Source organism: Coffea arabica, chromosome 6e (assembly GCF_036785885.1).
Source record: "Coffea arabica cultivar ET-39 chromosome 6e, Coffea Arabica ET-39 HiFi, whole genome shotgun sequence".
Lineage (NCBI taxonomy): Eukaryota > Viridiplantae > Streptophyta > Magnoliopsida > Gentianales > Rubiaceae > Coffea > Coffea arabica.
The window spans coordinates 13985260-14053539 of NC_092321.1; the positions used below are offsets into that span (position 1 = coordinate 13985260).

General features: G+C 37.2%; 10 protein-coding genes, 1 long non-coding RNA gene, 1 other non-coding gene and 1 pseudogene across 16 annotated transcripts; 5 read left to right on the forward strand and 8 right to left on the reverse strand.

Annotated features, from left to right (window-relative positions):
- Positions 1-3798: 3798 nt before the first annotated feature.
- LOC140009532 (uncharacterized) lies at positions 3799-5172 on the reverse strand. Its single transcript, XM_072055360.1, has 2 exons — positions 4093-5172; positions 3799-3938 (listed from the first exon to the last, which is right to left on the reverse strand). The coding sequence occupies exons 1-2, from the start codon at positions 5170-5172 to the stop codon at positions 3915-3917; spliced, it is 1104 nt and encodes a 367-aa protein (XP_071911461.1). The 3' UTR covers positions 3799-3914.
- Positions 3856-5808, forward strand: LOC140009533 (uncharacterized). Its single transcript, XR_011816965.1, has 2 exons — positions 3856-3992; positions 4194-5808. It is a non-coding gene; the product is annotated as an uncharacterized lncRNA (long non-coding RNA).
- Positions 5809-6671: 863 nt separating this feature from the next.
- On the reverse strand, positions 6672-7400 carry LOC113692027 (protein VACUOLELESS GAMETOPHYTES). The gene has a single exon (XM_027210363.2). It carries the CDS (start codon positions 7398-7400, stop codon positions 6672-6674), a length of 729 nt encoding a protein of 242 aa, XP_027066164.1.
- An 890-nt stretch (positions 7401-8290) lies between these two features.
- On the reverse strand, positions 8291-14462 carry LOC113694334 (protein NCA1). 3 transcript variants are annotated; one of them, XM_027213259.2, is made up of 9 exons: positions 14305-14462; positions 13082-13126; positions 12652-12960; positions 12291-12522; positions 11986-12131; positions 11767-11854; positions 11467-11613; positions 8789-8938; positions 8291-8705 (listed from the first exon to the last, which is right to left on the reverse strand). In XM_027213259.2, the coding sequence occupies exons 3-9, from the start codon at positions 12945-12947 to the stop codon at positions 8649-8651; spliced, it is 1116 nt and encodes a 371-aa protein (XP_027069060.2). In that variant the 5' UTR covers positions 12948-12960; positions 13082-13126; positions 14305-14462; the 3' UTR covers positions 8291-8648. The 3 variants fall into 3 exon arrangements, with proteins under 3 accessions (XP_027069060.2, XP_027069059.2, XP_027069061.2); XM_027213258.2 differs by having other exon boundaries at positions 13043-13126; XM_027213260.2 differs by lacking the exon at positions 13082-13126.
- Positions 14463-17935: 3473 nt separating this feature from the next.
- LOC140009534 (metal tolerance protein C2-like) lies at positions 17936-22412 on the reverse strand. Its single transcript, XM_072055361.1, has 10 exons — positions 21873-22412; positions 21333-21441; positions 20953-20992; positions 20577-20653; positions 19445-19533; positions 19165-19234; positions 18919-18957; positions 18684-18834; positions 18497-18586; positions 17936-18302 (listed from the first exon to the last, which is right to left on the reverse strand). The coding sequence occupies exons 1-10, from the start codon at positions 22336-22338 to the stop codon at positions 18201-18203; spliced, it is 1233 nt and encodes a 410-aa protein (XP_071911462.1). The 5' UTR covers positions 22339-22412; the 3' UTR covers positions 17936-18200.
- A 2059-nt stretch (positions 22413-24471) lies between these two features.
- Positions 24472-28441, reverse strand: LOC140009737 (malate dehydrogenase-like; annotated as a pseudogene).
- Positions 28442-29248: 807 nt separating this feature from the next.
- On the reverse strand, positions 29249-37630 carry LOC140009738 (uncharacterized). Its single transcript, XM_072056026.1, has 7 exons — positions 37620-37630; positions 36403-36609; positions 36206-36272; positions 36057-36098; positions 35850-35927; positions 35185-35277; positions 29249-29600 (listed from the first exon to the last, which is right to left on the reverse strand). The coding sequence occupies exons 1-7, from the start codon at positions 37628-37630 to the stop codon at positions 29511-29513; spliced, it is 588 nt and encodes a 195-aa protein (XP_071912127.1). The 3' UTR covers positions 29249-29510.
- Positions 37631-38581: 951 nt separating this feature from the next.
- TRNAA-UGC (transfer RNA alanine (anticodon UGC)) lies at positions 38582-38654 on the reverse strand. The gene has a single exon. It is a non-coding gene; the product is annotated as a tRNA-Ala (tRNA).
- A 46-nt stretch (positions 38655-38700) lies between these two features.
- On the forward strand, positions 38701-46140 carry LOC140009535 (DNA polymerase delta small subunit-like). 3 transcript variants are annotated; one of them, XM_072055362.1, is made up of 14 exons: positions 38701-38855; positions 39046-39175; positions 39820-39926; positions 40056-40182; positions 40372-40479; positions 41380-41495; positions 41597-41680; positions 42648-42716; positions 42789-42860; positions 43050-43141; positions 43290-43417; positions 43572-43673; positions 43755-43822; positions 45807-46140. In XM_072055362.1, exons 1-14 carry the CDS (start codon positions 38787-38789, stop codon positions 45861-45863), a joined length of 1329 nt encoding a protein of 442 aa, XP_071911463.1. In that variant the 5' UTR covers positions 38701-38786; the 3' UTR covers positions 45864-46140. The 3 variants fall into 3 exon arrangements, with proteins under 3 accessions (XP_071911463.1, XP_071911465.1, XP_071911464.1); XM_072055364.1 differs by having other exon boundaries at positions 43050-43099; XM_072055363.1 differs by lacking the exon at positions 45807-46140 and adding an exon at positions 45633-45777.
- A 1324-nt stretch (positions 46141-47464) lies between these two features.
- LOC140009536 (putative germin-like protein 2-1) lies at positions 47465-48549 on the forward strand. Its single transcript, XM_072055365.1, has 2 exons — positions 47465-47707; positions 47818-48549. Exons 1-2 carry the CDS (start codon positions 47593-47595, stop codon positions 48351-48353), a joined length of 651 nt encoding a protein of 216 aa, XP_071911466.1. The 5' UTR covers positions 47465-47592; the 3' UTR covers positions 48354-48549.
- A 300-nt stretch (positions 48550-48849) lies between these two features.
- On the forward strand, positions 48850-52799 carry LOC113696418 (uncharacterized). Its single transcript, XM_072055366.1, has 2 exons — positions 48850-51879; positions 52158-52799. Exons 1-2 carry the CDS (start codon positions 49113-49115, stop codon positions 52631-52633), a joined length of 3243 nt encoding a protein of 1080 aa, XP_071911467.1. The 5' UTR covers positions 48850-49112; the 3' UTR covers positions 52634-52799.
- Positions 52800-52860: 61 nt separating this feature from the next.
- On the reverse strand, positions 52861-53778 carry LOC113696419 (putative germin-like protein 2-1). The gene is made up of 2 exons (XM_072055367.1): positions 53576-53778; positions 52861-53468 (listed from the first exon to the last, which is right to left on the reverse strand). The coding sequence occupies exons 1-2, from the start codon at positions 53691-53693 to the stop codon at positions 52933-52935; spliced, it is 654 nt and encodes a 217-aa protein (XP_071911468.1). The 5' UTR covers positions 53694-53778; the 3' UTR covers positions 52861-52932.
- A 1979-nt stretch (positions 53779-55757) lies between these two features.
- Positions 55758-56768, forward strand: LOC113695125 (putative germin-like protein 2-1). Its single transcript, XM_072054100.1, has 2 exons — positions 55758-55946; positions 56116-56768. Exons 1-2 carry the CDS (start codon positions 55832-55834, stop codon positions 56652-56654), a joined length of 654 nt encoding a protein of 217 aa, XP_071910201.1. The 5' UTR covers positions 55758-55831; the 3' UTR covers positions 56655-56768.
- The last annotated feature ends 11512 nt before the right edge of the window (positions 56769-68280 follow it).

Here is a 68280-nt window from a genome sequence, read left to right on the forward strand (position 1 = left end):
AATCAAAATTTGAAAAAAAAAAAAAACTCAGATATATATAATATTAGGGCAAAAATGACAAAATTGCCTAAAACTCTCACTAGGAATCCTAGGAGAGAAGAATGTATCTATTTGGGAGAGTTGAGGTCATTTTGACCGGAGAGATTTTTAAAAGAGAAGAAAGAGAGTTTTATCAGAAAAAATGAAGTGTTCGCTATAATTTAGGAACATTGACGTGAAATACCAGAAACTACTCGTAGAGTGCCAAAATTATCGCTCCTCGCACGTATTAAATTCTTATTCCTTTTAAAGTGTCACGTGGTTGGATTACAAGACACACCCGGATGAAGTTAGTAGTTGAGGATATATAGTTGATGATGGGAACTATAAATGATTGAAAATATATAATTTAAATTTTAGACTAAAGTAAGAATTTAAATATTTGAATTTATGTCTCATATTAATTATATGTGTAAGGATATATTAAACATTTGAAGTTGCGTACTGTGCTGTGTAGGAATTCAGTAGTGATTCGAATTTAATTAACATGTAACCATTGAATAACATCAATCAAGTTATTAAAGAATAAAAAATTCAATCACCTAATTAAGGGAATAACACGTGTCAAACTATTGAAAACCTTCTACAATATATTTACTAGAAAAAATAGGTAATTAAAAATAGGTTAGCTAGGCCAAGACCTTAATCGATCGTTAGGGGGAACTAAAATATGTATTAAAAAAGAAAGTGAAATGCGGTTCTTGGGATTAGATTCAACGTACTGTCTGATTTATTCAGTGACTATTCTGGTAAAATAACAGGATGAGATCAAATCAATAAGATCCTTAAGCTACCATTCGCATCAAGATCAATCAGAGAATATGATCTTCTTAGTAGTAAATTAAGGTCATGCATCCATTAGCTTTATGTCTTGTTAGTCCAACTTCATCTTCCTCCACTAACCGCTATTTTCAAGCCTAATTTCACTCTGCACCCCCTAAACTATTATTCTTTCCACTGTGCTACCTAGAGTCTAGCCTAATTTTGGACACAACCCAAGCTTTTATTTTGAGTAATTTGGCCTTTTTAATGACCACGTTTAGAAAAACGTCCGTAATTGCAAAGCACTATTTAAACCACGAAATGCCATAAATTTGTGAAAACATATTAAAACAAAATTAAGGTGCGCAAAGCGTACGTCCACATATCAAGTTTGAGGGTGCAAAGTATGTAGAAATGGATAATAATTTAGGTCGACACAAAGTTGAATAGTAATTGCCTTGGCATGCACTTTGAGAGAATTTTGTTAGTTTACTTAACACCATTAACCATTTTGACAATTGAAGGGGTGCAAAATGGGAACATTTCATAATTGAAGGGGTGCAAATTCAAAAGAACCATAATACGTTAACGTGTCTGTGCATGTCTACTACTCAAGCATTGCTCTAATTTCCACCGAAATGCTCCTTTTAATTCGTGAGGGAATTGTATTCAACTATGTACAATTTTTTTTCAAGAAAAGGAGGAAAAGAATGAAGAATGAAAGGCAAAATTAAAGGAATTAGACGGAGAGAATTAATGAGCCTGACTCATCAATTACAAAAGGATTAAGAGGTTTTAATGCTGAACTACATCCTCTCTTTTTTTTCCCTCGTTCGTTTAAAGGTAGAGGGTATAATCAAATTTCTTTTTTTTTCTTCTTTGTGATTCAATAGAATTTGAGTTTAGATATGCCTTGTACAAGTATTCTCTTTATTGCACCTAAAAGAGGAAAGAGAAAAGGACAGTACTGCGATAACCTTTGCTTGAAGGAATTTCTATTTGGCAGTGGCACCACATTGCATGTTGTGGAGGGAGGCTAGTAACATCCTAGATGTGTATTACTCGATCAATATGGATAAATGATGTTGAAGCTCACTTGGGATCTTGCTTTCTTGTGGATATATGTCCACTTCAACGTGGTGGACCTTGATTTTTCACAAAAAAAAAAAAAAAAATAATAATAATAATTCCATTCTTGGTGGACCTTGTGGAATTGATAATTCTCTTACATACTAAGGAAGCATCTTAATCTTAATACTATTTGGAGGAGTAAAGCTGCTGGCCTTTTTAGCTGCTCAAAGTCTCGAACATTGATTGCTTGTCTCGGAGAAGAAGACTCTGTCACAAGTTTCGCATAATGGAGAATCAAATGGTTTTCAAGTACTTCTTGGAGCTCCATCGTTTGAATTGCTATTCTCTGGAGTTTTTATAAATAAATAAATAAATAAATAAATTGTATCGATTTGATGCACATGCGGTAAAAAGATGAATGTAAAATACGTTTAGCGAAAACGTAAAAATTTGTTGAAGTGACATGGTAATTCAAACAAATTTTTAAAGCAATTGAAACTTGAATATTGGAAGTTTTCATTTCTACTTTATTTATAAACCCTTTTCACTTTAAACGACATGACATTTTCTTTTCCTCGACTTTTAGGTTTGGAAAACATGCAAGACACCTCAAGATGAAGCAACTTGTTCTAGTAAAAATGTCAAATCCATTGACCAAAATGTACTAATAGATTAGATTTACTTTTGATTAGCTTGATCAAAGCAACTAGGTTCTCTTGACAAAGTGGGAAAACCGTTTAACATATACACGAAATCTGTCATTCTTTTGCAATTAATTATCCTTTCCTAGGAGATATATAATTACCAAAGCATGAACAAAGACTTCAGACAAATGGAGCCGCCCGGTAAGCATGACTGGTCCAATTAAGCACTATTTTGAGAAAAAGAAACGTTAATTAATCTTGTCCAAACTACAAAGATTAGCCGACTGGATGATTTTTTATTTGCAGGATGACCTCTACATCTTTTTAGGAGTACAAAAACAGTGAGTTAAAGTAAATGAAAGGTCAAACCACTCAAACCCCCCCTCCCCACCACACACACACACACACATATATATATATATATTGTTAACTTATTTTGTTTATAAACAATTCAATGAAGAGTCAAGATTTTGATTCAGATTAGAAGTTTTCTTTGGCAATTGGCATTTATGAGCAGCAGAATTAGAGCTGGAACTATAAGTAGCCGTCCGCTTCCTCCTTGTATATTTATTGCAATACTTATGGAAAGAGGCAATAAAAACCATATCAACAAGAACCATTCCTAAGGTTGTGTTTGGATTGTATTTTCCGTCATTTTTCATGGAAAAATTACTGTAGCGATTTGATATATGTGAGGGAAAAAGGTGATAGGAAAATGTGATCACGGAAAACGACAATATTTTCCGACGGAAACAGCTTTTGGGCTATATTTGTCTACGGTAGCACTTGGTAAGTGGGTTTTAGACTAAAGGATGAGATTTAAAGTAAATCATAGTAATACTTATCATCTAGTTAATATTAATCGGAATGAGTTAATGGGTATGATAGGCTAATTTGAGGATTTTTTGATTCACTGTTTTTTAGTAGGGAATCATTAATTACTTGCCCATGTAACTCGGATTTTTAATTAAAAATAAATAGTTACAGAATACTAGAAGAAATTGAGAGAGAGAAAAAAATTTAGAAGAAAAAGTAAAACATATGTCTAAATTTTAGTTATCAAAGACTTCATGGGTTTCTACGAAATTCATTACCATTAAATAGTTAATGATAGTAATAGTGATAGTGATTGATAAACTTTTACGCTGCTTAGTTTTTCTAAAGAATAAAATCCATTTTGCTTTTGCAACATCAATGAAGCTTTACAAATCAAACAGAAAAAACTAAAGTTAATAAATTACAACCTTTTTTGGTCCCTCAACATGTGGAGGAGACATTGATCTGTCAACTTTATGCTTCAAACATGGTCTTCTTGGTTAATTTTGTTATGCCTCGAACATGGTCTTCTTGGTTAATTTTGCCCATTTCCATCACAAACTACTGAAATATGAGGAGCTTTTACCAGCATGAGCACCAACGACCCTGCGGACATGGATAAAAAAATTTCAGAAACTTGTCTTGCCATACATGTATCAGGTAGATGTGGATTATCAAAACCTCTCCAAAGCTGCATACTTCAAATCTTATTTTGCATTCCGTTGAATTCTGTAATATTAATTGACAATATGATACTTACTTGTTCTTGGGTCTGATGTACATGGCCTGCGTTGTCATTTGATGCATTTGCTTTAGCATTTTCTTGGCCTAATTCCACCCAAACATGAGAACCAATGGCAGGTGAATTTGCTGGCTTTTGACCTTTTTGTGGAGTTCCAATACGAGAACCATCTGATGGATTTTTAGCCGGAGTAACCACTGGATTAGGCTGCTTTGGATCGTGGACATCTCCTTTGGTTAAAACAACATAGCCAATTTTCTTTGTTTCTTTAGATTCCTGAAGCTGCACCAGATGGAAATCTGCTTCTTTGCTTTCCAGACCATCATGTATAAATGATCTTTCAATATCTATTGAGAAACATGCTTCGCTGAGTTGAAAACTTGGAGTTGGAGCATACTCTGACAGTGGACTTGGTTGATAATATTCTGATTGACTTGGAAAATTTTCTTGACCCTGCAAGCCTGCAATCCCCTTCAATACTAAGGCCATCAATTCGTGGCGCTTACTATCAGCATCTGTTCTTCCATCGATTTCTAAAACTCTGGTCTGTGGCTGCAATTGCAACATAGCTTGTGAATCCATGATGGCACAAGAAATGTGGACATCAAATTCACAGAAGCCACATCGATAAAGCCAGCCACGATGACTGGGCATGTCACATAAATCACACTGGAACTTGTAGGGTGGGGAAAATTCAAGTTTGACTGTGTGAGGATGGACAGGAAGCTTAACAGATAGAGGAGTTGCTAAGCACAACATATGGTAGAAAGTACCACATGTTGCACAGTTGTAGTAAAATCCAGCGATAGTCTGTTCACATGCCTCGCAGTCAATGGCCTTGTCAAAGTCTGATGGCATGGCAAGGAGGGTGAGGTGATGATTTGGATCAACTGGATGCTGAATCTTTTGAGGCATGCTGTAGCACACTTGGTGAAGATAAAAGGGGCATTTTCTGCACCGGTAACCATGCTTGCCAGGCAATATCTGAAGTTTGCAGCCAAAGCAGATGCAGTTTCCTTCAGGTGGAAACAGTCTACGTTCTAATAGATGTTCATGACTGAAATGTTGTATTAGAAGCTTCTGCAGTGGTTTCTCCATAACTAAAGATTGTTTCAGTTCTCTCTCTTGTGCCCATATAAATCTAAACCTATATAATTTCTAAGTTCCCAACACGGGGAGGTGACAAGGGATAGCATATATTGTTTTAACCAAAACTTTGGTACCTAGTTTTTTAAAACAATATAGGCTGTAGAATTACGTTACTCCTTTACATGTGCTTCAATCAGCTTCAGCTTGGCCTTTTGTCATAAATTATTAAGCCGTAGCCTGTAAGGAAAACAATCTTTCTTTCTATGGTTTTTATCATCCTTTAACTTTACACGAGCCAATTGTCAATCTCTAAGTTTGCTTTTACCGGTCATTGGAGAAAGCTAAGAGATTCCATACAGAAGAAGACAGGATATGCAAGCTGCTTGACGTCAGGCATGCCAAGAAGAAACATGAGAATATCCCTCCAATGATAACTCCTCTTGTTGCTTCATATGTGATCAGGCCACCTGATAGGCTACAAGAATTATTACTGACAACCAACTACAGTACCGTGTCTCTCTACTAAATTGGGTATTACCTGTAATCTTCATTAACTTCATCTCTTAAGTTTCATTTCCTTTCCTTGTTGGTATACATTGTTCTCTGTTATAACGAGCTGACGAAACAAATATTGCTTTTCTATAATATTTTGTATGGATGCTTAGTTACTAACCATAAAATCTGCTTCTGGAATTTTTTTTGAAAATATAAAGTCGTCTGGACAAGAATGGCCTTAGATAAGAGAAGAGGTGTGTTAATATGGTGTTTAACAGTAAAGGTTTGTTTAACTGTATAAACATGACACTAGGATTATTAGATGCTAGTATTTGCAGATAAACCAAAAAACATTTTTGTGGCATGTGAAGACTGTTAAAAAGCCTGTTGTAGATAGTATTAAAGAGTTGCTGTCTGGTTAAGGAAAATTCTGCTCACAAAAGTCTGGTACAGGACTTGGGAAATTCCTTTCCAAATTTTCAATTGCAAGCTTATCAATGGCTCTAAAGTGTAAATGTCAGAAAATTGGCTTATCTTTGCCTGTTCAATGATAGAGAATGTTCGTCTTATATGACACTCCCCAACAATCAAAACATACAGGAGCAAAAGCCTCTTTTTAGAAGTCTTCAAAATGGAAATATATATCCCTGAACCAGAATCTCGTATGCAGAAAAACGATGCACACCAAGACTTACAATCAAGGTTATATACATGATAAGTGATGAAAACGATAAAAGCTTCAGCTGCCCTACAGGTCAGCTCTTTGTCTCAGTGATATAGAAGTTTCCACAAAGAACGCCACTAAAGGCCCATATTGATTACTGGTTCTTGTACAGATACAGACAACAGAAAATGTGAATTGGAAAGACTGATTAAAAAAAACTTATTCTTGAAATTATATAAAAAAGAAAAAAACAAGAAATACATACCAATTGGAAAGGAAAAACAAAAGCATTGGTGTTTAATCATACAAGTTCAACAAAGCCAGCTTCTTGGACATTTATGTTTCCAGTCTACACAAACTGGCTGAGATTGAAAGATGCCATCATCTGTGCGAGTTGCTGAGCCATTTGCATCTGAAGCTGAAGCTCCAGCAATTCAGCAGCAGGATCTGATGGTTTAGGAGGAGCCGGCTTAGGCTGATTTCCATTGGCTTCAGTTGCTGCTGAATTTGGTTCAGGGATTTCAGAATCCGGATCATCTCCCTGATACAGACCTGGTTTAACCTCTGAAGTAGCACAAAAAGTATGCACCCGAAAATCGCATTCAGGCTTAAGACAACAGTATGACCAGTTCTTGGAGTTCAACTCTTTGGTGCATATTTTGCAAAATTCAGGAGCACCCTTTCGATCTGGGCTACCAACACTAACTACAAGCTCATGTTGATGGGCTTTGTGGCTTACCTTTGGTGGCATAAAGGCACAGTTGAGATGAAGATCAATTTCACAAAGTGCGCAGCAATAGGAGAATGCATTGCCAATTTCCCCACAAGCGTTGCATACAAATGAACCGCTGCAATAAGTTGGAGAAGGAATCAGGATCAGAGGATGCAGGGGATGAGCAGGATGGTTAACATAACGAGTTGCATTTCCACAATGCTCATGAAGGAAGAAATCGCATGCCCAGCAAGCATAAATGGAATCATGGCAAAGAGATTGGCACCCATGGCAACGACAAATTTGCCCTTGCTGCACTTTGTAGATATTGAGATTGTGCTGGTGGCTGAAATGCTTGTACTCCATTACTTTCTGTTCTTCTTGTTTACTCTCTTCCTTCTTCAATTCCTATTGTCTTCTTGACAGATAAACAATTGCAGAGCTGACTAAGTCAATCTGCCAACTTAGTTTAAGATTTCGAGTGATCAATTTGGCAAGTGGAATAGCAAAGTCAAGGTCAGGATGCCCACTTGAGTTCGGTGGAAAGCAAACTGCAGCGTTCATACTTATTGCAATATTCATTGACTTTCAGAAATAATAATATAACTGTAGGAAGATTCATGTGAGCGCGGATCGGAGAGCTGAAATGAAAACTTTTGGCCATTGAAATTGAGAAACTTCGCAGAATAGTTGTTTTCCATGGGTATTAACTCCCAACTGATTTGATTGTCTACTAAATTTTGCTAAAAGAAAGAGGGAAAATTTAGGAAACATAAAAGGAAGATTGCGAATTCATAAGAATAAAAACATGAAAAGAGAGAAGAGTTCTCCATGGTTTTTCTCTCGTAATAACATGAAGGTCCAAACCTAAAACACATCTGGTTGTTCTGGAAAACTAAGATCTTTGAGCAATAATTGGAGTTTACACTCAAACAATTTCTCTCTGTGTGGCATGCAATGTTCCTTCAGACAAACATAGCACAAGTTTTTAATATCTCCCCTACCCCTACCAAAATTTGAGCTCTAAATATGGCTTTGGGTAATTAAAAAATTTGTTGGCACTAGTGGAGTTTCTGGATACTCACGAGTACTGCCGGATGTATGAAACCCGAATAGGTTTTTCGATTCAACAGGCTTTGCCCACTAACCCTTCTGCAAGCAGAAGGTCTCTGCTTTTCTCTGGACAAATTTCTCTAAACCAAACAAAAAGTTAAATCCTTCAGGCAGTCAACAGTGTGGAAACAGAAAAGAATAAATGAACACATAAACGTTCTGTATAGTATCATTATGGCTAACTGATGAAAATTCATTACATCTAGCGGAAGTACAAGCCGTGCTGTGGAAACGAACATATCTCATTCAACAAAAGAAAGTACGGCTCTCTCTTATTCAGTGCCTTTGTACAAATAGCACAGTTGCAGGAAAGAAAGCACGTTGGTCTTCTCTAAAAGTTCGGTTAGAAAATGAGTGTGAGTTGGAACCTAACTTATTTAAGATATGTACAGGTGATGCTTGTCCTTAAACTGAACTTGCAGCAGATATACAACAGGAGGCTCAAGCATATGCAGTACATGAACATCCTGACTCATCCCTTCTTGCACGTGCAATGAAGCATCACTGGGAAGGTTTATTCATGAGTTGATTATTTAGAAACTCAAGCACCGAGAGGCGCTGCATCAGAAAAAGTAAACAATAAAGCGTCAGCCAACTTCTCGATACAAACATTGACACACACAAGAAATAGTGGATCTTACCTTCTGTTGTTGGACAATTTCTTCAGAACTTAATGTTAAAGATTCCAGTGATTTTATGGCTTCTTGAAATCCACCAATTGCTGCATCCTCATTTCCTAGATTTCTGTCCGCGTCTGCAACTTTTGCAAGGGAAATAGCTATATCCAAAATCTGAAATCATGAAAATTATAGGAACAAAGAATGCCTCATCACTTTAGGTCTAAATCAATATTTAAATATCAGTCGAAAGAACAGTTAAATTCTGAATTAGTTTAAGAACTCGAAAAACAACAAGTGCTTATCAAGCACCATCACCTGCCTGTTTTCATTTTTCTTTGTTTTTCTAATATTTAACTTTCCAGGGAAAAAAGGGAGGGGAGGGGGTCTTCAATCTATTGTTGATTAAATATATTTTCATCAATTTCCAGCAACCAAGGAAGGTTACTTGTTTAAGTTACAGTGTCATAATCCTTACACAGGAACTGACCAAACTCACTTTTTGATCAGATAAGCAAATTTTAGGAAAAGATAACGAGTACTCGTTACACACTACCTTATCTGCCCCCATGTTGTAGAATCTCAAGGATTCAAGCTATCACTCATGAAACATGCATAAACTAAAGATTCAGTCTTTCACTTATCCAACATGACACTGCACTGTTTAAGCCTCCAAAGCTCTCGTAGTTGTTCAACTCCTCTCTAACTTAAGCATCATATGCCTCTTGGATTAGCTGTTAGCCAGCTTTCCCAATTTTCCGCCAGTTGGACATCTTCCTGGGAAGAGTTGTTTGGCATAGCACCTCCTAGGAAAACCATTCCAAGACTCCACGATGACCGCGACCCACCTCCAAGACCGTGTATCATCAAATAAAATGCCAATTAATTTAATAGTTGCTACTTTACTGCATTAATGTGGATTTCAGTAGAAGTCAAGCACTAAAAAATCCATATGGTAATCTTTACTGTTTGGTACCAGTTTTCTAGGTAACATTTTATGGTATCCATTCATTTCTACTATTTATTATTTCAGTGTAGACTGCCCTCTGCAATTTGAAACATCCACAATTGAATGAATGACAGACAAAGTGAAACTGTGGATTGTCAACTGGATCTTATGAGAAAAGGAAGCATAGCCACTTTTATGCTTCTTTTATCCATTCATTCTAGAGCATAAGAAGCTACTAATCTTCCCATGCCACAAGGGAGTAAAACAAATAAAATATAGACTTAACAATTGATGGGTATTATGCCCAAAAAACTCCTCTTTTTTCTTTGTTTTCCCCTAACTTTCCTTCTCTTACTCCTGTCACATATTCAACTATCCCTCCCATGTTTCATTTTTCTTCTTTTTGCCCTTCAGAGTACGAATAGTCCAGCCAAGTTCAAGATGACTTGCTGAGATTAGAATTCCAGATTGTCACAAACAATGGTTGCAAATGTTACCTCGCAACACAAATTTTTGAAGCCAAGTTATGAAATCCTTAGTAAACAATATAATTCTATACAACCTGCAGTTCAAGGTTTTCTTTCATGCATGCAACAATCATAGCACTACATCTTTTGTTACAGCATAAAATGATCGCAGGAGTATAGTGCCTATGGCTTGACTTTCTCAGGTCTAAAAATGAGAACACGGAGCACGAATTTTAAACCATCTACCTAAGCAAATATTTCAAAGACCAGATGAGATTTTTATCCATGTCCTATATGAAACAAAGTCCATTTCCAGTAGTCATAGAATAAGCTTCATCCAGTATTTCCTATTTACTCAAACTTCTTTACTTCTCTTTGAAGACTGAACAAGATACACAAATTCAATTGAACTCTAAACCTACCAAAATATATACTAGTTTACCGTCACACTCGAGAAAAACTAGATTGGTTCTCACTCAGAATTTTCTCATGAAGTCTTCAACTTCTACATGTGCCAGAAAAAAAATCAACCAACCAAGGGTCCTATGTATCCTAAAAGGATCTGAGGCCACCCTACAAAATGAAATTGGACATGACAAAAGCACTTCACGAACAGGAGGACCAAGCATCATAAACTCTCAAATTAATATAATGTGAATTAGCCTATTCAAAAGGCAAATTATACAGTACAAATTCAAATATATGAATAAGAGGATCAGGCATCATTACCTCTCAGAAGAATTTTTATGTGAGTTAGTCTAGTCAAGAGGCAAATTGTTTTTTCTAAATTTCAAAAATGCAACCAATAGTATTGCTAATATAGTATTTCATATTTTACTAGAAAAAGCTAGCAAAATTTGAAGCCATAAGAGCTTTAACATGGCCAAAACCATTTGGTTGAAACGGAAACGGAATTTATAAGCTGTAACAAGGGTCTCCAAGCTGCTGCAAAACACCATAGTTGAATATTTGCTTGAATTACCAAACTCCAAATTAGCTAGAAGCTGAAGAAACTAAGCACACGCATGTACTCAAATGCAGCAAAAGTTATTAGAAGAGATGAACACTGAAATTAAGAATCACAACTGGAGCACTTTCTCAGCTATGTTCTTTTAGTTAAAATCATAAAGCCGGATATTGCAGATAGAAGGTTCAGGCAAACTGTTATATGTTTTCCAAATATGCATATTTCCATAGGCTGTAAGCATTTTCTACAAATTACAAGAACCAGCATAAAGACCACACATGCAACATGGTTGTCATGCATAACTAACACGTTTCCTGACCTGTGATGGAATGCTAGAATGACGCTTGATAGCATCACGACGAACATCCAGAGCCTGGAAATAATAAGATCTGGCAGCTTGCAGGTCCCCATCATAATATTTCAGATCTCCAATTTTATTAAGTGATACAGATAGAGTATGCGTAACCTGCGAAAGTTCCATAATGATCATCAAAGAAGCAGTAGGTCAAATGAAAAGCTTGCTAACCAGTAGAACAAGAAAGGTGCTAATGCTGTGACTTCATCTTTAAGCAGAGATTTTAACTGTATACCATTAAGCATGAAATTGTAATAGAAGTACCTCCAAATCATCTTTAGGCACTTTTGAAAGGAATACAACACTCTCATCAAAATAAGTGATAGCAGAGGCGGCATCTCCGCTAGCACGACTGCAACATAAATCACATCATTCATATTTTTTGAAGCTAAGTATCAGTAGATTAGTGAAAAAACACACACATTGGAAAAGTAAAATGCAACATTATGCTATCGACACAATAAGAAAGAACTGGAGATAGACCAGCAATCACCAAGCATGCCCAAAACTGCTCCTAGCTGTGAGCACAATTCAGCAGTGTTCCCAATTCTTTGCAACTGCTCTCTGATGTCGTCAGCACACAGACTAAGTCTTGATTTTGCACTTTCTAAATTATTTGCACGAAATGCCTGCACGAAAAACAGCCACTAGATAAGTAATACAATGGTGCGCGTAAGGGATAACAGAAAAATGACCAAAGACACAGATAAACAGGAATGTGATTCGTGATGAAAAGCATCACTCCAGACTTAGGTACACAAATAACTGAAAAACACTTGAAAACTCACCCTCAAGGCTTGTTGCACCAAGAAAGAACCACGCTCGAGAGACACATCTTCATATATTACTGTTTTCTTCTGACCCACTACTTCCTCTTTGTCCTCATTCACTTGAGACCTCTTGATCCTTGCATGACCTTCAATGAAACGATCAACAACATTCTGAAGATCTGTGTCGGGTTCTATCTTCTCAATGTCAGCACCACATAATGGACAGTCCTTGAGGCGTGATATACATACTCTGATTTTTCATGAAGTACCAGGTGTAAAACACCATCAGAAATTTTCCAAGCATATAAGCATTTTCCATAAAATGGAAATTAACATGAGGAAAGAAAGCTGAATTTGATGTTAAGCATATTTTGCTTACTTGCAATAGACATGGGAACACGGAATGCATTTGCTACAGTCAAAAAGAAGTGCTTGACAAATCATACAGCTGAAAGGGCCCAGTTTAAATGTGTCAGAATCATATCCAAAGGGACACTTGGGAGTAACGCGGGCAGATTCGCCAGATTCTTGTTTGGGCTTGCTCTCATTTCCTGCAGCAGTTGTGTCAGAATCATATCCAAAGGGACACTTCGGTTTACTTTGGTTTTCTGGACATTTCTTAACAGCAGCATCATCGGGACGACCAGCTTTGGCAAATGGGCAAACAGTTGTCATCTTGTTCGGCAACCTGTTAAAGGAATATGAACAGCATTGAAACCAAACAAGAATGTAAGAGGTCAATGGAAAGAAAAGCAACACAAATGACACACAGTAAGTTTCTTTTCTGTGGATGAAGCAAATGCTGAGACCCAAAAGTCACTCCAAGATAGAGAATGAAGAACTGGAAAAATCTCCTGCATTGGAAGAATTGAATAGTTTATTTGGACGACAGTGTCAGCTTTATCAAACACTACAAAATTCTCAAAAAGGAAGAAAACAGAAAGCACACACCATCCCACATTGTAGAGTCCACTCAGAAAAAAGTTCTCTAATTACCAATTCCAACATTTTATGCTTTATTGTTCTAAAGATAAAGCTAATATTCGTAGTCAAACCTCCTTGAAGAGTACAGATGTAACTTTAATCTAAGAAGGTACTGAGACAGAGAATTATATCTCCTGGAAGACATTAAAACAAAGAGAACCTCTTGATGGTAACACCAATTGCTATGGCCATCAAAGCCACTAAATAGTCTTACAGGTTGCCCACATTGAATCTTGTTTATTCAATCAAGCAGTCTAACGCTTTAAGACTACTATCTCCCACATTCTCCTATTTTTAAGTTCCTTTCCACAAGAAATACTAGATCACAAGATGTGGTGTAGACACATATTCCTATGTGCTAGAGAGTTATGCATATGACTCACTGCTGTTCCTAAATTAAAGACATCATTTTGCCTTCAATCCTTGTTATCAACTTAAAAAACCAATGAAAGTGGAACCAAAACTCTCTACCGTAAATCAGCACTGCCCTGCTTATCAACTAAATGTTTGCGCCTACGGTCATATTTGTTATCAACGCCTGGCTGCACTATTAACTTATCACATTATCAATATATCCTTTTCCCTTTTATGCAATCTTGCAAGAACAGTTCAAGCCAAACCAAACAAACTGCAACCAGCCCCCCCCCCCAAAATCTCACATAAAGGCCAATCGCTGCAGCTACAATCTCCGAAAAAGCTTGGTGGGGGTTTTTCTTTTACTTTTTCTTCTTTTTTGAGTGGCATTCTCTTGCTGAATCAACAAGCCTGATTAAAAATCAGCAGAGATTACCTCATCCCAAAAACCCCAGCTAGAAAAACCGAAAATACATCCTTCAATTTAGGACTATAATTGAAACACATTCTTCATCATGATCCTTAGCTCACAAATTTTAAAAAGTTCAAATTTTTACACAAAAACAATATGATAACAACGATAATAATAATAATGATACAGAAAATCCAAATCAGCAAAAGTATTATAAAGGCTAAACAGATGGCTAATGAACGACAATAACGACGGGACCAGATAGAATCGAAGCAGTAGTACCTTATGCCTAGAGCGTTGCACACTAGCTCGATAGACTTGCCAAGCGGATTAAAGATCAGGTCCTTGGCGGAGTAGGGATAATCCCAGCTTTCAAGTTAAGAGAGACAAATACAAAGAGAAAAAAAAGGCACAAATATAGGGAAGGCAATAGAGAAGAAAAGACTGAGAGAGGTCACAGGTAAGGAAAAAGCCAAAAGGCATTTTTTCTTTGGGATAATTTCAGAAACCTACCTTGAGGTTTCATGAAATATCATCTAGCTTCCCTAAATTTTTTAAAATCTCACTTAGTACCCTTAAAGTGATGATCGGGCCATATACTAATATAAAAGGTGATGAATTGTCAATAATACCCTTATATTTGAATTTTATGAACTTGTTTTCCTTTCTCTAAATTTCCTACTTTTCTTTAATAATGTCTATAAAAACATGCATACATACATACATACATATATATGTATAATTGAATTGCAAATATCAATTAAATATAAGATTTAATCAATGAAATATTCAATGCATTTGGAGAAGAATAGCTGCAGGTTCTTTTTATTTTTTTCCTTTTTTGGTGTTTCACAACTTTATTTATTTATTTATTTATTCCTATTCATGTAGAGCGTAAGAGAAATAAAGTAATTGAAACTCCAAATAATTTTTCAAATTCTGACTTTTTCTATAATAAAATTTTCATATTTCACACCCATAAAAAAAGTCTGTCTATTTTGAGCAAAATTTTTTGTATGATATTAAAGTTGAATTTCATCTATTACTAAATTTTTTTTGCTCAAATGTATGATTTTACATGTTAATTACCTTCAACGCTATGAAAGGTTCTATTTGTATAAATGGTTCAAAAAATAGTATTTGCTTTTACTATCTCTTCCTATTGTAGAAGTGACTATTGGCTGTAACATAAAATCTTATCAATTTTCATCTCCTTACTTTTAAGATGGTTCCAATTTAATACTTTTTTTCCTTGGTTTGTGAAATGTTCATTTTTTTATAGCCTAAGGGTATTAAAGGCACTAAAATAATCTCTCTTCTCAAACATGAAATTTTTAATATTACTTTTGGTTAGAAAGGCTTCCAATGTTACCAAAATGTCAATTCAAGGGGTGTTAAGTGAGATTTTAAAAACCTCAAGGGAGCTAGGTGATATTTCATAAAACCTCAAGGGAGGTTTATGAAATTATCCCTTTTTCTTTTGGATAATTTCAGAAACCTCCCTTGAGGTTTCTAACAATTTCATTCAGCTCCCCTCAGATTTAAAAAATTACACTTACCTCTCTTGATATAGTAAAATACCTATAATGCCCTCCACTTGGCAGACAATTTTAAATTTAAGGTACTAAATTTACAAAACCCAAAAAAAATTCATTTTTCTGTCTCTTATCTATTTTTGCTCCTCTGTTTTCTAATTAATATAACTTCTTTTTATTATCTTCAATATTGTGGATATTAGTAAATTGAAATTTACAAAAGCAACAGAGAGAGTAGATTATTTGTCAAATTAAAAGGAAATAAAGAGACTCGCAGTGATAGAGAAATAAATAATTAAATTAATGATTGAAATAAGAAGAAGAACTAAAGATGTGAAATTTGTCATATTTTGTTTGTTGCCAAGAAAAAATTTTATAAAATGTCAATAATTACATAGGGATTTCTTTCATTGGATTAGATATTTTTTATTATGTTTTATTATAGAGGTAGAATTTATCATCTATTTTTTGAGATATTAATATTTTTAAACCCATAGAAGGATTGTAATGACGATTCTAGATCATACTAACTTGCATTAAAAAGGTATTTGAATATTAATATTTAATTTTAGGTACAACTGATTATCAATGGGCTCCGTGTGTGTGTGTGTGTGTTTTTTTTTTTTTTTGCGTGGCAAGTATTAATATTTTATGTGCAATTTATAATTTTTTTTAGACGGCTACTTGATTTTAGAACTTTTGCTTGGATGGTTTTTAGGGATTAGACTTGTTGATTTATGCAAAGTGTAGAAGAAATTAATTGAGTACATTATATTTTTCTTTCTTAGTTTTGTACAAAAGGACAATTTAGGATTTCTGTGGGAAAATTTATCTTGTCGGACCTACATTGTTACTAAACATTAAAAGTAGGGGAAATATATGTAATTTTTAAAACCTGAAGGGAGTTCTCTATAATTGTTAAAAACCTCAGGGGAGGTTTGTGAAATTATCCCTTTTTTTTGTATTTTCTTCCTTTTTTTTCTCTTTTTTAATTTTTTTATAGTAAGTACTTATACTAGTGTAGCTCTACTGCGATTATTAGGTTGTTTCTTGATTTTTCTTTTTTATTTTTTCCTTTTCTTTTATTTGTTTTTTCTCTCTCTTTGCCAAACAAATGTACTAATTTTTAGTCGCTTAGATTTGAATATTATTCCAATTTTGTCACCTCAAACGTCATTTTAGCACATTAATGTCAATTTAGAAATATGAGATTTTAGTACTACATTTATTATTACGCTGAATACGAATGCTAAGAAATGTGTCGTTCTCGTACATAAATCATCACTGCAACAAACTTCTCACAATTAATAAGGCTGCCGGTGAATAACACACTGATGATGAATCTTACTCACAAATAAATGATCATCATGACACAATTGCCTGCCCCTACTAAACTTTAAAATTAATTTTAAAAAAAATTAAGTGGGGGTCAATTTTGCCCGCTTGCTTACTTGCCACTAAATCCACTGGCATTAATCCTTCATAAAAACACCAAATTGTTAACAGCAGAGCGCCAAATACATACCAAGATCAGATCACTGGTTCAACCATTTCAGTGTTCAGGGCAGAGCAGCCAAGGCGTCTAGGCAGTCCTCTTCCAACTCGATTAAAATACCTTTTTTGTCTAATATCACTACTACTACTTGTTTTTGCTTGACTTGGGATTGTTTCTTATGATATCAGGCTTTGCAAGTCTAAGATGCAGCTTGAAGATTTATCTGAAACATCCTCTCCAATTCCCAGTGCCAGATGATTCAATTGATTTGATCACCCAGGTCATGAAGTAGAAGAGCCTCGGAGAGAAGGAAAATCCTTCTCAGCTTGAGACGAAAGCAATTTTAGTTGTGGCCATCCTTTATAATGAATATCAGTTCATCAAGTTTGGAGGCTCCCTTGATCTCAGGGGCCAACCCTCATCCGTTATCTGTGATTCTTAAGAAGGGTGAACAGCCAGCCTCCAGTGCAACAATTGTGGTCAACCCCGTAATGGAATCTCTTTCCAATGTGCTGAATGTAGACATACCATCAGTGATGATGTGTAAATTTAACCTAGATAGCGCAGCGCGTGTGCCGGAATAATCCGCATGATCGAACATGACAGTAAAAATTGGTTAAAGTGCCAGAAACTACAGAGAAATACTGCAATATTTGGTTTATCACTGAAAAATCCAGGCTTTGATGGGGGTGGACACTTGGCCCTTTTACTCAGCTGACTTCCTTTTTTGCTAGTGAACAGCAATCATATACAGACACGAACAAAAGAAACACTTGCTGTGATATAAATGCAATGATGACTCATCTCTGGTTCCGTTAGGAAACAATTCTAAACTGAAGCAAAGAGTTACCTGGATAAAGGACAACCAACTCGTGCCTTCATCTACAAGATTGAACCTTGTGGTAGCCATCAATAAAAGAAACCGAGCAAAATTCTTTACAGGCAATCATGTCATGAACATTAACTGTTTCTTGACTTGATGACTAAACAAAAATGAAACCTTTCTTCCTTGCTAGGTATGGGCAATTTTAACTTTAACTAGCATTAAATCTTTTTCGTACAAGGTTCAACTGGCTAGCGCCAATGCCTGGGTATTTGATCTTTGTATCCAGCAACCAGGAATAAAATACAAATACACAAGTGAAACTTTAGCTGTAGTCAACTTGTACCGTCAAGTCCTGTACCCCCAATTCATGATACAGGTTATGCACATATTGAAGTACCGGACGATCCTCAATTCCCTTCTTCACCTGTGAAAGCCATCCAACAATAGAACAACTGATATAGTGCAAGTGTAAAACCAATAGCATAAAGCAAAGCAGATCCTTTTGAAAGGTGGATGTGTGCCCAATTAGTTTTATGGTCAAATAGAACTAATTGCTTGCGCCTGTTTAGTTATGACATATGAATACCGTTGCCATCCAAACTTCATTGTGATACCTACCTGTAATGAAATTGATCCAATGACATGACCGGGCACCAGTTCCCAAAAACGAGCTTGAGAAACTTCTGAAATTTCTTCACGGGTGCTTACCTGATAATTCACTGAAAGAATTAATCAACTGCAAATACAAAAAAATTATCTATTTGTCTTATGTAGTAAAATATAATGCAAAAATAGATAGAACTACCTGTCTCCAGCATTTGCTCAAGGCTGAAGATGGCATGCTGGGAGGGGCCATTTGCAGCAGGATGCCACCAGTGGCTTTAAAAAGTGGTATCACCAGCATAAAAACAGTAAATGAAACTAGTCCCAAACACAAAACCTCAGCATTTCTCACCCTGCAAAAAACCAGCACATAAATAGGTAGGTATGTGATATTTAGTTGAAACAAAACATCCTTAATCAAAGGAGAGAGCAAATACCCAAGGGCTAATAACCAGGATGCTAGGATTAATCCTGCACTGAGAAACAAAGAATGTAGACAGATTAAGATCTATGAGCAAGCATATCAAATAAAATAGAAATTAGATATTAAGAAAGACACATAAGAGGTACCTTATATATGTAAATGTTGATATGCATGTGCTTGTGCATGTGTAGTAAAATCACATGAAGGCATATATGTGTTAAAAGAAACGCATCTGTGATTACAGTTATTCGTCTCATACCTACGAATAGAGTCTGCAAGAACATGCAAGCAAACTGAGTGGTAATTCATATCTTCAGCGTTTCTGTAAACTGCAATTGATTTTTCACATAAGAATTTCAACATGGAAGCATACATATATACATATATATATATATATGTTATTTTCCACTAATGGAGAGAAAATACATACAAGAACACAACAGGAGGAGTCAACACATTCATTAGGAAAAAATATGGAAAGTAACAAGACAGCCTCAACTTAGAGGTAAGAAAACTCCAAGCACAAGCAAGAGACTTACCAAGATTAATGCGAGCATAGTTCCTGAAGAACCACACACCAATGAGATTCACCAGCAGATTAGTCACAGCAGAGACTATCAAGTAATGCCTAGAAGTTGGAATTGATTATAGATCAGAGAAGAATTATAAATAAGTGAAAAGCTATTCTAAAATTCAACAGCAGATCTTACTTTCTAATTGAAATAATCACATTTCCTAGCCAGAAAAGGTATATTCAGAAACTAGTCATAATAGATTTCTCTTATTCCCTATTTCGGCTAATTTGTATCCTCAAGAAAATGATGCTTAGGTTGAGACAGAAGAAGTGAATATGTTTCTTAAAATTTCTTCAGAGTTCAGAAGAAAAGAAATCATTGGGACTGTAAAGAGAAAGTTATTCCTAGTACATAGATGCAGTTAAGAAAGTCAACTAGTGGATTACAAAATGATTTCTTAATGTAGACCATATTTTAATTTTCTTTCCTTATATTGAGAGCTAAGCTTCTGCAGATTACAAAATGACTTCTTAATGTAGACCATATTTTAATTTGCTTTCCTTATATTGACAGCTAAGTTTCTGCTCATGCAGCTGAGATAAAAGACATTAGCTAACTTTCGCCTCATTTTTAACACCAGGCTTCTGAACATTACATTTTCTTCCTCTAAATAAAACTTAAGAAGAAGGCCTGTAACAGAAAAAGGAGAACTAATACAGGAAAATCTCATGAGTGTTAGCCAAAATCACATATTCTCTTTTGGTGGGAATTCTTCTGTCTTGAGTTACTTCAAATTTCAATTTCCAAAATACAGGAATGCTTCAATCTCATGTTAAATAAAGTTTTCAATCAATAAACTCCAAAACATTATCACACTCACTTTGATAAAAAGTAATGATAAAGTTGAAAAGCTTAGTGAAAACCAAAAATAACTGTTGTTACTTGATCAGCAGTACAACAAAGAGAAAAAACAATAGGTGCATATAATTGTTTAAATACATATATATAAATAGATACATGTCATCCTAAAAACATAAACTTTGTACAGGGGAAGAGGGAGAGAAAAAAACAAAACTGACTTTGTTCATGAAATGACAATATCTTCCACATGACAGTCCTAAAAGGTGGTTTGCATATGCTGAGACTACCAACTTACTTGTGCTCAGATTCATCTTGTATAAATGCATGAAGTGCTTCCACGGCCAAGGAGAATGACAAAAACAAAAGAAACAGCTGTCTACACCAGGAACACAAACAAAACATTGCCATGTTAATACATAGATGCAAAATACATCCATGCAAGTTATACACGTAGAGAATGGGACCAAAATTTTCTCAACAACAAAAGCCTATTCTTTTAATCACTTTTGCTTCATTGGATATTCCTGGACTAGAAAGATAGATGCTTTGAAGACATCATTCATATGTCTACCTCAAACAGATCCTTTATTGGAAAATTACTAGAAGCTTCTCTTAGAGCATGTCAATATGAAAAGGCAAGTCGAAGCATGATCAAAAAGTATAATACTTACAGCATTGGTGAAGGCAGACAGAACCTCCAGTCTTTTATACCTGACAGAAATTCAAATCCGTATCAATTATCCTTTTGAAAACTGTTCATCTCAATAGTCCAGAATACACGACCTAGAGTCGTCATCATACTAATATAGGAGATCGAGAAAATGTTACCAAACAAATTATATTCTTTTCCAATTGAAAACAACTCCACATTTTAAAATGGTTTGTTTAAGAATATCCCCTTGAACATACCTTCGTAATCTTTCTGAAGCGTACATTAAATTAAGGTAGCAACGAAATAAACTGGCTAATCAAAAAGCTAGCAATGAAGAGAAATTTTTAAGACTACTCAGCTAAAGAAGCTACATAGCTAAACTAAAGGATTGAATCTCACCCGTATGTATAGCACCTATCAGGCTTTCTCCGTGAAGTGACCATTGCAAACAAGGAAAAAGTCAACAGTCCACAGCCAAACGTCAAGTGAAATGCATCAGAAACCAAACCTGGACAAAGCAAGAACAAAATCAAATCTAAACACCACAAACCAACTAATATAACTATAACCAAGAAAATGATTACGATACATTAAGCCCAAAATAATCAGTTTTATTCAATAAATTTACCAAATCAGGTTTACAGCTTGAGAGAATTCATCCCATTTTTCAGCAAATATTTTTTTAAATAAAGATAAAAGATAAAAAGGTTTAGTGTTTTAATTGTGACTAAACCTATATATTTGCATCTAATTTGACTAATGTTTCTCTAGTGTATAAATTCACAAGCCAAAGTCGTTAATGGTAAAAAGTGACTAATGCTCATCATTAACATTAGCGAGCAGCATTAATAAAGTGCATAGTTCTAATTATAGTTGGTAAGCTATACAGCAAGTCGAAATTTAGAAAAAAATAAAATAAAAGCTTCAAAATTTTCATACCTACTCGACCGGAGAAAAGTCCAATACACAATTCAGCAGAAGAATAAGCAACGTTAAGCGATATCAACACGAACAATTTCCTTAGCTGCTTATTGCCCGATCTCGCGCTCTTAAATATAAACAAAATAAACGACAAAATTGACAATTTCTCATCTAACTCCTTTGACTCATCCGCAAAATTCTCGATTTTATCGTATGAATAAAGATTCAGGGGAATATCAACGCTGGAACTTGTTCTGGATAGAAACGGCTTGGTAGAATCCTTGATCGAGACAGGAGTCTGAGGCTCCTGCGGCGGTTGGTGAAATGAAGGCTGCCGGGAATAAGCGAATCGGCGATCGGTGTCGCCGCCGAATGAGAAATCACCGTTGATTGACCGTGGGGATCGGGATTCGGAATCGAGCTTTTGGTAATGATGAAACGATGCGTTTTGAGCCTTCCCGTAAGAAAATCTCGAGTTGTCCATTAGGGACGCAGAGCTGGAGTAAAGAAAACTCCGCTTGGGGAAGCAATGCTATATAGACTATACGAGTGATTGAGCGGAAGACTTTCGAGTCAAAGTAAGGTCGTTGTCGAAGGAAATATAACCAGGATAAATTGCTTAGGGTTAATACCACTTTGTCCCCCCAAACTTTTGACGATTACCCACTTCAGTTCCTAAACTTCAAAATGGGACACTTAAGTCCTTAAACTTATAAATACCTCCCACTTAAGGAAAATTGTTAACAAATCCTGAATGCCGTTGGTGGTCGAAGTGTCCCATTTTATAAGGGTTTAGGGATTTAAGTGTCCCATTTTATAAGTTTAGGAACTTAAGTGGAAGGTATTTATAAGTTTAGGGACTGAAGTGGGTAATCGTCCAAAGTTTGGGGAGACAAAGTGGAATTAACCCAATTGCTTAAGTAGTGCTCCACCGTTCTAACGTCTTCTTTTTTAGTCCCTCAATTTTTATATAAAATTATTTGGTTCCTCGCATATTTTCAACAGGAATAATTTTCTCGATAATCTATTTGAAAGATAATTGGCTCGATAATTGATGTAATTAACTAATTTCCAAGAAGTATTGATGTTCTTAATTGTTTTTGAAAATTGAATTTTAAGTCCATTTGTTTCTTCTCGAACCAATGGATTCAAAATAAATGCATAAGCATTTTGCTCAGATATACCTCCTGCATGTTTTAGGCCTCAAATATTTTCAACTACAAGACCTTCAAATTTCACACTTAAAAGTTTGAATTTGGTAGTGACAGAAACAATAATTACAATGCTGCAAAAAAGTCATAGAATTTCACCCTTTAAAAAGAACTAGAGATAAAAATGTGTATGCCCAATTTAACATAAATAGCTGTGAAATACCTATATATCTAAGGACATTATTACTATTTGAAAGATAAAGAAATCAGAGTAAAAATATGTAACACAAGACCAAGAAGAATCGAGAGATTACTATTAGCACTTAGCGAACAATATGCTAATTAAAGTTTACAAGAGAAAAGAACAAATGTCTTGAAGGATAGGTTTAATTAAAGTTCCAAAAAAAAAAAAAAACTCATGAATTTAAGTTACAACAATTGTAGTGGTGCTCGAAATTTCAAGCATCAGCTCATATGTCATTGCCTACCGTTGAAGAAAAATTTAAGGCCATAACACCAAACTGAAAAATCAGTATTAATTATCTTCACCAATTTTTTGCTATGTTCATACATATGATCAATCCTTCATAGAAACACCAGAACACATGAAATAGCTTTTAACTTATACAGATAATAGATAACTTCAAAATAGAATCACCAGTGGTATATATTTAACATACCAAGTACTTCCACAATATTTCTCACTTCACAAATTATTTCACTCCCACTTGGCAATCTCCTTAACAACATGTTTATGCCGCTCATTCTATTCATACCACCCACAAACAGATAGCATTTTAAAAAATCTACCAAACAGCAAGTTTCTATGCCCCTCATTGTTCAATCTATATCTATCACCAAATCATACCAAATTTGCAATTAAAAAAATGTGATCTGCATTAGTAGTTTTGAGGTGTGAGGCCTTGGATGATAGTCCGTTGTACTCAATGCCTTTATATCCATCTACCAACAAAAGGAATGAGAAAATAGGTCAAGAAAGGAAAATGGGGAAAAAAGGTGAAACCATATGGACTATATATGCATATAGAATTCAAGAAAAAGAGGGAAAAGGCATAGCAAAAGTAAAGTAATAGCAAATAGAGAGGCTAGAACGGAAAAAAAAAAAAGGATACTCAATACATTGAAGAAATTGCATTCAATACAACCAAACACGAACAAATTGGGTCCCAAGAAAGGCATTATCAGCTAGATGGTGAATAAACCACCACCTTGAAAAAACAACCACCAACTCCAACCCCACTCCACCCCTCAAAAAAACAAAGTTCATCAACTCTCTTCTGAAACGAAGTACATGACAGAGTAACTTTTACAAAAATTAAAAGAGAGTGTATCACGAGTAAGCACCAGCATTACTCGTTTCTCAAGATTGAAGAATGGCATTATTCACTGACAGCCAACCTATCACATCCCCATATATCTAATGGAAAATTTATCTAATGAAAAATTTATGACAAACATGAATATGCCAAATCTTTGTCCTCAGAGAGATTTGCAGCAGTCGCATCTATCTTCTTCCTTGAGAACTCATCAATTGAAAGTCCTGGTACATGGACAGCAATGACATATCTTTAGTGCCACTAAGAAAGCAGTGAAAATGAAAGAAAGTCTAGACCAAAGTAACTGATTAAATTTTTTGACTAATCAAAATTATAAATTGTCACCAATCACCAGTAATTCATGTACAAACTATTAACATCTGATGCTATAAGAAGTCATTTCAAACAAAAGCCATAGAGTAAAGATCTCCATGCTCACCTTGAACAATAGCCTATTCTACATTCTTACAGGTTACTGGGAAGGAATATATAAGCCCGGCAAGCACATTGTAGAAGCCATCAGAGTATACACCCATAGAAAGCCATGTGCCCTACAATGCAGCATAAATCGTAAATGAGAGCAGAGTAAGAATACTATGCATATTGTGCAAAGTATGCACACTAAGATTTACCTCATGAGTTCCAAGGACCCAATCACGAATGTGGTCACAACTAGCACTAGCAGCAGAGAGTGCACTCAAGAGCTTTCTAGTCTTGATAATTGCAGCACCACAATCTTTGGATTGTCGTTATGAACTCTCTGTTCAACCTAAAAATTCAAATAACATATCTTCACTAAAACCATGTGAAATGTGAAACCAAACAATGGCAATGAATGGAGAACTTAGAAAACCTAAGAAGCAAATTGCAAAAACTTGAACTTTTTACCAGGCATCATCAGCTACAAGCTGACGAATAGGCTTTTCTCCAGCTGATGTTTTAACAGTTGCGTGGTTGACATCAGGATATTATGTTGAGGGCTGATTTCCCTAGATAATGGCATTTTTAACATCACTAACTTGAACACCCAATCTTTCTGAGATTTGACCAAGGGCCCTGTTGTGGTCCAATCTTGTCAAACAAGTAATGTTTTTTGTAGGAATTGATGGTGCAAACTCCTTCAAGATCAATGCATTCGTGTTGGTGGGGTTAGCAACAACCAAAACCTGAAAGAACAGTCACAGAAGACTATTTAAGATATGATATCTAAGAGAAACAGAAATATGACCGGAAGCCTAAATTCTATAGACCATTTTCATCATACATTGCATCAAGTTAACTAATTGCCCCAATTGAAAAAAATTCAGGAGGACAGAATAGTTTGAAAAACTAACCAATTGACATGATCATATCTAGTTGGAATGATAAACAGGTTTTTTCAAACAAGTCAAACAGGAAAAAGGAAACAAGTAACATATCCCAACAATCCAAGTGAATCTTAGGAAAGGAACCAAAAATGCCTTTCCACAACAAAATAAAAGTTGAAACCAACATCTACGAATAGCAACCAATAATCTACAAGTTATTAAAAATGCTAAGCACCTTGCAGTTAGGAGCAGCATGCTGCTCAAGAGCAGAAGCTTGAGACTTGTAGATAGAAACGTTCCTTGTCATCACATCTTTTCTTTCCATTCCTTCTTTCCTTGGGAATCCACCAATCATAACAGCAACACTGACACCAGCGCATGCCTCAGCAACATCAGTTGTAGCAACAACACCTGGTCAAAGAAAATTATAATTATACTTATAAATCCATTCTTCACTTGACTATCAAGTATTAACTAATGTTAGCTTTAATATAGGAATAACAATTAAAATGGCCAGATGACAAACCTTTTAATAAAAGAAAAGTAGCATCACCCAGCTCCATTTTAACTCCATTGAGTGCCTTAGTAGCAGGTGAAATATCAAGCATGTGACGGATCACTGGCTCATCAGGTCCCAACATCACTCCTCTGGCAATCATGGGCACAAGACCATATCCAATTTGGCCTGAAATAAACCAGCATGTTTCAGATCAGTATATTTTATAATTCACTAAATTATCTGCTCTTGTTGAGTAATAGATTTTTGCATTCAAAAAAACCTGTCCTCCCCACTCCAACACCCCCAAAAAACAACCACCAATTCCAACTTCATATCCCTTTTCGGATTATTTTCCTAAAACTGGCTACCAAAAAAGAATCTGAGTAAATAGGAAAAGGTATACAATGAAGATACACAAGGCTCATGAGTTTCAGCTAAAAAAATGTGGTTTCAGCTGCAAAGAATAAATATTATTTTCTAGCAGATTAAAACAATAGATGAGCAAGCAAAAACATATGCATCTATTAAAGAACAAGGTACATTGCGTTAGTTATGATCCAATTAAGCAGCAAATTATCAATTGTATGAAAAAGTGCAGAGGAAGAAAAACCTAAACGATGTCCTTGATTAGAGTGAAATCCAATGGGACTTAGTAAGAGAATAACTGAACATGCTAACAACAAATCATAAGCAACCTTTCAAAAATGTTTGCAACCATAGGGGAGATGTCAGATATTTGGCATATATATGGAGGATCAATGAGTTTAAATATTTGAAGGCACATCATCAAAATATGAAAAGTATTCAGTTAAAATATTCTCAGGCATTCAATAAGATTTGTAGGAGTTTCATATATGCTAGAATTAAGCAAATCAGCACCACCTTTAATACCATTGAATTTCGATGTATGACGTACTCTTAAAAGGATTGTTCTGCCCTAGGATTTTAGGTTAGGATTTACTAATTTTTCAAAAGTGATTAACCAAAGCAGGAAAAAAAGGGTAGAGGGTATTCTAGTTCTAAAATTCATCAGGATTGATGGAGGATGAACGAGCTTCCTGTGAAAAAAACCTAAATGAGAAGAATGGAAGAAAAGAAAGAAATATTTGGCTGGATAAAAAGAAAACAAAGACAAACCTCTTCAGACCAAAGTAGAACAAAGACGAGAGAAAGAGAAATTCAATCTTGGCGTTAAATAAAAATTAAACCATAAAAAGGAAAGCAAATAGGAAAGTTATGGAATTACCACAGCAAGTTGTTCCGTCTTAACCAACCGCAGTGATGGTGGACGAAGAAGGAATGACGAAGAGCAAGAAGGTGAGGCGAAAAAGAAGGGGAAGAGAGAGACGGGCAAGTGGCGAAAATTTGAGAGAAACCTTAGAGAGAGCAGCACAAAAGAAAGTACCGGCAACCAAACGGTGTTGCACCAATCGACCAAAAACATATTCAGCAACCAAAACACAAAACACTTCATGCCGTTTTCAGGACACACGCAAGTGATGACGACGAAAATGAAACTCAGCCAAAGAGCAATCTTGTCCCAGAAATAAAGGAAAAAGAAGGGCTGTGGTGGTGGTCGATTAAAGAAAAGAGGGAGAGGCAAAGGGTGAGGCGAAGGAGGAGGGAGCGGCGGAAATACGAGAAAACCCTGGAGAGCAAGTCTATGTAAGTGTCTGATGAATCAATCCCAACGCATCACATGAATGGTTTTTGGCGTTTCACATGCTTGACACATGAGAGGACGACGAAAACGAAGTCAGACCAAAGAGCTCTTCGACTCTTATTCTATATATGTTGATAATAATTACCGGAACATACTAGGAGGGATAAACGCGCTTCGCGCGATGAAAATGTAAAATGCCCTGCCCAATTTTGAAGCAATAAAAATTGTAATTTATGTAGAAAAAGTACATTTTTAGTATAGGCAATTAACAAGTTTAGATAGTTAGAGCCTGTGCTCTAAATCTGTAGATGGCAAGAGGGATATAATTCATATATAATCATATGGCGTAATTCTTATCTTTATTTTAATGGGATCCTTCATACATAAAGTGCGTTTCACAGATAAAATTTCTTTTGATGCAGAAAGTGTCCTTAATAATTTTCATGCCACGAAGGACCACCAAATCCAGTAATTATATTTATAGTTGAAAATAGTTCTTCATTTCTTGGTAAATTATTTTGAATTACTATGTAGTAATTTCAGTGTAGATAGTCCAGAGTTTCCATTAACATATTGGACGGTGCAATGATGTACTTTTCTCTTATTTTCTGTTGATTCTTGTCCACACATTTTTTTTGGTATTTCCACGCAGATGAAGCCAAAAACACATTACCAAGGAATATTTAGACAAAAAGTTTGGCTCCTTTGGTGTTTGCAAATCATATTCATCCCAAAGGAACTGCAATGACTAATTATTAGTTAAAAAGATAGAGAGGACATCAAAGTAACCAAAGAAACTTTTCAAACATTCACTACTAAAGCTTGATGAGTGCAGCAAGTAGGTTAACATCAATTTTGTGGCTAAACACCCATTAGCAAAGCCTGAATTGCTAAACAAATGCAATAACTTGTTGAACATTAAACTTCTAGTGCTTTGAATGGAGAAAAAGGAGTAAAAGCAAACCAAGTTGTTTTATCTTGTTTCATTTCTTGGTTTAATGAAGTGCAGAATAAAAAAAGTAAATGAACAAAAAAACACAGTACAAAATCTGCTATGTGGAGCAACATGAGACCCATATTACAAGACTTGTCAATTTCACAAAGTTGAAACCTCTTGAATTCAACAGGAACATAGACAAAGATAACAAGAAACCCTTTCATTCAAAGGAATCTACCCTTTTATTCATGTCTTCTCTAAAACCTGACGCAGCATGCTCTTGGAAATACACATAATGCTTAAAACTATCATTTTTCCCTTCATTTGCCGAAGAATAGGGCAAAAGAAACAGGGCTCAACACTTCCAAACAGTTTTTTTAACAAAGGAAAAACTGTAATGCAACCTCCCCAGCCAAAGTCAACTATGGACCGTTCATTTATATGGCTATAGTTCATTTATTGCAAAAAACAGCCAAGAATTTGGCAGTTACAAATAATCATCCACAAAACAAATTGTCATAGAACGGAAAAGCATCATGTTCCATATACATATACAAAACGTAAGCCATGTACAAACTGAAATGGCAATTGAGCCATATCAATTAGCAACCTAGCTACTACAAAAGTTTCCGCAGTTAAGTTCTTTAACAATGATAAATACATATTAGACATTAACTAAAAACATCTAATAAAATTGTTATCTAGAAAAAGGCTAAAAAAAAATAAAAATTACAATAATCAATTTAACATTGAGCTGCATTCCTAATCAGAAAACATGAATGTGTCACACAGGCAGGACAACAGATTCTTTCCTCTTAGCCGCCCAGCGACACGATCACTCAATTCAACGTTCTGCAGCAAAACTCAAAAGCATAGTCATAAACTGCATAAGTATGAACAAACAATACATTGCTAGTCTGCACACACTACTTATTCACAGTCAAAATCCAAACCCTTAGCTGTCTTACAATAATCAATTTAACAGTGAGCCGAATCCCTAATCAAACCAGATGAATGCCCAACACAAGATCACTTAGTCTAACATTCTACAGCGATAAAAACAGAGACATAAACATAACTACATAAGTATAAATAATCAAACAAAATACAAAATACAAAAACAATCCTAATATACCTCATGTTTAACTTCATAAACATAAAAAGCAGCCAAGCTAATCAATCGCCCGGCTTAGCTGCAAAAAGCCAGAACATTCACAAAGCCTAAATCAGGAAAAATCTCTTTTAGAGAAGAAAATAACTGTTAGTCTGCCTAAAAAGGATTAGTCCCACAATACAAACCATAAAAACCATTAACTCATTTCATTTTTTCGTAATCCAAATTCTATTCCTTCTGTCAAGAGAATATAAGTATTCTTGTAGATAATAAATTAGTAAGGGTATTCTTATAAATAGTTTGTTAGGTTTGTACTCCTATAAATACTAGTTGGTCACTCATAATATTGTGACTAGATGTTTTCCTCCCAAAATACCAGTTGACATGGTATCAGAGCAAAAGTCCTAGGGTTAGGGTTAAACATCTAGCAAAAGTCTTGACGCGATACTGTTCATCGCGCACTGTTCACGCGATACTGTTCATCGCGATACTGTTCACCCGGTACTATTCACGCGCACTGTTCACGGCGCACTGTTTATAGCGAATTTTGATTGCTGTTTTGTTTGAAGTGCTATTCGCTATGGTTGAAAGTTTTGCTAATGGGGTTACCACTGATCAAGTTAAATCAAGTTCTTCAGCACATAGGTCCCAGAAAACTGTTACTATATCCGAGAAAGATTATGTTAAATTCTTACAGTACCAAGCTACAAGTCACGCATCTCTTCCCTCTGCTTCTTTAGCACAAAAAGGTAATGACTCATGGATTATTGACTCCGGGGCTACTGATCATATGTCAGGTACCTCTAAAATTTTTTCTAATTTTCAAGAGTCTACTCCCTTTTCTCATGTTACTTTTGCTGATGGATCTACCACTAAAGTTAAAGGACTAGGCACTGTAGAAATTAATCCATCACTTCCGCTGTCTTCTGTTCTTTACGTACCCAATTTACCATTTAATCTAATGTCTGTTAGTAAGCTCACTAAATTTCTACAGTGTACAGTTACTTTTTCTCCTGATTCCGTTGTCATTCAGGATTTGAAGACAAAGAGGACGATTGGTGGAGGGCATGAGCATAATGGTCTTTACTTTCTCAACTTTAATGGTCCGATAGCATGTCCTGCTACTGTTTCTCCTCTTGAAATTCACTGTCGTTTAGGTCATCCGTCTTTACAAAATTTGAAAAAGTTGGTTCCTACTTTGAATCAATTATCTTCGTTAGAATGTGAGTCTTGTCAGTTAGGAAAGCATCATCGTGTTTCTTTTGCTCCTAAAGTCAATAAACGGGTTTCTGAACCCTTTTTGTTAGTTCATTCTGATGTTTGGGGTCCTAGTCGAATCACTTCAAAGTTAGGTTTTAAATATTTTGTAGTCTTTGTTGATGATTTTTCCAGAGTTACATGGCTTTATTTAATGAAAGATCGTTCAGAATTATATTCCATTTTTTGTGCATTTGTTACAGAAATAAAGAATCAATTTGGTGTGCCTGTGCGTATACTTCGCAGTGATAATGCGAAAGAATATTTTTCCACTCCTTTTAATACCTTTATGACTAAGTCTGGTATTATTCATCAGTCCTCTTGTCCTCACACTCCACAACAGAATGGAGTTGCTGAAAGGAAAATTGGACATTTAATCGAAATTGCTCGAACACTGTTGTTGCACATGAATGTGCCCAAACAATTTTGGAGTGATGCAGTTCTAACTGCATGTTATTTAATTAATCGCATGCCATCTAATATTCTTGAAGGTCAATTACCTCACTCCATTCTTTTTCCTCATGAACCTGTGTTTAAATTGCCTCCTCGTATTTTTGGATGTGTCTGCTTTGTTCATCAGCTTGCTCCCGGGGTGGATAAATTAGATTATCGTGCTATTAAGTGTATTTTCTTAGGATATGCACGAGCGCAAAAAGGGTATAGATGTTACAGTCCAGTTTTAAATCGATTTTTTACTTGTGCTGATGTTACTTTCTTTGAATCCACTCCGTATTTTATCAAACAAAGTATGTCTTGTGAGTTAGACCAGTGTCCATCTTTTTCCTCTCCTGTTTTACCAGTCCCTTCCCCTTTATTACCTGAGTTATCTAGTCCACCAGATTCCATAGCTCGATTATCTCGTCCTCATCTTCAAGTTTACTCTCGTCGTTCCATGGTTGAAAAGTTCCTGATATGCCACGCACTTCACCAATTAATTCTCAATCTTCCAATCCAGGTATGACGCCCTCCTCTGAGTTAGATCTTCCCATTGCTTTACGCAAAGGTAAGAGACATTGTACTTCCCATCCTATTTCTAATTTTGTTTCTTATTCTCGTCTCTCTATGTCATATTCTTCTTTTGTTGCTTCCCTTGATTCTATCTCCATTCCTAAGTCTATTACCTATGCTCTTAATCATCCTGGTTGGAGATTAGCTATGCAAGAAGAGATGTCTGCTTTGGAACAAAATGGTACTTGGGATCTTGTCCCTCGTCCTTCAGGTAAGCCTGTTGTTGGTTGTAAATGGGTGTACACTATAAAAGTGCAGCCTAATGGTTCTATTGATAGATTGAAGGCTCGGCTGGTAGCTAGAGGATTTACTCAGGTGTATGGAGTAGATTACTTAGAAACTTTTTCTCCTGTTGCAAAGATTACCTCTGTTCGTCTTCTTATCTCTTTGGCAGCCACTTATAATTGGCCATTGCATCAGTTGGATGTGAAAAATGCATTTCTGCATGGAGATTTGAAAGAAGAGGTATATATGGAACAACCTCCTGGATTTGTTGTTCAGGGGGAGAATCCGCGGTTGGTTTGTCGTTTGAAAAAATCCTTATATGGATTGAAACAGTCTCCGAGGGCTTGGTTTGGCCGGTTTAGTAGTGTTGTCATGGAGTTCGGTCTGACAAGATGTGGAGTAGATCACTCTGTATTTTATCGGCATTCTAATGCTGGTAAAATTTTATTAGTTGTTTATGTGGATGACATTGTGATTACAGGTGATGATGTTGTGGGGATTCAGAAACTTAAATCCAATCTGCAGGCAAACTTTCAGACAAAGGATTTAGGTCATCTACAGTATTTTCTGGGTATTGAGGTAGCTCGGTCTAAATATGGGATTTATTTATGTCAAAGAAAATATGTACTCGATATGTTGAGTGAAGTTGGGATGTTAGGTTGCCGACCTGTGGATACTCCTATGGATCCCAATGTGAAATTAGCAGGAGATCAAGGTGCATTACTTGATGATCCTAAGCAATATCGAAAACTTGTGGGTAAATTAAATTATCTCACTGTAACGAGACCTGACATTTCGTTTGCAGTGAGTGTTGTGAGTCAATTTCTTGATACCCCTTGTACTAGTCATTGGGATGCTGTTATACGGATTCTCAGATATCTTAAGAGTGCTCCTGAAAAAGGGTTGCTGTATCAAAATCATGGACACACTGATATTGAAGGATATAGTGATGCAGATTGGGCTGGTTCTGCCTCAGATCGAAGATCGACTACAGGATATTGTGTGTTTGTTGGTGGTAATTTAGTGTCGTGGAAGAGTAAGAAGCAAACAGTTGTATCCAGATCAAGTGCATAATCTGAATACCGTGCTATGGCTCACACTGTGTGTGAGTTGGTTTGGTTGAAGAGCATATTACTGGAACTTGGGTTTGAGCATAAACAGCCTATGAATTTAGTGTGTGATAATCAGGCGGCTGTTCATATTGCGTCTAATCCAATGTTTCATGAAAGGACAAAACATATTGAAGTTGATTGTCATTTCATTCGAGAGAAATTGCTTGACGGGGTCATCAAGACATCTCATGTACCGTCTGTAGATCAATTGGCTGATGTGTTTACCAAGAGTTTAGGGGGTTCTAGGGTGAAATACATTTGTAACAAGTTGGGTGCTTATGATATATATGCTCCAACTTGAGCGGGAGTGTCAAGAGAATATAAGTATTCTTGTAGATAATAAATTAGTAAGGGTATTCTTGTAAATAGTTTGTTAGGTTTGTACTCCTATAAATACTAGTTGGTCACTCATAATATTGTGACTAGATGTTTTCCTCCCAAAATACCAGTTGACACCTTCAATAAAAGAAGAGAAACACACAGAATTTGAGGTTTACACAAAATCAACAGACAACAAGCACAAAATTTCCTTCACACATCACAATCTCAAACACCAAAAGCAATGACAAAATTTAACCGATTACAATAGTCACAAGTACAAAATTTCTGATGGAATCCACTCATTAATTGCAAATGGCTGATCCTTCAAGCCTCAGAACCACTAAGCACCAAAGCAAAACATAACAAAAAAAAAAGAAAAAGACAGCCTCACATGCACAGAAATGAGAAGAGATGAGGAAACCAAGCAAAAAATGCTAAATCACCCAATTAAAGAATCTCCCCGGGGAAAAAATACAACCAACAAGTCTAGATCAAAGCAACAATTCAAAAGATTAAGCACATAATAAAAATCCCCTCTGAACATAACTCATTCCTGGAAAAATGTCAAGACAATTAATCAACATACAATTTTTGGTACAGAAGGCTCGAAAATTTCACAAATCTTGAGGGAAAATATGTCCACCATGGGAGAATACCAAGAAAATCAATGGTGACTAAGTTTTACCTTTTAACTTTAGCTGCCAGATTTTCGCTAAAGCTAAACACTCAATGGAATTGCTATCAAATATACTGAAATTCTTAACAAAATAGCAGTTTGATGTCTAAACTCCCTTTTTCAGGTTTTAATCTAACTAATGAAGTTAGTGAAGTTGCTCAAATCATATGCCAAAATCATGAATATCCACAAACTTAGTATCCAAACATTTCTTGATTAAAACAACTAACCAGTAAACCACAAATCCATTGTCAAAGGCTGAAAAATTAGGAACAAGCTCTCTTATTTATTACAATAGAAACCATGGCATAAAGCAATACAAAAGATATTTTTTAGCATAAAGCACCGAAAAAGGATCCGTGGTTAAGTTTGTCAATAGAAACCAAACTTTTTTATTTTATTTTGTCATTCTCCTACAGACAACTTGTTAAGTTTATTCAGGCCTTTAGTTTCATTAAGGCCCATAAAAATTACACATAATACATTGACAGGCAACTATATCACCATACACGTAGACCAGATAGTATTAACCACAAATCCTAACTTCATGGTATCTAAGATTTAACCGTACCCTTTTTCATTTCGGGGCAGGAAGATGATAGATGATAGATGAAAGGTTGTGTCTTATCTTATGTTTAGAGTCCATCAATTCTTAGTGTAATACGTAATAAGAAAATGTAGTACGAAGAATGAAGAATGCAGTACGAAGGTAAAGGAACTGACCACGTGAGACATGGAGTAATTGGTTAGATGGCATGTCTGAACATGGACCCCTAAAAGCTTTCTCGCATCCAAAATCTTGTTCGTCGATATTCCCTGCAGTAAAATGTCCTCCAATTGGTGCATTTTGGTGGTGTTAACAGAATTGGCAGAAGGCTAGAACATGAACTTACCTGTAAGTGTCACTTGTGAATCCTCAGGTATATCTACTATTATTTCTATAACTGTAGGCATTATTGCAAGAAAGGCCAAAAGAGCTGTAATTAATCAAGACTGAACTAACTAATTGGAAGACCAAAAAAGTGCAAAAAACTGAGGCTTGTTTAACACACACACACATCTAAAGTGCTTTCGACCAACAACATGACAATAGGTAATAGTGCCACAAAACAGAAGAGTAAAAGGGAACTAAACTCGGTGTATAATCAGTGCAATTGAGAAGTTTTGGCTCAAAAAATGTTTTGTACTTGATGCAATTGTTATGATAATATGAATACTATTCTGTCATCATGGTGTTTGGACTAAAACATGGAAAAGTGACCTTTTACAATACTAAGAACCAAACAACACAAGAAAATCTCAGAATAGGAACTTGAACTGCTCTTGATTCGTGATGCAGCAATAGAAAAATGAAACAGAATTATTCCCGATGCCACAGAAAAGCTTACCCACAACATCTTCTCAATTGAAGGTGAGCAGAGAAAATGACAAGCTCTTGCTTTCTCCTCATTTATACATTGCTCAACCTAACACACAGCTCAGCACCCAGAAAAGAAAACAAAATAAAAGGAAGTCAATAAAGAATGACAAATATAGCAAAACTGAAAGACAGAGACAAATAGAATTTGCAAGAAAAACAAGAACAAAAAAATTACCTGACGGAAGAAACTCCTATCAGACCTCGCACGTAAAAGGATCTGCAGAAAAGAGGAGCTTGTTAAAAAAAATAAAAAAGAAGAAGAAGAGGGAAATGGAGGAAATATTGAAATACTAATCTAAAGCATATATCTTCAAGTGCTAGTACCCAACATCCAATTCTTGCATCAATAAAGTGGAAATCTTTGAAACCCCACCTCACGGGCTCATCCAAGCTACAGAAATAAAAAATCTAAAAATTAAAAAGAATAACATAATCCTCATAAACAACAAAATAGTAGTAGCAATCAGAAAAGGGAAAAAAAGCAACAAAAAAAAAAGATCCGACAAGAACAGATAGTGTACTCGTTGTCTATTTTCAAAAAAAAAATGCAAGATCTGACAAGAAGAGACGGTAAGATCTGACGAGAACAAGAATGCACGAAAAAAATGCGGAAGAAAAGGATGATTAAAGGAACAGAGAGAGAGAAACGAAGACGGTGGAAAGATCTGGAGAAAAGACGGCGGAAGAAAGAAGCGGCCGAGAGATTCTTGTGTTTTATGCGGCTAACCCTAAGCCGAGAAAGAAAATGGACACACGAAGCGCATCACGCGAAAAAGATGGGATGATCCACGTGCGCGGCACGTGAGAGGACGACGAAAACCAATCCAGGTCATCGGAGGCCTTCGGCTCTTTATCTACTTATGTTGAAAAGAGTTACATGTAGGAGCCAAGGACATTTGCATTTGTTAAATTGAGGGATAAAGAAAACCATAAAAGGTGATTGGTATGTTTTACATATGTTACACTATTATTAATTCAAGCTTCTGATATTGACTTCTAAATTAAATTTTGGAAGTTTCACTTTGAAGTTGCATTTTTTTAAAACTAAACTTATAATAAAATATTGAATTCTTGTAAATGTCTAACTTGAATCCATAGCTTTGTACGGAAGACAAGAATACTGTGATTTTAAAGTTAGATTGAAAGCCTTTTATTTGTGACTATTCCGCTATAAGTATCTATATTTTGTTCATAGTTATTAAACTCGATCTGGTCCAACAATTGAACGGGTCAAATCAGTGGACTGGCCATGGAATCAGGGCCGGTTTAGCAATTGAATTGGAGTTGCAGATGACTAGCTTTGAACAGTTTGATTTGAGTGGTTGAACTGATGATCCGCTAAACCCGGTGGGTTTAAGAAATGAAATTACCTTTTTATCCAATTTTTAAATTTGACCAGCCACATTAGCATGGACATTGTTTTCTTTTTGACAATTGGATGAGAAAAATTGAAAAGGAATTTGAAAATTAGGGTTTCTTTCTTTCTTTAACATTTAGATTTATCATTTATGTTTATGTATAATATTAATATGAATTCATGAACTAAGGACATGTATGAGTATGGCTTGTGTATATGAACTATGAAATATGAATAGGTTATGACTTGTTAACATTTAAGAATTTCTATACTTATATTATAATTTATAAGTTTATTTAATTATATTATTATTTTTTTATTATAAAGTGTGGCCCGACGGTTCAACCAGTAACCCCCCAATTAAACCACTAATCCGCCAACCTGATCCTCATGCCGGGTTGATGACTGGGTTGGTTTTAATAAGAGAAAAATGTATTTCTTTTACCCAAACTTTGGCAGGTCAGTCGTTTTCATCCCCAAACGTTGGACGAAAATAAATTCGATACCCAAACTTTCAACTTTTGAGTACATTTAGTATCTTTGACAGTTTTTTTTCCAAATTGCTATAAAAAAGAGTCATGTGATAGTCACATGTCCGACAACTATTGTGTAAAAAAAATCTCAAAAAATGTAAAATATCCTTTTGATACTAGGTGTCATGTAAAATATCCTTTTGGAACTAAGTACTAAATTTAAGGACTAATAATTTTATCAAGTAAAATATCCATCTAACACTAAGTACTAAGTTTAAGGACTAATAATTTTATCAAAAGGATATTTTACATATTTTTGACATTTTTTATACAATAGTTGTCAGACATGTGACGATCACGTGACTTTTTGTAGTAGTAATTTGGAAAAAAATCCATCAGGGGTACTAAATGTGCTTAATAGTTGAAAAATTAGGTACTAGATTTGTCATTGTCCAAAATTTAGGGATTAAAACCGCTCATATGTCAAAATTTGGGTACTAAAACTGCATTTTTCTCTTTTAATAACTATGATTTTGTTCCTAATTCTATCATTAAAAAAGGAAAAATTGAGAAATATTGGAGATGCGGGGTATCGAACCCTGTACCTCTCACATGCAAAGCGAGCGCTTTACCATGTGAGCTACATCCCCTGTGATTCAAGGTTGATGCCAGGGTTGATTTTAATAATTATGATTTTGTTCCATTACCACTCATTTTATGAGTATATTGTGCCAAAAAAAAAAAGAAAAAATGGGAAATAGTGGAGATGCCGATGAGTATATTAGTATTATGCAAAAAAAAAAAAAAGGAAAACAATTTTATGAGTATATTAGTATTGTGCCCAAAAAAAAAAGGAAAACTGAGAAATATTGGAGATGCGGGGTATCGAACCCCGTACCTCTCGCATGCAAAGCGAGCGCTCTACCATGTGAGCTACATCCCCTTTGATTCGGGGGTTCGACTTTTGCCCTAGAGCATTCTATCTTGTCTATCGGCGGCAACGACTATGGGGGTATTAGTAGGAGTATTGCTTTTCCTGACCCAGTAGAGTAAGAAGCAGTAGTGTTTTCCCGCCATGGAGACGGAAGACTCGTCGTCGGAGAACGGCCTCCTTCACCGGAAACAAGCTCTATACTCTTCCCTGGTAAGTAAAAGAGACAGAAAAACATATTGCTGTTTTTCCTACTAGTATTACTTTTTGCATTTATTTTGTCTCTTTTCTCTCTGTATTTATATTTTTGGGTAGCTTGATTTCAAGAAAATCTTTGTTTGTCTCCTTGATTAACTCTGTTCTTATGAAAAATTGCCCCTTTTCTTATTATCTTAATTCACAGGACTCATGCTTTGTGATTCAGAAGGAGATGTACAGAGGTCAACAATACAGCCAAATATACTTTGCTAGGCTTCACTTGATGAGAACTCTTCTTTACTCTCTACTCCCCAATTGGAAACCCCACATTCAGGGTATATTCTACAATCCATTATCCTTATTGCCTCCTTTTTTTTTTTTTTTTAGTTCAACATTGCTTGGATGATGCACTTAAATTTTCCAGGGGTACTTGTTTGTTATTGCTGTAGCTATACTTCAATCATGATCTTTAACAATTTGGGTCGGCCCCGGGGAGGGGAAAAAATTGTTGCCTTTGGAAATCTTTATTGGATGATACCTTTTATATGATTCTGCTTCAATTTTTTACAAGTAAGGGATTTTGGGTTTTTCCTGCAATTTATATTGTTGAAATTAGTAAAGGCCAAGTTTTTTTTTTTTTTTTTTTTTGTGGTGCTCTGATTTTGTTACTTTTTTTTTTCCTGGGGTTTTCTGGAGTAGTTTCTCTCTTCAGTTCGACTTTTTCTTTTTCTTTTGACAAGCGAAGACCATTTCTTTGTTGTTTATTTTGTTTGGTCAATTTACAAGAGATCACCTGGCTTGGTTTTTTTCTTCTTCTAATCTTTGTTTTTTTTTCTGCATTTAATTTAAGGACTTGAACAAGTTGTCTAAGAAGTATGCATGATAGGGATTTGATTCTGCAAGGCTAGTAGATTTGTCATGCAAAATCATGGATTTGCTTGTAAATGGCCCCACTTTTTTTTCCCCCTTTTTCCGGTAGTCTGCACTGTTATCGGATTAGAAGAAGGCAAGGAATGCATCATTGTTGGGACGCTCTACAAGCACATGAAGCTGAAACCTTCCATTCTTGAAGAGTACTCCAAAGAGGTAATGAAGTTACTAATGGATGATATTCTAATAATTTGCTTTTTCTTTTGTCTTATTGTTACTTTTATTTTTGCCAACTCATATGGTTTATTTTTCTGAGATATTAATGATGTAACTTGTGTCTTTCAGAGATCTGCAACCCCACTTGTAAGACCTCACAATTTTATGCACCCAGATGATCATTTAATTTTGGAAGATGAGAGCGGCAGAATTAAAGTTTGCGGAGATGTTCTTTTACCTTCTGTTTATGTGACAGGTCTGTATCTGATGCTGCTTTGGCACTTTTTAGTTTTGGCAGTCAAAAATTTGGTTTTTTTTTCCTATCAGATTTCTCCACTTCTTCTGTAACCTTCCCATTTTTAGGTTGGTTCTTTGGATGATTACTAGAGTTACCACTGAAGATTAGTAACCCATCCATTTTGTTCCAAACAATGTTCTATAACAGGTGTCGTGGTTGCATTGCATGGAAAAGAAACTGGTACAGGCGACTTTTGGGTTGAAGATGTCATGGAAGGAGGCCTACCACACCAAATAGAGCGGCCAATTAAATCAGGTTGGAGTGCTGCTTCTTTCACCATTTCTCCCCAGTCCACCTAGCTAATTCATAATCATGGATGCCCGCAATTTGCTACGATAGCTTTTGGCCATTTTAACAATTGGCAGGTAGTGGGTGATCAGATGATAAATATTATAACTCTGATGGAGGACCCCTGAAAAGTTGTTGGACTGATTAGAAATTTTCTAGAAGACAGCTTATGTGGAAACTGTATGTTCACTTAGTATCATTTCTGATTTATTTGCTCATGATATCATGTACTCTTGGTTGTATAAGCACCAGAATCTTTTGTTTTAAGCATAATCAGTAAAACCTATAATCTTAGGAGAGAAAATAAGTAGTTCTGAATAGATATATGTGTCAGAGGAAAGCAGTAAATGTCTTGGAACACCACCTTATCGTGCATAAGCGTTTGAAGAAGATAATACTTATTGATGTACTTGTATAAGAATAGAGTAGGCATCTTCTTGGCATGTCCTGTGAAGGAAGGTAGGATATCCATATGGAAATGGAATGGGTAGTGGATCGATATTGCTATATTACTGATACTGGCTCTGCTGCTGATACATCATTCAGTTTTCATGTAGTGTACTCTGATGTTAACTGCTTTGATGTTATGATAGAAGCGACTCTGCCAATGTCTACCAATATGCTGAAAAAGTTACAGGAGTTTGTTTTTGGTACACTATAGAGGTATTTAGAGCAATAGAAGGTCTTTCTTAAAATGTATATCTGATGACTGGTCCTTTTGGGGGAATAATTATATTATGATGGTTGTCATGGAAATATTTTGAATTAGTTTATGGGACAACCAAGCTGTCTTTTGGTATTTGGTGTTAATATTTATCCTTGTTTGTCGTTGAAAGTATTTTAAGGAACTTCATTTGATGCAAGCAGGTGAAGACAAATATGTCATTTTTGTTTCGGGCTTGGATATTGGGAGCAGCACTTCTAATCCTCTAAAATTCCAGCTTTTGGTTGATCACATAACTGGCCATCTTGGAGATAAAAAGGTTTATATGTTTATTCTGTGTTGTGCTTCCCTCTATGATTGCTCTTTTCATCATTGGTTGCCCTATAGATCTCATGTAAATTCCTTGAGTGCATGTCACAGGAACAAAGTATTGCTGCCAAGATAGTTCGAGTAATTATTGCTGGAAATTCTGTTGAAATCCCCCGTGGGCTACTTAATGGTCAGGTACTGTTCTTTGTCCGGCTTCCACAAAAAAGCTTCTAACAGAACTTGCTTTAACCTTTTGTTGGTCTTTTTCTTACCACTTTTTGTGCTTCTGAGGTTGTATGGACAGATTACTTATGTACCTCATGCAAGTTTCTTTCTCTGTGAATGCAACAGTTGCATTTTCTTATTGCAGGTTGTTGCCAGTAACATTGGCTGCATCTGCATTTCATAAATTTTCTGAAGAAAACGTTAATTTAAGACAAATGAAAAATAACACTCTAAAGGAGAGGTTTTCTTTTATTTTTTGAACATTTTTTTTAATTCCAGGATTATCATATACACATGATCTTTGAGATTGAGAGAAAAAGCAAGTAGATCGAAGATTGCTTTTGAGATATATTATATTGATAATTTTGGGCTGAAATCATTGGTCTGCCTGCAATTGAGTGGCATTCAAAGTTGATTACTTGGATTTTGAATAAGATATAACGTACCTCACATTCTGCTAGCTGGACTTGTGTTCGTGTGTCATTTATAGGTGTAATATTTTGTGTAGGCTTTGCTGGATGCTTTAATCTGAAATTTGAAATTTAGTTCAGGACTTGGATTCTGCTGGTGTTTCATTAAAAATGTATCACTTGAAATCTTTAGCGTGAAAGACATAGACCCTGAGGTCATACCACGTTTTTCAAAAGAATGAGTGAAGTTACCTTTTGGTGCTAGTATATGTAGAATAGCAGAGACACCACTTGTGCTAAGGCTTCTTTGTGCTCAATTAGAACACCATAATGCAAATAGCCATTTAAGCTGTTAATAAGAGTTTCCGCCATTTAAGCAGTTACTAAGAGTTTCCAGTGAGCATTTTTTCAATTTCTTTTGCAAAGTTAATGATTGATAATGAATATAATCCATTTCTGGCATGGTTTATTCTCTCAGCTGCAATGTTATGATGTTCAGATGTTAGCAACTTTACTTGATTGTGCAGAACTTAGGTTCTAAGGATCAATTTACATTGTTTGAGCCAATTAAAGAGCTGGATATTCAGTTGACTCAGGTACTTTGATAGCTGTCTCTTGACCTCTGAGTATGGAAAATGTTTGTTTATAGTGCTTTAAAATATCTACAGATTGCTGCAGGTATACCAGTTGATATTATGCCAGGGCCAAATGACCCTGCCAATTTCTCCTTGCCACAGCAGGTTTGTTAACATTCATTGTGTGCTCGTTGACATTCTTAGGTAAATTGAGGCGGGGATGGGATCTGGAGTACAATTTATACTGTTTGTAGGAGTTGCTTTGCATCTACTTTTGGCTTACAACTTGTTAGTGATCCAGCAATCTGCCATTTCTAGTTTAGATTTACATTTTATTTGTTTTTTATGTTTCAGCCTTTGCATAGATGCCTTTTTCCTAGCTCATCAGCTTACAACACATTCAGGTCCTGTCCTAATCCTCATTTGTTTCAGCTTGACGATGTTAGGTGAGAAAACATGTATGCTTTCCTAGATGTAACACAATATGAAATTAGTCAATTTGATAAGATATCTCATCTTAATCCTCATTTATATGCTTTGCTGGATGTAGCACCAAATGAAATTAGTCAATTTGTTAAGATATCTTGTCTTCAGTTTGCTTGGAACATCAGGTCAGAACATTGATGATCTCGAGAAGTATTCAGATGCAAATGATAAACTTGAATTTTTGGAGAGGACACTGAGATGGAGACATGTTGCACCAACGGCACCAAATACCCTTGGTAAATGCTGCATGCTTGCTATATTTGAATTGTCCTGTTCATAGGTTTGGCTAAATGTCGCACTTGCGTGAATTTGTTCTTTGACTTTTAGAACATTTATATAGTGGTTTATTCTTGTATTAAAGTTTGCACTGAACCTGTCGGTATCTTGCAGGATGTTATCCTTTTACTGACAGGGATCCTTTTTTCGTTGAGACCTGTCCACACGTTTATTTTGTTGGTAATCAAGAGAAATATGAGACTCGCTTGATCAAGGGTATTCATTTTGCTACCCTTTTTATCTTGATTTCTGTTTCATTTTGAAGAAAACAATTTACAAAATAAGCTTTAATTGCAGGAGCAGAGGGACAAATAGTGAGACTAATCTGTATTCCCAGATTTAGTGAAACTGGAGTTGCTGTGGTGGTAAGCTTTTTAATTTCTCCTCTTCCAAAGTTTGTAAAGTAGGCCATAAAGAAGTGAACAAAGCTATTTGAATTTGATATTTGTGGTTCTAAATTGGAGTTCATTGAGGGTTTGACAATTTAGGTTGCTAAATTCTAGTTTCTCTTTTTGGAGATAAGGTGAGCACAAGTTATTCTACTGGTGTCAAGACTTCCTTGACATTTGAAGGAGTCATATATTGGTCTAAAGGTTTTGTGACAGAATAAAGATTGTCAATGGGGCCTCATTGACAGTAAAGCCTAGCATCACCCCTTGAGTGTCTATTAAGGAAAATTAAGGGTTTGTCGTCATATAGTCATTTTGTGTGAGAGACAAGAAGTCAATAAGGTTCCATTCTTTAACACTACCAGAAAGAAAAATGGGGAAACAGAGAATATATTCGACACATCTCCTCTTATTCATTCTAAGTTTCTCTCTGAGTGTGTGTGTCATTTTATATACAAACTCAAGTTTAGTTGGGTAGAATAATACAAGTTTTCCACCCCCAAAGAGAATTTTCTGTAGCATTTTTCTTTAGTGAGGTTTCTCATACACCTAAAGTTCTTAAACTAGGGAAGGTTAGTATATAAGATTCTGCCGACAAAGTAATTCAAAGACAACACATATGGAGATGTAATTTGTAGTACCCCATATTACCTTCTCGCTTACTTCATGATCATCTATCTGTATGTCTTTTCTTTCTTTCTTCTTTTTAATGTAATTTGTAAAAGCATTTCACTTCAGTTCCTCAAGGGTGTATTTCTCTTTTCTTCCGAGGCCCTTCCATGTTGAGCTTTAAGTCATCAACTTTAACATATGTCTCTTGAACTTCTGGAGTGAGTTCAAACTGTTTTGTTGTAATGCATATTAAGAGGCAGTTACTGATCTAACTAGGCAATCAGAAGCTCCAACATGACGCGTAGCAGAACAGGGAATCCCTACCATTCCTGATATGCTGTAATTTGGTCTCTATGGAAATATGTTGTCTGATGCTCAAATAAAACTTGCATAACTGTAAAAGGACTAAGACTCTAGATTCAGAAGCAAAATAAAGTGCAAGATGTTAACTTAGTAGACACAAATCACATGGTAGAAGTGCAAAATGTTTTCATGCTCATAAGATAATAAATGAGTGCTTGTTTAAAAAGAAGCAAGTTAATTCTCGATATCCCTTGCCTGCCAGGGCTGCTTTTCCTCATTACCTTTTTGTTTTCCTTAAAGTACCTAGGGTGCCATTAAACTATTCCTGTTGTCAAGTTTTGGCGCCTAATCTAAATTTTGTCTTAGAGTAGTCCCTGAACAATAAAAAGTGTGTACTTTCAATCCTTTCAGCCATTTTAGTTGTAAGAGTAGCTGGAATCCAAGGGCATTTTTGTCCAATCATGTAAGAAAACTACCGCGACTAATTATCCATCTGAGAATGAAATGGAAAATTTTTTAATATACAAAATTGTTTAGTAGTAACCTGTATTCATCAGTTTAGTATGAGGGGTTTATTGTGCCGCCTCTTTAAACCCTTTCCATTTTGTCCTTCCGGTTTTTTTAGACATGTTAAATTGACAAGAAAAAAATTCCAAAATATGCAAATCATTTTCAACTTTGTGTCCATTACATGAGACACAATGGCTTTTATATCAACAAAATTTGTCTCCACGAGTGCTTGCTTGATGGTGTGTTTGCCTAATTGTCTCTCACTTTCTTTATGTGCTGCTTTATGTAAGGATTTGCAATGGCATTAAAACACTCTTGTTCAGGTTATATTCTTTTACCCTGGCAAGTGTCTTTTGTTCAGGTTATACTTTGGATGCAGCTTTGAGATAAAATTTCCTGCCAACACCCCTGACTTCCTCAGCAATACGAAAACAAAAAATGAATATCGATTGGAAAGAAAATTGATTTCTTTGGAAAAATAGCTTGTTGAAGCTGTGAATGATTAACCTAATGCAGTTTGCTGATTTCTGTGCAGTTGAACTTGAGAAATCTGGATTGTCATGCTCTCAGTTTTGGGACTGAGTTTAGCTAATAATTACGAGGTACGAGTTGGCACTGCTTGGAAGCTGAAGATCTTCTAAGTTTACCTTCAAGTGTTGCTTGTGATAATCAGTATGTTGTTTGCTTACTGAAAGGGATACCTGTGATTTTCTTGCAATGCTTGCTTTTTTAGTTCTGAAACTTTGCAAGTTCTTGGATATAATAATGTTATATAAAACATAACTCTGGCCTGATAATATTGGAAAGGGAATCCATGAACTTGTGGATTAGGGAGTCATTGCGATGAAGTCAATATTTCCGGTGCTTAATCCACATCTCCATGATGTTTCCCCCTAAACTGAATCCATATCTCTCTGTCACTCTCTTTTTTTTTTGGACATTTGTTAATAGGTAGGCAATGTAGTTTGCACAATTGGAGAGAAGTCCAAACCACCTCTAAGCGTCGGTCTTCCTCTCTTTTATATTTTACAAAGTTTCATTTTCTAAGTTTACATCTAGAGGTGACGTTGAGGTTCTGATGAAGTTTTGTTGAATGGTTTCGGATAGCACCTGATGATTGAGAACCTGCAGCATAAAGTCATCATGGCCATGGATTAAGTTAAGAGCACGGATGCTAGTTTTGTTCGTTTTCTTTTGCTTCTACAATAATATATTGTTTGTTGATTGTAGAAGTCTAGTTCTTGACCGTTTAGAATATTTTGATACACTGTTTAAAAGCCTTATTTATTTGCAGCTGAACAGAGATTCTTCCAAAATGACTGACTGCAAAAACCACATAATTTTGGCCGTTCTGGAGATATGAAGCATCATGCAGTTTAGAAATGTTTTTATTAAAAAGAAAAAAAAGTTGGGGTGACTGCAAAAACCAGACTGGTTCAAAGAAAAGGGGTAATCAATCCAAAATTTTAGAAAATGGTCAGACCTACTTCTTCAAAAAAAAAAAAAAAGAAGAAAAAAGAACAAAAGGTTAAGGTTATACCTTTTGATTTTCAATAACTTCAATTAATTTATCCCGTTGGTTTGGTTAGAACCTCAACTCCCTAATCATTAATTAATCCTAACTGTTTTCTTTGTTATGTTAATTATTTCTCTCTATCTGGGTTAATTAATTGGTCGGATAAGGTTAGTACATGGAGTGCGATAATATTAATCAGCCCATACAGATGAAGTCAGGGTTAGCAAAATTACAAATGAATTAATTACGTGATCTAACATTAGGTAGAATAACCCATTGCCTACGCATCCATAAAAGTCAGGAAAACATTTTTTTTTTTTTTTGTAACGACTTGTTGAATATTCTTTTCAAGAACGCATATGAGGATCATGTTTCATCAAACAACACTGCTAATATAACAGCTGTAACACTAGAAGAATAGGATGCAGGCAGCACCAGAACGAGCAAGAAGAATAGGATCCAAATGATGAATAGCAAACACAACAGACGAAAAATTGCCCGACTTTTACAAAGTCTAAGGAGGAACAAACAACTTAATGACATCAAAAGATTTCCTACCCAAGAAGAAACCTCTCGTTATTACATATAACTCTGTAGTTACATACCAAATCTTGACCCAATCTCCTGCACAATTTTATAGGAGCCGGCCGCTGAAAAACTTATGCCTTCCCTCTCAGATTTGAAAAAAGACGGGCGCCTTTATAAATAGAGCAGGCCACCTGAAGCAATCGTCATCGCTGCTGTGTATAATCACTCCTTTTCTTGATCTGAATTATTCACCATTTGCAGCTAGCTAGCACCAGACATGGGAAAGCACATGATCTTCTCCTGCTTTCTAGCTCTCACGCTGTTTAATGTTGCCTTTGCAACGGACCCCATGCCTCTGCAAGATTTCTGCGTGGCTGATAATTCTAGCCCAGGTAAGATTACGTATTTCACGCGCACACAAGATGTATGTATGATTAGTGAACTTTGACGTTATTACTAGTTCAATTGCTCACTGCTTTTCAATAATGGTGAACATTTTTAGTACGGGTAAATGGCGCGCCGTGCAAAGATCCCAAGCTTGTTACAGCAGAGGATTTCTTCTTCACGGGGCTGAATATTCCGGGCAACACCTCAAATGCTTTTGGCTCCAAGGTCACCACAGTATCCGTTGCTGAAATGCCAGGGCTAAACACTCTCGGGGTCTCAATGGCCCGCATAGATTTCGCACCAAAGGGAGTCAACCCTCCTCTATTCCACCCAAGAGCCACCGGAATTCTCACCGTTCTTGAAGGTACTCTACTGGTTGGATTTGTCACTTCAAATCCAGAGAACCGTCTGATCACCAAAGTTGTGCAAAAGGGTGATGTTTTTGTCATTCCTGTGGGACTTGTTCACTTCCACCGCAATGTGGGGGACACAAATGCTGTTGCTGTGGCAGCCTACAGCAGTCAAAATCCTGACAGCACTGCCATTGGAAAGGCTGTTTTTGGATCGACTCCACTCATAAGTGATGATGTGCTGGCCAAGGCGTTCCAAGTCAATAGGAACACAATAGATGGAATCCAGTCTAAGTTCTAGTTCTTGACCAACTTATTCTGATGATTTCTTTTATGGCGACAAATCTTTTTTTTTTCCTTTCCAGTTTTTCTTGAAGCCTCGTTGAAGGATGATTCATGTTTTTTAAGTTGTTTGTTGATTCTTAATGATTCGACCATCATCAACCCCTGTAACGCGAAACAAATACATCATGATCAAATATGTTTTTTTTTTATTATTGTGATTATCCTTTTTTTTTTCTTTATAAAGTGTCACTTCCATGAATTTTATCGCAGGGGGTTCAGATAATGTTTGCTTAATTAGTCCGACAATAGTCTATCCGTGTGCTATTTAGTATTTACGACCCGTTCATATTGGAATCAGTCGTGAAAGTGATATGGCACTTGAAAAAAAAAAACCCCCCAATTCAAAAATGTTGTTTGTTTCTCCTCGTGACGATTGACCATTTCTCCTCCCTCATCTCCGTCCACCTCTCTTGACTTTTCTTCCTCTCCAGCCACGACCGCCACCACGCTGTCCCCTTCATAAGCAGGCAATTCCACCGTCCCAGAAAATATCTATAACTCACTGTAGTTGAAGTTGACTTTAGTATATGTAGTTATGTACCTGTTAAAAGTCCTATTCTAGCTCTTATAAGGTCAAAGTTATAATGGAGGAGTTCAAAGTAATAATGGGCTACAACTACAATTCTTTTGACTTCAACAATCGGTGTGAATAATACAACAGATTGGAAAGAAAGATATATACTGGCTATTGCACCAGTATAATACAATCCGATTCATGGCACTAGCATCGATGGATGTTGTATGCAGCGGAGTTGTTGTTCTCATGATACTGGGTATTGCACCAGTTCCAGTAGCGATAGCAGGAACAGAGTCTGCTGTGAATTTAGAAGCTGAAGCACTGCTCGAGAGTGGCTGGTGGGGAGTCAATACTACTGCAAGAAACGTCTCTGCCCATTGCCAGTGGCCTGGTATCATTTGCAACGATGCTGGTAGTGTCACCGAAATACTGCTTCCGAACTACGGGATCCTAGATGACTTGACAAATTTCAGCTTCTCTTCTTTTCCGAACCTGGTTAGACTTGATCTCAGCGGCAATGCACTCGACGGAGCCATCCCACATCAAATAGGTGCACTCACCAAAATCACTTATCTCAATTTGTCTTCCAACCATCTTCGTGGTGAGCTTCCTTCTTCTCTATTAAACCTTACACAACTAGCACAACTTGATGTTTCTTGGAATTCGATTGAAAGTTTAATTCCTCCAGGTATCGGAAACTTAACAAACTTGGTTACTCTAGACTTGAGCCACAATATTTTTTGGGATTACATCTCTCCAACTCTTGGCCAATTGTCCAATCTTGCCTCCCTTGACCTCAGTAATAATATCCTCAGTGGAACAATTCCCTTGGCTCTTTGTCGTTTGACAAATCTTTCCCGGTTCGACATTAGCTTCAACAAGTATGTTGGAGGATCTCTCCCAGAAGAAATAGGACAGCTAATGAGTTTAATAGAGTTAAAATTGAGTGGCAATCAATTTTATGGTGGCATCCCTCCCACTCTCGGCCACTTGTCCAAATTGGCCTCCCTCGATCTCAGTGACAATGCACTTGACGGAGCCATCCCACATCAAATAGGTGCACTCTCCAAACTCACCTATCTCACTTTGTCTTCCAACCATCTTCGAGGCGAGCTTCCCTCTTCTCTAGTAAACCTCACACAACTAGCCGAATTTCGTGTTTCGAATAATATTATCGAAGGCTTTATTCCCTCCTTCATCGGAAACTTGACAAATTTGGTTACTCTATACTTGAGGTACAATAATTTTTGGGGTTACATCCCTCCAACTCTTGGCCAATTGTCTAATCTAAACTCCCTTGACCTCAGTAATAACCACTTCAGTGGGACAATTCCTTCAGCACTTTTTAATTTAACAAATCTTTCCCGACTAGACATTCACATGAATACCGCAATGGGAGGATTTCTATCAGAAGAAATAGGAAATTTGAAGAGTTTAGTTGAATTAGACTTGAGTTACAGTGTGTTCTCTGGCAGCATCCCTCCCGCTCTTGGCCAATTGTCCAATCTAAACTCCCTTAACCTCAATAATAACCACTTCAGTGGGACAATTCCTTCAGCTCTTTTTAATTTGACAAATCTTTTCCGGCTAGACATTCACTCGAATCCCTCAGTGGGAGGATCTCTCCCAGAAGAAATAGAAAATTTGAAGAGTTTAGTTGAATTAGACTTCCGTTACCTTAATCTTTCAGGTGCCCTCCCTTCATCTCTTTGCCACCTAACCAAACTAATATCTCTTTCAGGTGCTGAGAATCAAATTCATGGGTCCGTTCCCCCTGAAATAGGAAATTTAAAAAATTTGAAATATCTCAATCTTGCATTCAACCGCCTGACTGGTCAAATCCCTTCGACCCTTGGCAATCTGACTGCTCTTACTTCTTTGATCCTCTCTTCTAACCAAATAAGTTGTTCCATACCCCATGAACTTTTCAATATACCTTTTCTAGAATTTCTAGATATTTCTTCAAACCAAATTATAGGTCCAATTCCTATCCAATTTGGGGATGACATTATTAAATCCGAGTGGTACCATTTGACTTTGGATCTTTCCTACAATACTCTCTCTGGCACTGTTCCCTCGTCTCTTCTGCGACTGGGGGACGTCGACCTGTCCTATAATGCTTTGGAAGGTGAACTTCCGTGTGATCTTGTCAATAAGTTTGGTTCAGAAAGATTTGCCGGCAATCCAGACTTACGTTACACTTCCACTCTTTGCGGTGCATCTCCTCCCGTTATGAAAAATCACAGACATCACCCCCCATACTACATCATAGGTCTTGGCGTATCCTTGTTGGTGTTCTCAATAACTGGCGGATTAGTAATTTATATCTTCTGCTTCAAGAAAGTTAAAGTTGAGCCGATAGACAATAAACATGGAGACATTTTCAGAATATGGAACTATGATGGACATATGGCTTACGAAGATATAATTAAAGCAACCAATGATTTTGATGTCAGTTATTGCATCGGGACAGGGGGTTATGGCAGCGTGTACAGAGCGCAGTTGCCAAGTGGGAAAGTAGTGGCTTTGAAAAAGCTTCACTGTTTGGAAGGCGAGAATCCAAATTATGACAAGGGCTTTCGGAATGAAGCCGAAATGCTATCTAAAATCAGGCACAGGAACATTGTAAAGCTCTTTGGATTCTGTCTGCACAAGCGATGCATGTTTCTGATTTATGAGTATATGGACAGAGGAAGCTTGTTTTGTATCTTGAGAGATGAAACTGAAGCTGTGGAGCTGGATTGGATTAAAAGAGTGAATTTGATCAAGGGCATTGCCAGTGCATTGTCCTACTTGCATTACGATTGTGATCCGCCAATCATTCACAGGGATGTATCAAGCAACAACATCCTTTTGAATTCACAGCTCGAAGCAACTCTTTCTGACTTTGGAACTGCGAGGATTTTGGAACTTGATTCATCAAATCAAACAGTCATTGCAGGCACCTTTGGTTACATTGGACCAGGTAGGTTACCTTGTTATCCTAGATCACTTTCTTTTTTTCACCTTGTTTTCCATATTCTCTTGATGCACATATTAGGCTTAACTTTCAAGGACAGAAAAGAAAAAATTCTTCCAATTGAAACGATTATTTTGTTGAATAGCAAGTATGGTCACGTTGTTCAGATCATCTAGTATTGAAAACTCGATGCAATTTGTACTCCTTTACATTAGCAGCCATATCAATATACCAAAGGATGGCAATTAACTTTATTTTATCCAAACACATTCTTGTCAATGCAGAGCTGGCCTATACCATGGTGGTCACTGAAAAGTCCGATGTGTATAGCTTTGGCGTTGTGGTGCTAGAAACGCTGTTTGGAAAGCATCCACGAGAATTCCTTTCCTCCTTTTCATCACAACCCAATGAACCGATAATGCTGAAGGATCTTCTTGATGCCCGTCTGCCCCTTCCGACTAACGCTTTGGTTGTTCAAAATGTGGTTGTGGCAACAGCTTTAGCCCTGGATTGCATCAACGCAAACCCGAAATGTCGACCAACAATGCAGCAAGTGGTGAACCAATTTGAAGTGGGCAGGCGAGAAGCAACTGGGCCTTTGCACACCATTGCTGTGAATCAGCTTGTTAGTCCAGTTCTTTCGCTGCGTGACCAGAGCTGTGCAGATGGGACGAGTAGCTCAAGCACCATAAATGAATTCCATGTGGATATCTCTGCGATTCTGCCATCATCCAATTTTTCTACCCACGTTTCTTCCTAAACAACTTTGACATTTGGTAGGAAACAGAATATTTGTATTGATTGACACAATCAGATTAGATGTTAATGGATCATTGTAAACTATCTAGATTCATTGTATGTCATTGCCTATTAATATAGGTCTTGTATATTATTAAGAAGTATGGAATACAGTAACAATTTCACTCCTTCCCGTTCTTTTCAGTTAGAAACATAAATAACTTGAACACAAACATTGACAACTTAAAAAAAAAAAAAATGATCCAAACACTTAATCATAAAACAATAAAATCATAAAATTGCACGTTCATCTCGGCTAGTTTAAATCTTTGACTGGAGTTGATCGATTACAGTCTTGTCGGCTTGGAATGCCTTGGCCAGAACATCATCATTGATAGGAGGATTTGATCCAAAAACAGCATTTCGGATTACTACGGCACCTGGATTTTGACTGTTGAAGCCAGCTATAGCGACGGCATTTGTCTTTCCTACATTGAATTGGAAGTGAACGAGTCCAACGGGAAAGACGAAAACATCACCCTTTTGAAGAACTCTGGTGAAAAGCTTGTTTTCGGGATTTGAGGTGACGAAGCCAACCAGGAGGGAACCTTCAATAACTGTGAGGAGTTCGGTGGCTCTAGGATGAGTATGAGGAGGATTAATCCCACCTGGTGCATAATCCAGGCGAGCCAGCGAGATGCCAAGAGTGTTAAGCCCTGGAACCTGAGCTGCAACTACTTGAGTAACCCTGGAACCCACTGCATTTGTGGTATTTCCAGCTATGTGCAGCCCACCGAAGTAGAAATCATCAGCTGTAACTTTCATGGGGTTTTTGCATGCAAAGCCATTCACTTTCACTGAAAAGTTAAAAACATTAATAAAAATCCGTAAGAAATTCAATTAAAGTGCTCGTCACTAAACGTACAGCTTGAAATCTTGATAAGTCAATTAATGCATTTCTTACCGGTGCTATTGGGATCAGCAACACAGAAATCTTGCACAGGTGAGGGGTCAAAAGCAGAGGCGAGATAACAACATGCAACCGCTACGAAGAACAATGAGAACACCATGCATTTTCCCATCTTGGGCAAAGGATGCAGAGGGAGGAGGAACCCGAACAAGAAAATAAGTTGTAAATTAATTTAGATACTATATAGATACGCAAGGCAAGGCTTATGAGTGATGATGCATGAGTACTTTTAGCTGCTTATTTATAGAGCAAGACTAGCAAGCAATGTTCATGGAAGAGCCAAGGAACAGAAAAGAATTTTATGAGTTATTTATTAACTGTAGAATGCCGACCAAGCATAAGATCATGTTATGCCGGCATTATAGAATTGGATAGAAACACCCATGATTTTAACAAGTCAATCATTTGTTCTCACATTCACAAATTTAAAATGTTTTCTTTAAATTAGAATTTAAATCAGCTGGTGCAATAATCAAACCAGAACAGACTCATTCTAATATTACTATTTGCAAATTTTATTTGTCAAATTCTCATTATAATAATTGCTTCATCTTTTCTATTCCATAATAATAACTTTAAAATTGAATGAGGACATGATTAGAATTAAAAAAACTGGATACGTTTTACATCCCAACCAAAGGCATTCTTTAATTATGTCCAATGCAAACAACTAAGGCATGCACTTGCGTCACTAGAATACTCTGGTTCGATTAGACCTTTTTTTTTTTTTTTTTTGCACCTTTTATTTGCTAATTTTTGAAACTTGAAACTTCGTCATGGATTATCAGGATCTTCAGTTTTGTGCTGTATACAAATGTTTTAACGCATCTGTCAAAGGGCCTAGCTCATTTTATTCCAATTTTCCTGCTTCTTATGATTCCAGCCGTCATGTTGCAGAAGATATATATAAAGCTGCTAACAACTGACAAGGGAACGGGACAAGATTTTCCTATCCCAAAAAAGAAGGCCAATTGAATATATGGGTATGGTTGTGTAGCTTATCATGACAACTTCACCATTGCTATTGTGTGTATACAACCCAGTTAATGGATTCTCCAGTATTTAAAAGTATTTTTCCAATTGAAAAGGTACGTAGATACACACATATATATGTATATATGTATATGTATGTATATATATGCATGTGTTTATGTATGTATACATACACACTTCGGGTGAGTTATTTTAATGAACAAGTCTTCTGTTATTTTGATTAGCCTTGAAGGTATGCACGTAGAAGATTATGCAATTTGCTGTCCCTCAATCATCTAAATGAACCTTCTCAGGGTGTTATCAAAGTGGATTCTGCTTTCTGAACCTATCTTCTTTGTCGACAAAAATCGTGTTCTTATATACGACGGAGTAGGATCCCAAACCAATACCAGTTTTAATCATGTCCGGCTCAAAAAATAAACGTCTAAACAAATAAGAGTGTGATCTGTTTTGTGAATCTACTTAATTTCATCATGAAAATGTACTCAGACTAGTGTCAATTAAAATATCATTGACTTGGACAAAGATATGATTAAAAAAAAACAAAATCTAAACTTAATTCGTGATACGCATCCACTTGGTGTGGATATTTGTGTCTGCTTTCTGGGATCAAACAAAGAAATGTTGATTTTCTTGTTGAATTTGTGTAGTAAATGGATTAGTCCGTTTCGTTTTTCAATTATAAAAATAGTTCTTTGAGGATTCGATCAAAAGTATGTAGCATGAGATACAATTCTTAAGTTACGAAATGAGTGGAAACTAAACTTAAGTTACAATTCATGTATAGAGTGCTGTTAGTTTATCAACAGAGAGGTAAAAATCGGATTGTTCATCTGCAATAGTATATTACTCCCAAGTACAAATGCTTGGATAGCAATATTCCAGTCTGAAAAATACAAACCACAAACTACAGATAATGCATGTTCAGCAATCCTGAGTTTAGTCCTGATGCAAATAGCCGGCTTCACAGATTACCATTCGTCCATAAGTTCAAGCTAGCCGGGCACGGTTTACTTTTCTAAAAGAATACACATTGACCTGGTCTCAGAAAGCTAGAAATCTTACAAGTGAGTGAGCGGCAACGTCTTAAATTGGTAAAGCCAGCCGGTCTTAATCTTATATTGCAGGAGGAGCCTCTATAAATAACCATCTCAAGTGGGCTGTCTTCATCACCACTCTCAAAACATAAAACATTCCACATACAGTACTACTCAGGTCTTTCAGTGCTCTACCTCCTTATTTTTGTCACTGGTTGGGATGGCGAAAAATTCTGTTTTGTTGGCTTTGCTAGCTCTCAGTTTCTCCTACCTCACTTCGGCATTTGATCCATCACCATTGCAAGACTTCTGCGTGGCAAAAGCCACAACCACAGGTATTAAAGTGCACTGGATTTGACCTTTTTTTTTTTTAGTTGCCCTCCAAACAATTACGAGGAGGAAATGTTTTATCTTTTGTTGTAGGATTCAAAAATTTTTCTGTATCTGAATATGAAGGCGTTCGATTCACTCACACTTCTATTTTTCTTGTATGGTGTGTTACAGTGAAACTGAATGGCCTGGCGTGCAAGGATCCAAGCCGCGTTCATGCAAATGATTTCTTCTTCAGAGGCTTGCACATTGCTGGCAACACATCAAATGCTGCGGGCTTCGGGGCTACACAAGTATCCGCAGCTCAAATACGCGGACTTAACACTCTCGGCATCTCACTGGTTCGCCTTGATTTTGCACCGGGGGGAATCAACGCCCCACACATTCACCCCAGGGCCAGCGAGATGCTCACGGTTCTTGATGGAGCTCTTGAAGTTGGCTTCGTAACTTCTAATCCTGATAACAAGCTTTTCGTCAAGGTTCTTCAGAAAGGGGACGTCTTTGTGTTTCCAGTGGGACTTGTCCACTACCAAAGAAACGTCGGTAACAGCAATGCCGTTGCGCTTTCTGGTCTCAACAGTCAAAATCCTGGCCTCGTAAGCGTTGCTAGTTCTGTCTTTGGATCAGAACCAGGAATCAGCAGAGAAGCGCTCGCCAAGGCGTTCCAAATTGACGCGAACACTGTCGATAAAATTAATGTATCCAAGTTCTAGAGGATCAAAACTGGAGTCAAACTACGACGAGTTCACTGTTTGAGTGTTTGATTGATTGTTTTTGTTGGTTTTTTATTATAAATAAAAAAATAAGTGAAAGTGGGATCTTGATTGACGAAACGGTCTACATAATATGAAAGATTGGTTCTTTTCCATCCCTCTCTATCTGTCTTGGCATCAGAAATAAGGTTAGATTTGGCATGGAAAAGTTAACCGCACACAACAATAATAAAAAATAATAGGAGCAAATTATCCCAGTGGCCACTAAACTTTTCCCATCGTCGAGTTTTGGTCACTCAACTATTAAAAGCCTGGTTTTGACCATCAAACTGTATAAAAGGTAGACTCGAGCCCATTCTGTTAGATTTAGTCGTTAACTTCGCAGAGGTGTCCGTTTGCGCGATTTCCAATACAAAAGGTAGGGTCAATTTAGGAAGTCGAAAATATATCTTCTTGTTCTTCTTGTATAAAGCTAATAAAGATTACTTACCCGAGAGAAACTACAAGAGAAGGAAATGGAAGAAGCCCAACTTGGATTAGAGGAAGCAGGACCAAGATCAACGCCACCAAGAGCCGGGCCAGCAAGATCCATGCCACCTACATCGTTGACACCCATTTTGCCTACTTGTGTTTGTGGGATGAAGACAGTAATGATAACTTCATGGACTGCACAAAATCCGGGAAGAAGATTTGCCAAATGCGCATTGGAGGAGGTTTGTAACATTTTTTTAGATACTTAATTTATTATTGTGTAAGAAATATAATGAATTTGTTTTTTTTTTAAGGATGGCTGTGGCTATTGGGGTTGGATAGATGATGAAATGTGCGCTCGATCTACAATGATTATACCGGGTCTACTCAGAAAGATCAATGGAATGGAGGAAAAAATGGTTGAATTTGAAAAAGCTGCAAGAAAGTGGGAAGCAAAAGCTGTGAAATTGGAGGGTAAAATGAAGCCACTTCAAACTGAAATTGCCAAGTACAAATCAGCCAATAAGCGACTCATTCGATGCGCAGTGTTGCCTTGGCTAATAGTTGTCTTAGCAATGTTAGTTATGAGAATAGATAATTCTGGTGGCATGCTACAAATTTGTGGCATCGTTGAAAATCCTTGAAGAATAGCTACTCTGTTGTAATGGTAGCATATTGAAAGGGAAAGGGCAAATGGCTTTATAAAGCCCCTTTTGTACCCCTCTGTATAAATATTTTGATGTATAAAAGTTGTATTGTTCACATGAATAAATAGTTATTATTTGGTGTCAAAAAAGGTTTGAAACAACACATTTCAGTTCTACTAATTTCATCAATAAATGACAGAGACATAAGAACTAAACAAAAGTGCTGCATTAACATAGAACAATCTGTGTAGATTGGACAAAATAAATTGTTTGTACATATGAACCATGTTCGTAATAGGTCAGCATATCAAATCCAAAACAAACTTCATACAAAAAGACAAAATGCAGTTGAATTATGTCCCAATCTAGCTATAGCTTTACTTCCTCTTCAATTTGATCCTCTTTTGACTCTTGGTTGTCCTTTGGTAGTTGTTGCTGAAGTTCCTCCTCTTCTAGTACCAGCTCTACTTCATTTTCCTCTCCAATTTCCAACAGTGAAAGGAGGTTCTTTATCTAAATATGCATAATTGGCATTGATCCGCCCCTTTTCTGAATCTGTTAACTTTCGTTTTCCTGCTTTCCTTTGTTGATGAGCCCCTTGGCTCTGAGACTGTTGTTGGTTTTGTACAACTTCCTGCTATCGATGCTGTGCATGTTCACTTTCCTCAACAGCAGATTGTGATTGCTGTTCTTGTTGGTTCTGCTGATACTCTTGATCCTGCTGCTGCTGTTGATTCTGCTGTTGTTGCTGATCCTGCTGCTGTTGCTGCTGCTGATGTTGATTCTGTTGCTGGTGTTGCTGATTTTGCTGCTGCTGATATTGATCCTGCTGCTGGTGTTGCTGGTGCTGCTGTTGGGTCTGCTGCTGCCTCTGGTGCTGCTGTTGGGTCTGATGATGCTGCATCTGATGCTGGTGTTGGGTCTGATGATGCTGCCTCTGGTGCTGGTGTTGGGTCTGATGTTGCCTCTGGTGCTGGTGTTGGGTCTGTTCATGCTGACTCTGGTGCTGGTGTTGGTTCTGCTGTTGTTGCTGCATATTCTTAGAACCACGCTGCTGTTGTTGGTTCTGCTGCTGCTCCTCGCTATCCTGATTCTGCTGTTGTTGATTGTCTTGTTGCTGCACCTTGCAACCAGCTGCATTATGGCCGGCAACACCACATTTTCTGCAATGGATGACTATTCTTCTCCGCAACCTGTTTCCAGTCTTTTGAGTTTCAGTAGGATCTCTTCTCCTGGCCTTCTTAGGTCTGCCAGGTTGCACTATCCTTTCTGGTGGATCAAGATCCACCCCATCAGCTTCAGGCCACATTACTTGTCCATTGATAGGATACAAAATATTTTTGTAAATTTTTAGAAACAGATCTCTGTTGTAGCAGTCATACACCTCTTTATAGGGGTCGCCATTATTTCTGTGAATTGCTGCAATAGCATGACAGCAAGGAATACCTGATAGATCCCACAGTTTGCATGTGCAGGATTTTTTCTTTAAATAAACAGCAAACTGGGCCCCCCTTGGTCCCCTAACCTGGTATCCATCCACAGCATTTCAAATGGTCCTCCATTGTCTTGATTCTATCACCCTATCATCAATTATTTTTTTAATTAGTGGGCCAATGGACAATTCAAACTTCTCCATTGCAGTTGTTCTTCTCTGTATCCTCTCCATCAGAAATATCCTAATGGACTCTAACATTGTGATAATTGACTGCTGCCTAGCTTCAAGTATATGACCATTAAAACTTTCACACAAATTATTAACCAACATATCGCATCGAGTATGTTCTGAAAAAAAAGTCTTACACCAATGACTGGAATGTGGTGCTTTCTTCACCCATTCATATGCTTCCTTGTCAAAATTTTCCAGATCTGCTGCTGCTTTCTTGAATAGTCCTTCAGTAGTACTTGCTGCAATGTTCCACAGTTTTGTCTTCAGGGCAAGTCCACGATGTTTCTTCTTGAAGTTGTTATACAGGTGCTGCACACAGTATCTGTGCTCACTGTTTGGTAGTACCTCAGATAATGCTCGGTCAAGACCCTATAAATTATTACAAACAAAAGGCATTAGTAAATTGAAACAGATTTGTGTACTGTGCATATACAAAGGGAAGGAGTTAATACCTTCTGCTGGTCAGAAACAAAGGTGAAGCTGTACCCATTTTCAATCTGCAAGTCATTCTTCAGCAGCTCAAAAAACCATTTCCACTGTTCAGTTGCTTCCCTCTCAACCACTGCCCAAGCAATGGGCCACCATCCATTGTTGGGATCTACTCCAATAGCAGTCAACAGCTGTCCCCGATATTCAGCCTTTATGTGGCATCCATCAACCCCAATAATGGGCCTACAACCGTCAAGAAAGCCTTGTTTTAATGGTCCCAAACAGCAATAAAGTCTCATGAATTTTGGGTTGCATTCAAGTTGTCTGAAGGGAGTAAACATAACTTCCATTGTGGTATTTGGGTGTGTCCTCTTAATTTCTGCACAATATCTCCATATGTCCTTATATTGCTGCTCTGCATTCCCTTGAATCTCCTTTTTAGCAATTGCCCTTGCATTGTATGCCACCTATTTTGAAATTTCAGCTTTGAAGTCCTCATCAACTATTTGTCTTAATAATCTTGGAGGCATTTCAACATTACATCTAAATCTCTCCATGTACTTGTTTGCAAGCCACTTAGCAGAAATATTCTTGTTCTTCCATACATGACTGCAGTTTGTGTGCTCATTATTCATGCTCTTGACAACCAAATCAGCTATTCCAAGTTCCCTCTCAACTGAAGCATAAACAAACCATTGGCAAGGAGGTTTGCATTTTACTCTAAACCTTTTTTTTTCATTTGTGTATGGCTTTACTGGTTTTCCTTTCATGATGGAATATGTTCTAACAGCTAATCTTAGCTGTTCAGCTGACTCAAATTTCATTCCTATGTGAAACTCAAAATTAGGGTCTTTTAGATCTCTCTCCGGATTGAAATCAACATACCTATTCCTCCAGTCATCATCATTCTCTTCATCTGAGGAGCCAGCATCACTATGCAACTCAGTCACCACTGTGTCTTTATCTAATGCATGGACATCATCTAAATGAGGAGCTGCCTCTTCTCCTGATGTTCTATTGTTGTTTCTTCTCCTTCTAACTTGCTTCTTCCTCCGCGACTGTTGGTTTCCAGTTCCCACATCCGTGGGTTGTTCTTCATTTGTCTCAGGCTGCTGCTGATGTTCAAATTCAGTTTCAAGTCCTGATTGTTGTGACCATGGATCCATCCCAGCTGTTTGTTGTTGTCTGCCTAGCTCATCTACAACTGATTCTTGCTGTTGTGCAGCATTATTACAATCATCATTAGAATTGGGATGCTGTGAAGATCTAGGTTGCTCTGTATTTGAAGAATCCACACCAGATTTTAGCCCCTCAACAATCAATTCTTCTAACATTTCTTCATCCCTACAGAAATCCCTATCAGCACTAAAGCGATCACAGTCTCCATCCGAATCAGTATCAGTCTCCACTTGGCCATCTATATTTCCTCTATCATTTGCATCCCCATCATCCCCATTATTCAAGGCATTCTCTTTAGAAGAGTTCCCAACATCTATCTTGCCAATTGATCTTGTAAATGGCACTAGTTCAAATCCAGGTTCCCTAATAACATTTCCATTTTCGTCAAGTTCCTCGATGGTGACTGCGGCTTTTTTACTCAGCTGTAGATCAGAAGGAAGGGAATTTGTGGCCATCATCTTGATTTCATTCTTTGACTGGTGGTCACAGTACACCTCCATGATTTTATGCTTATAAGCCCAATTGCAAAAACTGATAATGGCTTTATCAGTAGATAATTCCTTCAACCCATTTCGAAAATCTTTTCCAGGCTCAACATAGTAATACACCATACATCCATAATGCCCTAATTTATCCACCATGTAGTTTATTTCATGCACAGACATTGTTTCCGCATCACATAAATCAACATAATCTACATGCCCATCAATGTATCTGTAATTTTGCCAATTGAATTTACCCCCATGATACATTCGTATGGTGAACAGAGAAGAACCTGGCACTGCATGACATGCGATTAGTTAAAAAAATTAAAATTTTAGTCAAAACTAGTAAACCCAAATTCAATGAATGAATTATTTATTAACCCCTTTTTCCAGCATTAAGAATACTTTAATCAGTGTACTATGAAATCTCTATGCTTTATTGCAAAAAGCCAAAACAACGATAAAATGTAGCCCATACATACATGAAACACACAATCTATTCTGGGATGTGGATAACTAAACAAACTTAGGGATTTTAAAACTTTACCGTATGCATCAGATGGATCAAAATGCTGGCCCCTTGGTCTAATCACCCACTTGGGCCACTCCATCGTTCCACGAAATGAAGATCTTGTTTGTCAACCCGTTTTGCTGTCGCTCAATCCCCCAAAATTCTTCGTTGTTGCGTTTTTCTTTAATTGTCAATTGTTTGATGTTTGGGTTTAGGCAAGGAAGAAGAAGAACAGATGCATGGGAGAGGAAGAAGAGGTGCAAGTGATATTTTCGACTTCCTAAATTGACCCTACCTTTTGTATTGGAAATCGCGCGGATAGACACCTCTGCGAAGTTAACGACTAAATCTAACAGAATGGGCTCGAGTCTACTTTTTATACAGTTTGATGGTCAAAACCAGCCTTTTAATAGTTGAGTGACCAAAACTCGACGATGGGAAAAGTGTAGTGGCCACTGGGATAATTTGCTCAAAATAATAGTCAGGATTAATGTTTTAAAAGGCGGAGGCGTGAAGCGAGCATTATGAATGATGTTGAATTGGGCAAAAGTCCCATGGTGCGGCGCAAAAGCCCCATGGACCTTAGAGATTCTTAGGTTCTAAGTGCTGATGATGTAATTCTAAGTGTTAAATTATAATTTTTTTGACAGGAAATATGTAATGTTGTTAGTTGAAATGCTATTGTTGCTGTTAATTAAAGTATTAAATTGAATAATGGTCAGATCACTTTGCATAAAATCATATGCGTATTTTTTTTTTCTGACGTTGTGGGTATCTGTCAGGGTCCAGAAATCATAAACGCGGAAATTGAATTTGGGAGAGAGGGAAGAGACGAAGAAGAAGAAGAAGATTTGCAGAGAAGAGTGAGTAAGAGAGAAATGATAGAGAGAGAATCAAAAGAAGAATCTGAATTTCTGTTAATTTCTTGCATGCCCTTTCCCACCAATCATTCGGGTACAAATAGGACATCTAACAACCTGTAACTAATTCAGTTACCAATCCGGTGCTAAGTGTGGCCAAAACGCCACCGTTCTACTTATACAATTCATTTGGCCCTAAACTATTTCAAAACGTCACCGTTCCACTTATTCCTTCAATTTAGCCCTAATCCCGCCCCAAAACGACACCGTCTCAGGCTCTTTATTCTCCTATCTTGACATTACCTCCCGCAAAAAGAAAAGTCTTGTCCTCAAGACTGGAATTGAGGAAATTGTGATGAGATGAAATCTCTGTCTTCCCATGAAGCTTCCTCCTCTCCGAGCTGGCCCCACTTGATCAGGAATTGAATTATTGGCTGGCCTTGGCGTAGAACAACCCTCCTTTGCAAGATAGATTCTGGCTGTAAAGGACATTGGTTTGTACTGTCAAACTGAGGTAGATTCCCCGAAACTGGTTGTAGTGGTCCAATCTTCTTCTTTAGCTGGGAGACGTGAAAAACTGGGTGAATTCTAGATCCCGCAGGCAACTTCAGACGATAGGCTACTATTCCCACCTTAGCTTCTACCTGGAAAGGCCCATAGAACCTGGCCGCAAGCTTGAGGCATTTCCTGATGGCAACTGTCTGCTGTCGATAAGGTTGGAGCTTGAGGAAAACCCAGTCACCCACCTCAAACGATCGTTCAGAACGCTGCTTATCAGCAAAGAATTTCATTCGCTGCTGTGCCTTAGCTAAGTGCTCTCGGATGCTCCCAGAAATGCGTATCCTTTCCTGAAGAAGTTGAGCTGCTGAAGGGATAATGGTATCTAGGTAGGGTCCCAGAGATAGTGGAATAGGTTTGTAGCCATATAATGCTTCAAATGGAGATAGCTGCAAACTGGATGGTAGGATGAGTTGTACCACCATTCTGCCAAAGCTAACCATTTACTCCACTGGTTGGGAAATTCCCCAGTCATACACCTTAAGTAGGATTCCACGCATTGGTTCACCCTTTCACTTTGCCCGTCTGATTGAGGGTGGTAAGCTGAGCTGTAGTGTAACTCGGTGCCAATTAGTTTGAACAGTTCGCTCCAAAAGGTACTGGTAAAGATCCTATCTCTATCTGATACTATGGACTCTGGTAGTCCATGCAACCTGAAAATGTTGTCTAAGAAGATCTGAGCTACCTGTTTGGCAGAGAATGGATGAGCCAAGGCTATGAAGTGTCCAACCTTGGTCAATCTATCAATGACCACCATGATAGTGTTGAAGCCTTGTGAACTGGGTAGATTTTCTATGAAATCCATGGTGAGGTGTGTCCAAGCCATTCTAGGAATAGGTAGGGGTTGTAACAGTCCAGGAGCATGAACATGCTCAGCTTTAAACCTCTGGCAGACATCACAGTTCCGTATAAACTGGATAACATCATTTTTCATGCCTGGCCAAAAGAATAAGGATTTAACTCTTTGCCAACAACCTCTTTGACCTGAATGCCCTCCCACAGCAGAAGAATGTAGAGTCTGGATTATCCTATTCCTCAGAGCAGTAGTCGAACCTACATAAATCCTGCCTTTGTATTTTAGAAGGTCATTGCTCCATTCATACAGTGGCTGGGAAGAAGGATCTACCACTAATTGGGACATAACATCCTTGTACTGGCTATTAGAAGCGTAGCTTTCCTGCAGCTCCTGCATCCAATTTGGCTTAACTGCTGACAGTGCTAGACAAGAGCCTGTAGGAAATGAACTTCCTTCATGCAATCTGGATAGAGCATCTGCTACCCTGTTTTCCACTCCTTTTTTATACTGAATTTCATAGTATAATCCCAGTAGTTTTGTTAACCACTTGTGCTGTAGGATAGTTGTAAGCTTTTGATCCAGCAAGTACTTCAACGACTGGTGATCAGTCTTAATGACAAAATGGTAACCTACCAGGTAATGTCTCCATTTAGTAACTGCCATGACCAGGGCCAGTAACTCTTTTTCATAGGCAGAGAGTCCCGGATTCTTTGGTGACAAGGCCTTGCTCAAAAAAGCAATAGGGTGACCCTCCTGCATCAGCACTGCCCCAATACCACCTCCACTGGCATCAGTCTCAATAACAAAAGGCTTCTGAAAATCTGGTAACCTTAAGACAGGGGCAGTGCACATTATATGCTTTAGAGTTAGGAAAGCCTCCTGAGCCTCTGAATTCCATGCAAAACTGTCTTTCTTGAGTAATGCAGTAAGAGGCCTGCAGATAATGCCATAATGCTTGACGAATCTTCTGTAATAGCCAGTCAACCCCAAGAACCCTCTCAGTTCCTTGATTGTCTTTGGGGATGGCCAGCTCACAATACTGTCAATTTTTGATCTGTCCATGGACACTCCTTTTTCTGTTATGGTGTGACCAAGGTAGTCCACCGTGTGATGTGCAAATGAACATTTCGAACGCTTTGCAAACAATTTGTGCTCCCTTAAAACTGATAACACAATTTGCAAGTGCTGCAAGTGTAATTCTAAGGATGGACTGTAGACCAGGATATCATCAAAAAAAACTAGGACAAATTTTCTCAGGTATGGCTGGAATACCTGATTCATGAGGGCCTGGAATGTAGCTGGTGCGTTTGTGAGTCCAAATGGCATCACCAGGAACTCATAGTGGCCACAGTGGGTTTGAAAAGCAGTTTTGTATGTATCCTTTGATTTAACTCTGATTTGATGATAGCCAGATGTGAGATCCAACTTGGACTTATATTTGGATCCTGCCAGCTCATTGATCAGTTCATCCACATTTGGTATGGGGTATCTGTCTTTGATAGTCATCTCATTTAATTTTCTGTAGTCAACACAGAAACGCCATGTTTCCTCCTTCTTTTTAACCAACAGAACGGGTGAGGCAAATGGGCTGTTACTATGGATTATGATTCCATGTTGCAGCATATCCTTGACTTGTTGCTCAATTTCCCCATTCTGCGAGTGTGGATACCTGTAAGGCCGCATCTTGAAAGGCTGAGACTCAGATTTCAATGGAATTTCATGATCTACTCCCCTTGTAGGGGGCAACTCAGCAGGAGTTGCAAACACATCTGCAAATTCTTCAATGATATCTCGAACCTTTGCAGGGACATCAGCTTCCTTTCCCATGTCACCCTGGCCTAACCTCATGTTCATGCATAACTGCTTTCTGTACTCAATAAAGGTTCTCAGGTCGTTTCCTCTTATAAGGTCCAAGTCACAGTCTTCAGCTTGGCCCTGTAGGTGTATTGCTTCCCCCTGATCTTGTAAGGAAATGGTCAACTTATGGAAATCAAACGTAATGGGACTAAACTGGGTCATCCAATCAACCCCAAGTATCATATCCCAGCCACTCAGGTCCATAACCTTGAGATCATAGCAAAACCTGTGCTGATTGATTCCCCACACCACTTTAGGACATATTGCCTTACTAGTTACACAAGCTCCGTTTCCCACTATTATAGAAAAAGGCTGAACCAACTGATAAGGGATGTCAAAGGCAATTACCTTCTCACTGCTAATGTAGCTGTCTGAACTGCCAGTGTCCACCAGGATTAGCATCTCCTCTCCATCCAGTCTCCCCACTAGAGTTATAGTTTTCCTTTTTAGTGCCTCAGATAGTGTGTGCAGAGACATTTCCATGACCTGTCCGGGATTGCCTGTAGCCTCATCTTGCTCCCCTACTGCATCTTCAAACTCAGAATCCTCCTCCTCATCATTAATCAAGAAGTTCAAGTGACCAAGTTTACACTGGTGACCCTGCCCATACTTCTCTCCACACTTGAAGCAGAGACCATGGTTTCTTCTGTACTGTACTTCCTGCGGTGAAATCCTCCTGGACTCAAATTCTGTGGCAGAAACAGGCCTGCCTTTGAAGTGAGTGTTCTTGAAAGAGTTGACTGAAGGCGCTTTGTACTGTGAGCTGTGATTCTGTGGTTGAGAAAAATTTCTGGAAATCCCCAGCCTATTTTCTGAGACTGTCTTCCCACTTTCTTTGGAGTGTCTGGCTTGTAAGTTCAATGCACTCTCCTGTAAAATGGCTAGCTCAAAGGTTTCTGACAAGGATGTAGGCCTCAGCATCTTGATCATGGTCTTGATTTCGTCCTTCATTCCACTGATGAAACTGGATATAAAATACTCCTCGCTCAGATAGGGGTTCTTAGTAGTCATAAGGACTTTAAGCTCCTCGAACTGCTCTTGATACTCTTCCACTTTTCCAACTTGATGCAGCTTATTGAATTCCTCAACAATGTCCTTGCCTAGATTGTTATCGAACCTTCTACACAGTAGTTCTTCAAACATTTCCCAGGATATCCCCGGTTTCTCCATTTTGACTCCCTGGAACCACCTGTCCGCCTTCCCCTCCAGATACATTTCTATCACCTCCACCTTCTGATCCTCAGGTATCTGATAGTTTATACAGTATTTGTTGCATTTCCTAATCCAATCTCTTGGATTTTCTCCCGCGAATAGTGGTAGGTCAATTCTTGGGGGATTTGGAATAGTCACCTTACCTGTCTCCTTCCTTCCATTTCTATAGCCTTCGGTTCCAGTAGGCAATCTCTGGACGGGCGGTGGAGTTGGCAGCAGTGGCGGTTGATCAATTGGACGCCTCCCTGTTTCTGGACTCCACTTCTCCTTTTCCATCATCATTCTCATGAAGGCACTGAGTTCTTGTTTCAGTCCAGCCACCACTCCTTCTACTCGTTTGGTACCTTCTTCCATTTCTGCTCGGAGCTCCTCACGCATCTACTGTTGTTGGTGGCGCGAAGCGTCGAAGCTTTCTACCACCTCCTGAAGCTTAAATTCTTGTTTCTTGATTTGTTCCTCCAGGGTCTTAAACCTGGTGCTTTCCGCCATTGATACTAGTTCCAAGGATTCGCGAGCTCTGATACCACTTTGTCAGGGTCCAGAAATCATAAACGCGGAAATTGAATTTGGGAGAGAGGGAAGAGACGAAGAAGAAGAAGAAGATTTGCAGAGAAGAGTGAGTAAGAGAGAAATGATAGAGAGAGAATCAAAAGAAGAATCTGAATTTCTATTAATTTCTTGCATGCCCTTTCCCACCAATCATTCGGGTACAAATAGGACATCTAACAACCTGTAACTAATTCAGTTACCAATCCGGTGCTAAGTGTGGCCAAAACGCCACCGTTCTACTTATACAATTCATTTGGCCCTAAACTATTTCAAAACGTCACCGTTCCACTTATTCCTTCAATTTAGCCCTAATCCCGCCCCAAAACGACATCGTCTCAGGCTCTTTATTCTCCTATCCTGACAGTATCCGGGATTCGACGGATTATATTTTCGGACCCGACTATTC

Bases quoted from the DNA above. Each gene is read 5' to 3' on its own strand.
- LOC140009532 (XM_072055360.1), bottom strand. From the start codon at position 5,172: ATGGAGAAACCACTGCAGAAGCTTCTAATACAACATTTCAGTCATGAA. The intron at 3,939-4,092 runs GTAAGTATCATA...CCATGTCCGCAG, and splicing joins TACATCAGACCCAAGAACAA to GGTCGTTGGTGCTCATGCTG.
- LOC113692027 (XM_027210363.2), bottom strand. From the start codon at position 7,400: ATGGAGTACAAGCATTTCAGCCACCAGCACAATCTCAATATCTACAAA.
- LOC113694334 (XM_027213260.2), bottom strand. From the start codon at position 12,947: ATGACAACTGTTTGCCCATTTGCCAAAGCTGGTCGTCCCGATGATGCT. The intron at 12,523-12,651 runs GTAAGCAAAATA...ATGAAAAATCAG, and splicing joins TGTTCCCATGTCTATTGCAA to AGTATGTATATCACGCCTCA. The intron at 11,855-11,985 runs GTCTATCTCCAG...TTTATGTTGCAG, and splicing joins GGCATGCTTGGTGATTGCTG to TCGTGCTAGCGGAGATGCCG.
- LOC140009534 (XM_072055361.1), bottom strand. From the start codon at position 22,338: ATGGACAACTCGAGATTTTCTTACGGGAAGGCTCAAAACGCATCGTTT. The intron at 20,993-21,332 runs GTGAGATTCAAT...AATTTCTGTCAG, and splicing joins GATAGGTGCTATACATACGG to GTATAAAAGACTGGAGGTTC. The intron at 18,958-19,164 runs GTATGAGACGAA...TTTGTTTCTCAG, and splicing joins CTTGCAGACTCTATTCGTAG to TGCAGGATTAATCCTAGCAT.
- LOC140009738 (XM_072056026.1), bottom strand. The intron at 36,099-36,205 runs GTACTAGCACTT...TCTTTTCTGCAG, and splicing joins ATGCAAGAATTGGATGTTGG to ATCCTTTTACGTGCGAGGTC. The intron at 35,928-36,056 runs GTAATTTTTTTG...GCTGTGTGTTAG, and splicing joins ATAGGAGTTTCTTCCGTCAG to GTTGAGCAATGTATAAATGA.
- LOC140009535 (XM_072055362.1), top strand. From the start codon at position 38,787: ATGGAGACGGAAGACTCGTCGTCGGAGAACGGCCTCCTTCACCGGAAA. The intron at 39,176-39,819 runs GTATATTCTACA...TTTTTCCGGTAG, and splicing joins TTGGAAACCCCACATTCAGG to TCTGCACTGTTATCGGATTA. The intron at 42,717-42,788 runs GTACTTTGATAG...AAATATCTACAG, and splicing joins TGGATATTCAGTTGACTCAG to ATTGCTGCAGGTATACCAGT.
- LOC140009536 (XM_072055365.1), top strand. From the start codon at position 47,593: ATGGGAAAGCACATGATCTTCTCCTGCTTTCTAGCTCTCACGCTGTTT. The intron at 47,708-47,817 runs GTAAGATTACGT...GAACATTTTTAG, and splicing joins GGCTGATAATTCTAGCCCAG to TACGGGTAAATGGCGCGCCG.
- LOC113696418 (XM_072055366.1), top strand. From the start codon at position 49,113: ATGGCACTAGCATCGATGGATGTTGTATGCAGCGGAGTTGTTGTTCTC. The intron at 51,880-52,157 runs GTAGGTTACCTT...TTGTCAATGCAG, and splicing joins CTTTGGTTACATTGGACCAG to AGCTGGCCTATACCATGGTG.
- LOC113696419 (XM_072055367.1), bottom strand. From the start codon at position 53,693: ATGGGAAAATGCATGGTGTTCTCATTGTTCTTCGTAGCGGTTGCATGT. The intron at 53,469-53,575 runs GTAAGAAATGCA...TTAACTTTTCAG, and splicing joins TGCTGATCCCAATAGCACCG to TGAAAGTGAATGGCTTTGCA.
- LOC113695125 (XM_072054100.1), top strand. From the start codon at position 55,832: ATGGCGAAAAATTCTGTTTTGTTGGCTTTGCTAGCTCTCAGTTTCTCC. The intron at 55,947-56,115 runs GTATTAAAGTGC...GGTGTGTTACAG, and splicing joins GGCAAAAGCCACAACCACAG to TGAAACTGAATGGCCTGGCG.